This window comes from Pelophylax lessonae, assembly GCF_965119305.1.
Source record: "Pelophylax lessonae genome assembly, chromosome: 3".
NCBI lineage: Eukaryota > Metazoa > Chordata > Amphibia > Anura > Ranidae > Pelophylax > Pelophylax lessonae.
Genome location: NC_138770.1, coordinates 667,100,493 through 667,172,581, shown reverse-complemented (window position 1 = coordinate 667,172,581; position 72,089 = coordinate 667,100,493). Strand labels below are relative to the sequence as shown.

General features: G+C 47.6%; 1 protein-coding gene across 1 annotated transcript; it reads left to right on the top strand.

The window, feature by feature from the left end:
- Positions 1-26,716: 26,716 nt before the first annotated feature.
- GTPBP2 (GTP binding protein 2) lies at positions 26,717-66,178 on the top strand. Its single transcript, XM_082248959.1, has 12 exons — positions 26,717-26,981; positions 33,511-33,537; positions 34,394-34,578; positions 39,930-40,038; positions 40,462-40,659; positions 41,903-42,077; positions 45,464-45,683; positions 50,196-50,331; positions 51,436-51,494; positions 51,898-52,069; positions 60,244-60,408; positions 65,773-66,178. Exons 1-12 carry the CDS (start codon positions 26,826-26,828, stop codon positions 65,935-65,937), a joined length of 1,767 nt encoding a protein of 588 aa, XP_082105085.1. The 5' UTR covers positions 26,717-26,825; the 3' UTR covers positions 65,938-66,178.
- The last annotated feature ends 5,911 nt before the right edge of the window (positions 66,179-72,089 follow it).

Below are 72,089 nucleotides of genomic sequence, written 5' to 3'. Positions count from 1 at the left end.
TGTGGTTTTTATCTACAATTGCTTAGGTTGGTGACCGGGTGGTGGTGGGGGGTTTGGTTTATGGAGATTCTAGCTTTCCATCTGCGTTTTGCATGCACAGTCTAAATTTGTTTAACAAAGAAGAACTATTTCCATGAAGAGTCCAGAAGCTGTAACTCTATCTTACTATCCATCTTACTCTCACTCTCCCTGCCCCTTCTCAATCTCTCCCTATACCCCCAAGTCAACCCCCCCCCCCCTCTTTCTCTTTCTCTTTCTGCCTCCCCCACGCCGTCTCTGTCTGCCACTCCCTACTGTCTCTCTGCTCCCTTAAGCTGGCCATACTATTAGGATGTTGGCCAGTTAGTGATGCCGCCACCTTCCCACCTGATATCTTTCGATTGAAAAATCAAAGGACCTGGGCGGAAAATTGTCCAATCAAACGCAGCCGCTGTTCGGGTATTTTGCCATTCAGAATACGATAGCCACAGCAGGAGATTTATCCATCTGCACTGTATAGCATGGATGGAGAAATTTGTTAGATGGGGCATCTGTTAGATTCTTTATGTGTATGGCCTACTCTCTTCATCTATATCACTCTGTTCCCCCTTACTCTCCCTCCCTATGCATCCCCCTTATTCTGTTTTTCTCTGTCCCCCTGATTCTCTCTTCCTCTGTCCCCCTTATTACTCTTCCTCTGTACCCCTTATTCTCTCTTCCTCTGTCCCCCTTATTACTCTTCCTCTGTACCCCTTATTCTCTCTTCCTCTGTCCCCCTTATTCTCTCTTCCTCTGTAACCCCGATTCTCTCTTCCTCTGTCCCCCTGATTCTCTCTTCCTCTGTCCCCCTGATTCTCTCTTCCTCTGCCCCTCTGATTCTCTCTCCCTCTGTCCCCCTTATTCTCTCTTCCTCTGTAACCCTGATTCTCTTTTCCTCTGTCCCCCTAATTCTCTCTTCCTCTGTCCCCCTTATTCTCTCTTCCTCTGTCCCCCTTATTCTCTCTTCCTATGTCCCCCTTATTCTCTCTTCCTCTGTAACCCCGATTCTCTTTTCCTCTGTCCCCCTTATTCTCTCTTCCTCTGTCCCCCTGATTCTCTCTTCCTCTGTCCCCCTGATTCTCTCTTCCTCTGCCCCCCTGATTCTCTCTCCCTCTGTCCCCCTTATTCTCTCTTCCTCTGTCCCCCTTATTACTCTTCCTCTGTCCCCCTAATTCTCTCTTCCTCTGTCCCCCTTATTCTCTCTTCCTCTGTCCCCCTTATTCTCTCTTCCTCGGTCCCCCTGATTCTCTCTTCCTCTGTCCCCCTGATTATCTCTTCCTCTGTCCCCCTTATTCTCTCTTCCTCTGTCCCCCTGAGTCTCTCTTCCTCTGTCCCCCTGATTCTCTCTTCCTCTGTCCCCCCGATTCTCTCTTCCTCTGTCCCCCCGATTCTCTCTTCCTCTGTCCCCCTTATTCTCTTTTCCTCTGTCCCCCTTATTCTCTCTTCCTCTGTCCCCCTTATTCTCTCTTCCTCTGTCCCCCTTAATCTCTCTTCCTCTGCCCCCCTGATTCTTTCTTCCTTTGTCCTCCTTATTCTCTCTTCCTCTGTCCTCCTTATTCTCTCTTCCTCTTTCCTCCTTATTCTCTCTTCCTCTGTCCCCCTTATTCTCTTTTCCTCTGTCCCCCTTATTCTCTTTTCCTCTGTCCCCCTGATTCTCTCTTCCTCTGTCCCCCTTACTTAAAGGACATGTACAGCCAAAGGTCGTTTGGCTGTACATCTCCTATGGATCACAGGAGTGCAGTTCGTTTTGCACCCCTGTGACCCATTTTTAGCAGGGAGCAGGCTGAAGTTCGCTCTCTGCTGACAGCACAGATGTCGGTCCAGGTACAGTGTCATCGTGATGCCCCGTACACACGCATCGATTATTGGCCGGGAATTTTCGGCCAACGTCCGATCGGCCGATTTTCGGCTTGTTAGTATGATGCTTTCGACAACCGACTCCGACTTTTCGGCCAAATAAAATCTGGTGTGCAGGCTATAAAATTTTTGTTGGCCGTCAACACAACGGCTGATTTTCCGTCAGTCAGTACAGATTTCGGCAGACAAAAATCTGATGAGCAAGACTGGGCATGCTCAGGGAAGAAACAACACACGGAAAGTAAACCAGCACATGACATCACTTCTGAAGTAGATTTTTGTTGGCCGAGAAAATTTGTGTGCAGTCTAGGCACATTCCAACCAACAAAACACAACCCTGGACAAAAGTCGGCCGATCGGTCGGCCGATAATCGTTGCGTGTGTACGAGGCGTTAGTGAGTCACTGAGAGCCTGACCCAGCTGCTCCCCGTCCCTCCACAGCCCAGCGCTCCATGCATGTGGAGGAGGCAGAGCAGAGAGCCAGTGACTGACAGTCAGCAGCTCTCTGCTCGGGGAGCTGTCAGAACCGAGCGATTAGTAGTGTTCGATCGCTTGGTTCTCAGTGTACAGGCGCCGGGGGGAAAGATGCTACATCCCCCTAGGTAGGTATAAATCTAAACAAAAAAGAAAACCCATACATCTCTTTTAAGGGTAAGATCAGAGGCGTAACTAGAACCTTCAGGGCCCTGATGCAAGAAACCATGAAGGGCCCCCCAGACCCCTGGCCGGGGCCCTTACCTTCAAGCCCAGGGCTCTTCCCACTAATTCTGGGGCTCTCTACACTCGTTGCATGGCCTTTTATTACGGCCCCGCAGCAGGATTCTTTCACAAGTTCTGCAGTGGGCCCCCTTTCTGCAATCTTGGGGCCTCCCCACAGTGGTGCAATGCCAGGGTCCGGTCGCAAGTGTGACCTTTGCAATCCTGGAAGTTCACCCACTGGTTTGCTACCGGGCCCCCTGGAGCATGGGGCCTGGTAGCGATTGCAACCCCTGCAACCCCTGTAGTTACGCCCCTGGGTAAGATAGAAAGTCATTGGGCTGTATAAGTTTGCCCTAATATTCCATAATTTTGGTAAATGTAAATGAGACTGTACAATCAGATTGTGGTATGTATGGCCACCCTTAGTGCTAATAATTTCTCTTTATACGGGTCATACTTTGTCCACACTGTCTGTGGAATAATTGCTATGGACGGCCAGCCTAACTTCTGGCAAATGGGAGATTTTTAACAAATAGCCCTTTATTAATCTGCAGATATAAGCTGGTCAATGAGTAATAATAACAAACACACAGGATTTCCTCTGCTGTTGTTGTTTTCTGTGATGGGAGAAGATTGCTGTGAGTCATACAGATACAATGTCAGTGAAGTTACTTCTCTGTTACATCAGACTGACAACTTTAGCCCCGCCCCTTCCTATTCACCCAATAATACACATTGATACAATGTCAGGGAAGTTACTACTCTTTAAATCAGACTAAGAACCATAGCCCCGCCCCCTTCATATTCACCCAATAATACACATTGATACAATGTCAGGGAAGTTACTACTCTTTTACATCAGACTAAGAACCATAGCCCCGCCCCTTCCTACTCACCCAATGACATACACTAATACAATGTCAGCGAAGTTACTGCTCTGTTACATCAGACTGAAAGCCATAGCCCCATAGCCCCATCCTCATCTCATTCACCCACTGTTCAATGCATTGCTCATATACTGGTCGTGTACTGGCAATATAATGGACATTTACCAGTCATATACTGATCATCTACTACTGGTTGTATACTGGTCATGTACTAGTCATCTACTGTACTCAGGGCAGCCGTCAGAAAATTTGGAGTCCCTTACACAGCTTTGGGCCCCCCTGGGCCTGACTGCCTGGCTACTGTATGCCTACAGGAGTGAGAAGAGGACAAGCATTTAGTGGTTGCAGGAGGTAAATGGAGTGATCGGTTCCTCTATATGCTGTTCCTGCCGCCCGCACCCCCCCTCCCTATGTAGTTGTATAGGGGGCCACGCGGGCCCCTGGAGCATGGGGCCAGGTTGCACGTGTCCCCTGTGGATTGAATCAGTGGCAGCGGTGGTCGATGGGATCAGTGGTGATGGGGATGATGTCAGTCAGTGACGGCACCAGGCCCCGCTCTCAACTGTGCATACAAGGAGAATTCCCACACACGTGCATCACCTAAACAAGAGGCTGCCAGTAATAGGAGCAGAAATGCCAAACAGAGCAGCCATACATCAAAACTAGAAGAAGCGGTGGGCAGCGGGCTGCGCGGCCCAACCCCCCCCCCCCTTCATTTCCCAAAATAGTGAATCACCAGTGCCCCGCTCCCAGGCCCCTCGGGATGCCTGGGCCCCTTACATGTGTATGGGCTGTCCCCCCCTGATGGCGGCCCTGACTGTACTGGTCATGTACTCATACACTGGTTGTATATTGTTCATGTACTGGTCATATATAGGTCATGTACTAGTCATATACTGGTCATGTACTGCTCATATACTGGTTGTATACTGGTCATGTACTAGTCATATACTGTACTGGTCATGTACTCATACACTGGTTGTATATTGGTCATGTACTGGTCATATACTGGTCATGTACTGCTCATATACTGGTTGTATATTGGTCATGTACTGCTCATATACTGGTTGTATATTGGTCATGTACTGCTCATATACTGGTAATGTACTGGTTATATACTGGTTATTGGTCATGTACTGCTGGTCATATACTAGTCATTTACTGGTTATGTACTGGTTGTATATTGGTCATGTACTGGTCATGTACTAGTTATACATTTACTGTTTATTTACTGATCATATACTGGTTGTAGATTGGTCATGTACTAGTGATTTACGTGTCATGTATGCACTGATGGGGCTGCACTGATAAGACAGCACTGTAATGCTGCACTGAGGGGCACTAATATGCTGCATTGATGGGCGCTAATAGGCTGCACTGATGGACACTAATATGCTGCTCTAATGGCCACTGATGAGGCGGCAATGGTGGGTACTGATAAACTGCACTAATGAGGCAGCACTGATATGTTGCACTTATGGGCACTGATGAGGCTGCACTAATGGGCATGAGGTGGCACTGATAAGCTTTACTGATGGGGCTGCACTGATATGCTGCCCTGATGGACACTGATATGTTGCACTGATGGGCACTAATAGGCTGCACTGATGGACACTGATGAAACTGCACTGATGAGGCGGCACTGATAAGCTGCACTGATAAGGCAACACTGATGGGCACTGATATGATGCACTGATAGGCTGCACTAATGGGCACTGATAGGCTGCACTGGTGGCCACTAATAGGGCTGTACTGATGGCCACTGATGAGGCTGCATTGATATGCTGCACTGATGAGCCTGCACTGATGGGCAGTAATGAGGCTGCACTGATGAGCACTGATAAGGCTGCACTGATGAGGCTGAACTTATGGGAACTGATGAGCAGGGCCGGACTGGCCTTCCGGGATAGCGGGAAATTTCCCGGTGGGCCGCCGGCCCTGGGGCCGCTTTAAGATTGTGGCCGCTTTAAGATTGTGGCCGCTTTATGACCGCGCCGTGGCCGCTATTGGGACCGCGCCGCGGCCGCGATGTGATGGCCGCTGCAGCCCTGGTGAAGTCTTTCCTATGTCACATGCTATGAGCGGCATGACGTCAGATCTGGCAGGAGCGGCTGCGCGGCGCCGGCCGACGGTGGATCATGTGACTGTCAGCAAGACGGACGGTCACGGTGACGGCGCCGAGAGTCCCACTACACAGACGCCAGCCCAGCAGCATGATCGCACCCGGGGAATCGAGTGCGACTGTCCGACCAACTTCAAGTTAGTAATAAAAATCAGCAGACTGCAGTGCAATTATTGATCCCATCCTCCGACCTCCACCAGACCACCACCCACCACTGCCCCCTGCTGATCTCACCACCCCCACAGATCTTATCCCTAATAGGATGGGGGGAAGCAGTGGCGGTGGGGAGGATGGCACCCCCCCATCACCACTGCCACCAATCTCCCCTCACCACCACCACTGCCACCGATTCCCTCCCCCCTTCACCACCACCACCACTGCCACCGATTCCCACCCCCCTCACCACCACCACCACTGCCACCGATTCCCATTACCCTCATCACCACCACCACTGCCACCGATTCCCACCCCCCCTCACCACCACCACCACTGCAACCGATTCACACCCCCCTCACCACCACCGCCACCGATCCCACCCCCCTCACCACCACCACTGCCACCCACTGCCTCCGATCCCACCCCCCTCACCACCGCCACCGATCCCACCCCCCTCACCACCACCGCTGCCACCGATCCCACCCCCCTTATCAACACCACCGCTGCCACGACCCCACCCCCCTCATCACTGCCACCGCCCCCACCCCCCTCATCACCACCACCGCTGCCACCGATCCCACCCCCCTCACCACCACCCCTGCTGCCACCGATCCCAACCCCCTCACCACCACCCCTGATGCCACTGATCCCACCCCCCTCACCATCACCGCTGCCACTGATCCCACCCCCCTCACCATCACCGCTGCCACTGATCCCACCCCCCTCACCACCACCGCTGCCACTGATCCCACCACCCCTGCTGCCACTTATCCCACCCCCCTCACCATCACAACCGCTTCCACTGATTCCACCCCCCTCACCACCACCCCTGCTGCCATTCATCCCACCCCCCTCATCATGTCTGCAACCTCTGACATCTCCTGTACCATGTCCGCACAGCCTATGACATCTCCTGTAATATGTCCGCACAGCCTATGTGATCTCCTATACCATGTCCACACAGCCCCTGTCATCTCCTGTACCATGTCCGCACAGCCTCTGACATCTCCTGTACCATGTCCACACAGCCTCTGACATCTCCTGTACCATGTCCGCACAGCCCCTGACATGTCCTGTACCATGTCCGCACAGCCCCTGACATGTCCTGTACCATGTCCACACTGCCTCTGACATGTCCTGTACCATGTCCGCACAGCCCCTGACATGTCCTGTACCATGTCTGCACAGCCCCTGACATGTCCTGTACCATGTCCACACAGCCCCTGACATGTCCTACACCATGTTCACACAGTCCCTGACATGTCCTGTACCATGTCCACACAGCCCCTGACATGTCCTGTACCATATCCACACAGCCCCTGACATCTCCTGTACCATGTCCGCACAGCCCCTGACATGTCCTGTACCATGTCCGCACAGCCTTTCACATCTCCTGTACCATGTCCGCACAGCCCCTGACATGTCCTGTACCATGTCCACACAGCCCCTGACATGTCCTTTACCATGTCCACACAGCCCCTGACATGTCCTGTACCATGTCCACACAGCCTCTGATATCTCCTGTACCATGTCCGCACAGCCCCTGACATGTCCTGTACAATGTCCACACAGCCCCTGACATCTCCTGTACCATGTCCGCACAGCCCCTGACATGTCCTGTACCATGTCCGCACAGCCTCTCACATCTCCTGTACCATGTCCGCACAGCCCCTGACATGTCCTGCACCATGTCCACACAGCCCCTGACATGTCCTGTACCATGTCCACACAGCTCCTGACATCTCCTGTACCATGTCCGCACAGCCCCTGACATGTCCTGTACCATGTCCGCACAGCCCCTGACATGTCCTGGCTGTACCATGTCCACACAGCCTCTCACATCTCCTGTACCATATCCGCACAGCCTCTGACATCTCCTGTACCATGTCCGCACAGCCTCTCACATCTCCTGTACCATGTCCACACAGCCCCTGACATCTCCTTTTCCATGTCCGCACTTTTACCACTTTTAACTAGAATTTGCTCTTTTATATATAAATATATAAAATATGCTTTCATATCTATCTTATCTATGATAGTACACTCTTCAAATGTGCTTTAAAATACATGGTTTTCCCTTTTATGAACAAGGAAATAATGGCGCTATGCTGTTGGGCCGGTATAATAATGCAATGGGGCTGGTATGACATTTTTTCCAGGGCTGAATTTTATTCCCAGTCCGGGCCCTGCTGATGAGGATACACTGATGGACAATAATAGACTGTGGTTGTGGTCTGTGGTTTACAGATGACAGGACGGGTCATAAACAGGAAGGGGTGTGGCCTTTACAGGAAGGGGTGGGTCATATTTAAGATAGGGGGTGCACAAGTTTAGACAGGCCTAGGGCAGCACAAAACCTAAATACACCACTGCAGTAACCCATATCAATGACCACTGTGCTGTGTCATAAGAAGGCTCCGTACACAAAGACGTTGGGTGAAAATATATTATGAGCTCCCATATAACTCCAAGCTGCGCTTGTCTGTTTTCCCTACGCCGTGCTTGGAGAAGAGTTTTTAGTGACCCAACACATTTATTGTGGTCAGATCGCTGGTAGGCGTATAATTGGTAATTGAGCGCTGCAAAGCAAGGTGAACACACCACTAAGCTTTGAGTCGGGAAAGTGTGAACAATTGAAACGTGCTGCCCTACAGCAGAAGCCAAGGCGTTGCTATTAATTCTTAATGGCACCCCCATGCATCTGCTAATATCTTTTAACAATAATAATATAATCTGGTAATCTGATAATCTTTTTTTGCGCACATCAAAACACATGGTGTCGTAGCACCATGTGCTTAAGTGCAGCATGATTTTGGAAAAGGGTCAGGGACTTCTTTAACACATTCCAAGCATGTACAGTAGCCCACTAAAATGAATGAATGAGCTGCCATACATACGATATGCAGAAACGCACTCACAAGCGTCAACCCAACCATACACAGCAAACTGTGATACTGTGGTACGATCCCGGCTCTCCTTCGGTATGGAGAGTCTTCTCAGTGTTGCCAGCTGCTTCCCTAGATTTAGGACCAGAGCTTCCAGGGAAGCAACGTGACACTCAGGTACTCCCATACACTCACAGGTACTCACAGACACTCACAGAGACTCACAGTCGCAGGTCACAGTCAGTCGCAGAGCACAGTCAGTCGCAGGTCACAGTCAGTCACAGGTCATAGTCAGTGTGAACAGGAGGAGGTGCTGCAAGTTTCAGGTGGCCTACTGCACTGTAATATTTCTTCTCTATTGACATTAGAGGGAAGACGAAGGAAGGTTGTAGGGGCAGAGAGATGGGGGGGGCGGGGGCAAAGGGAAAAAGAGATTAAAGTAGGGTGACCAGACATCCCCAATTTCCAGGGACAGTCTCCGGACTAAGGACACTGTCCCTGGACCAAGTCTGTCCCCGATTTTGTCCCCAGATTCAGGGCCAGATTAACGTAGACAAGGCATCCCATGCTGGCTGAGAAACAGCCTGGTGGCTTGGATGCTGACACTCCCTGCTGTAAGATCTCTGTGTATTATGTAGTCCTGTACCCAGTGCTCTGTGTATTATGCAGTCCTGAACAGAGCGATCTGTGTATTATGTAGTCCTAAACCCAATGCTCAGTATATTATGTATTCTTGTACCTAGCGATCTGTGTAATATGCAGTTCTTTACCCAGGGCTCTGTGTATTATGCAGTCCTGTGCCCAGCGCTCTGTGTATTATGCAGTCCTGTGCCCAGCGCTCTGTGTATTATGTGGTCCTGTGCCCAGAGCTCTGTGTATTATGTAGTCCTGTGTCCAGCACTGTGTATTATGTGGTCCTGTGCCCAGTGCTATGTGTATTATGCAGTCCTGTGCCATTAGCCAATTAAAAAAAAAATAATAATAATGTCCCCAGATTTCATTTTAAAAATCTGGTCACCTTAGATTAAGGGGAAGGGGGTGAGGAAGAAAGAATAAGGTGTGGTAAAGGGAATAAGTGGGGAGTGGAGAGTAGGTAGGAGGCATAGGGAGAGAACTGGGGGGGGGGGGCAAGGTAGAGAGAAAGGAAGGGGGGGAGAGGGGAAGAGGGTTAGAGTCCATTCAGACTAGCGCGACTTGTCAGGCGACTTGGTCGCCTGACAAGTCGCGGTCGGTCGCCCGCCATTGATTAGTACAGGACCCGTTCGAATAGGAGCGACACAAGTCGCTCCGACTTAGAAAAAGGGTCCTGTACTACTTTGGGGCGACCTGGAGGCGACTTGCATTGACTTAAATTATATGAAGTCTGTGCAAGTCGCGCCGAAGTTCAACCGCAACTTCACAGGTCGCGCCACAAAGTCGTGTCGCGCCAGTCTGAATAGGCTGTAAAGGGTAGAGGAGGGCGGCAGAGGGGGGAAAGAGAATATGGGGGGGGGGGCAGAGGGGAGAGTAAGCAGTGGAGGGGGTAAGGGGGATGCATATATCATAAGCAGGGGGGGGGGGGGTTGGGGAGTAATGGGGAATGCATATAAATCAGCCAACTTGAGAAACATGGAGACAGGTTTATGATCACACAGGAAGGAGAAAGAAAGGAGAAGAGCTTGTCAGGTTTTCAGTCGGAGGGACTCCAGTTGCTGCAATAGCTGTATGTGGCAGGGAAAGGGTCAATAGGACACTGTCTGAGAAAAACAAAGTTTATTGTTGTTCTTAGTGATGGGGATTTCCATGAGTCACACTGATACAATGTCAGCGAAATTACTGCTGTTACATCAGACTGTTAACCATAGCCCCGCCCCCATCCCATCCACCCAATACCATACACTGATACAATGTCAGCGGAGTTACTAATTTGTTACATCAGACTAACAACCATAGCTCCACCCCCTGTTAATTCACCCAGTGATAGACTGGTCTTATACTGGTAACGTATCGGTCCTCTACTGGTATTGTACTGGTAATATACTGTTCTTATACTGGTCATATACGGATCATGTACTGGTCTAGTACTGGTTGTATACTAGTCATGCACTGGTCATATACTGGTCATGTACTGGTTTTATACTGGTCATGTACTAGTCATACATTTGTCATATACTAGTCGTGTACTGGTAATATACTGACCATGTAATGGTCAAGTACCAGCTGTATACTGGTCATGTACTGGTCATATACTGGTTGTATACTGGTCATATACTGGTCTTGTACCAATCATATACTGATCATGTAATGGTCAAGTACTGGTTGTATACTGGTAATGTACTGGTTGTACACTGGTCATATAATAAACATAGAAAAGTGATAGCAGAAAATTCCAAGCATCAACTACCCTTTCAGTAAATTAATACCTTCTAAGATTAGTTTTGTACTTTCCTCCAATTAGTTTGAGGTCATGTCACCGTGTTCTTGATTTTGGTTTCATGACAAAAATGCCCTCCTGGACCTCATTCACCCCCCCCCCCCCCAGATATATTTAAAGTTTTCAATTATGTCTTCCCTTTCCTTATTTCCTCCAGACTGTATATATTCAAGAGTGTACCGCACGATGCATCCGCCCGAACCGTCATTACCTATGAGCAGTCATTGGTTTGCTGGGACCGCGGGTGCCCCAGCAACCAGTGACGTCCAGTGTGCACCTCGCCCCCTGCTTCTGACTGTGGCTCCCGTCTGTCACTCCCAGCCAGGCCGCGAGTTGGGGCGAGACGTCACGTGCATGCCCAGCCCCCTGCTGTTTGTAGCTCCTGGCTCTCACACTTTGCGAGGTATATCTCGCATTTTCCACAACCTGCAGCTTGCTGATTCCTGCCCCAAAGGTTTGTGGGGCACATTTTAAATGGGATTGCTGAGGAGAATATTTTATAAAGTGCACACTGATGGGCATATTTTGTTAAGGGGCACACTGATGGGCACATTTTGTTGTGCCCATTAGAGTGCCCCATAAAATAAAATATGCCCATTAGAGTGCCCCCCTAACATAAAATGTGCCCATCAGCGTGTGCCCCTTATTTTATGTTAAGGGTCACACTAATGGGCAGATTTTATGCTAAGGGGCACTCTGATGGACACATTTTATGTTAAGGGTCCCGCTGATGGGAATATTTTATGTTAAGGGTCACGCTGATGGGCACATTTTATGTTCAAGGCACTCTAATGGGCATATAGATAAATTCGTACAGACAGTGCATGACAGACATGTGAGGTTGACGCGTTTCACGATAGGAATGATCGCTTACTCATAACCACACATGTGTGGTTATGAGTAAGCGATCATTCGTATCGTGAAACGCGTCAACCTCACGTCTGTCATGCACTCTCTATACGAATTTATCTATGAGGAATAAAGGATACCATTGATTTAAATTTTTGCCTTGAGTGCGGTCCTACTTCTTGGATTTTAAACCACACCAGCAGTTAGGACACGGGTGAAATTGGCTATTGGCAAGGGACCAGGATTTGGGACAAATGTTTTGGTATCAGAGTTACCTGAAAATATTCTTGGGATGGATGTACTTCAAGGTCAGTCTATTCAGACTGAACAAGGTACATTCACATCCGGGTATCCTGATAAAACATATCTGGTTAGGGCGGTGAAGGCTGTGGTCAGAGGTCATGCAAAATGGACCCCTGTCTTTATTCCTCCACCAGAGAAGCCAGTCTGTCTCAAGCAGTACAGATTTCCTGGAGGCCACAAAGAAATTGGGGAGACTATTCAAGAACTGTTAAGAGTAGGGATCCTTAGACCTGCTGTAAGTCCATTCTCGTCTCCGGTGTTCCCAGTAAAGAAACCTGATGGGACATATAGAATGACTGTGGATTACAGAGGTCTAAACAAAGTGGCACCTCCATTAAAGTCAGCTGTACCTGATATGATCTCAATTATTGAGAAAATTGCTAAAGAGGCAGGAGAATATCATGCTGTGATAGACCTGGCTAATGCTTTTGTCTCGATTTTGATAGACCCAGAGTGTCAGGATCAGTTTTCCTTTGTGTGGTATGGCCTCCAGTACACTTTCACTGTCTTTCCTCAAGGCTACCTTCATTCTTCAATGATTTGTCATGGACTGATTGCCCAAGATTTAAGCACCCTAAATCTGAAAGTCGCTGTGTTTCACTACAGTGATGACATCCTGATCTCTGGAACAAAGGATGATATAACTAAAGCACTGCACCTGCTGATACAACACATGGAGAACAGAGGGTGGGCTATCAACAGAGGCAAAGTCCTAGGACCTGCCACAGAGGTGAAATTCCTGGGAATGATGTGGGCTGGGCCACAGAGGAAAATTCCAGAGACAATTGTGCAACCTATCCAGGCATTGTTGCCGCCTACTACTAAAAAGGAGGTGGTGGCGCAGAAGTTAATTGGAGTTGTGGGATTCTGGAGATCGTTCATCCCACATCTTGGACTGATTCTGAGGCCTATATAAAATGCCACAAGGAAAAGGACTGAGTTCACATGGGGTTCAGAGCAGAGGACTGCATTCCTGGCTGCTAAAGAAGCCATTTTGCAGCATCAAGGATTGGGACCCGTGAGACAAGGAGTACCATTTCAGCTGGATGTAGTTGAGCAGGATGGTACAATATCTTGGAGTCCGTGGCAGCCAAATGAAAAGAAGGGACTGAGAGCAATACCCATTCGATTTTGGTCCAAACAACTGACAGGGGCGCAGAAGAGATACACGCCCCTAGAGAAGTACCTGTTTGGGGCCTACACAGCACTTCAACACGTAGAGACCATTACAGGAAAGGACACAGTCACCATCCATACTGCATTGCCAATAGCAGGATGGGTGAGAGATAATGGACTGACCACTAGGGCAGCTGTAGCCAAGAACCAAACACTGATGAAATGGAAGTGGTACCTTCAAGAAAGAGGGGGTATTGCAGCTTGGGATGTCAGAGACATTTGAAAACAGTTGGCTGGGCTTGTCAATTTTACCAGCATCCATACAGAAGAAGAAATGCCTGTGTTGCAGTCATCTCCCATTCAAGAGGCTCCACCCTTTGAGTCTCTGTCAGATAAGATGAAGGAGTCAGCATGGTTCGCTGATGGTTCAGCCATAGTCACCTCGTTTGGGCGTAAATGGACAGCAGCAGACTACAACCCGAGTACAGACACAGTCCTGCAGTAGACCGGAATTGGATGGTCCAGTCAGTATGCAGAGTTGAAAGCTGTAGTGATGACTATTCAGGAGGATCTTTCTTCCCATTTCACTATCTACACTGACAGCTGGGCGGTCTTTAAAGGACTGACAACTTGGATGCCCACATGGAAGTCCAATGAATGGTCGATTCATGGAAAGGTGGTGTGGGGAGGCAAGGAAGTATGGGACTACATCTGGAAGGAAGCTCACTCCCGCACCATAAAAGTGGGGCATGTTGATGCACATGTGCCCCTGGTCCCAAACTTTGAGAACTATAATAGAGTGGCAGACGAAATTGTCAAGGTGAATGCAATTGTGCCAATTGATCCTGTCTTGATGAACTTGGCCAACTGAGCCCACAAGCAATCTGGACATTTGGGGCAGAAAGCAACATATGAATGGGCACAGCACAGAGGATTGCCCATATCAATGGACATGATAAGGACTGTATTAGGGAACTGTACAGTGTTTGGAGAAGTGCGACAATGGCCATTGCAAAAGTACTCCACCAGGTCGATTAAGAGGGGCGAGAGGCCTGCAGAGATTTGGCAGATTGACTTCATCGGTCCCCTGCCCCGGGGAAACAATGGACTGAGGTATTGTTGCACTGCAGTGGACACCTATTCAGGAGTCAGGACTTTTGTTTGTTCATCCTTGCAAATGTGCAGATCAAGCCACAACGCTTCAACTGCTACAGATAATTGTTGTTGCTTATGGCTGTCCCAAACAAGTCCAAAGTGATAACGGCTAACACTTCACCGGATCAACAGTACAGCAATGGGCCAAAGATTCTGGAGTGTACTGGTTGTGCCACATCCCATACCATCCACAGGCAGCTGGTTTGATTGAAATATACAATGGGCTATTGAAGGACCAGATACGCAAACTTACACCCACATGTACACTAAGGGGGTGGGATTGGGTCCTCACACAGGCAGTAATGTTGTTAAATTCTAGGCCATTAGTCAAAAGCACACCATATAAAAGGATGGTTGGGGCTGGGGTGCAGATTCCACAGCTAGAGTGCAGAGTTCAGTATTTACACAAGGTTCCTGAAAGAACAAGGTTTAACAGGTACCAAGTTACTGCTTCCCATGACATAGAAACCAAGAGTGACGTATCTGAAGCTGAAGCCTATCTAGGAATGAGAGGGAATCTTGCAGGAAGGTTTGAAGTTATATTTGCATTGGCAGATGAGCTTCAGGACAGTGGCTGGGACTGCTTAGTTAGTGGATACTTCTCAGCAAGAGTGGAAGGTGAGGCTCTATAATATCAAACCTTCCAAAATAAACAGCAGTGATCTTCTAGCAAATATCAGTATATTTCCTCTCCTCCCTGTTGATGTTCTTTGGGAGGGTCAGAAGTTGATACAGGCAGGTGAAAAAGTGTTGGTCAGAGATCAAGGCAAGAAGTCAGTTAGAGGAGAGATTGTAGCTGAAGGGCCGGGGTCTACTTTATATGTAAATATTAGAAGGAACAGATAATCCGCTTTGTTTTCCACTCCGCAGGCTGTCTCCGATTTGATCCAAAGGAAGACCAGAAAAAGTGGTTACATGATGGACAGAATGATGGAAGACCGCAAATGCTGTGGAGAGCAAAGCCTTTGATGTATTACAAGCCTGGACTTGTTTCTAAAGAACGTTAGATTGGACTTTTCTAATGAACTTTTAGCCAAAGACTGAAACACCTTCTCAGTTACAGAAACATAGGAGGGGGTTGTATTCAAGGCAAATTATTGTTTATGAGTTTTGTTAGTAATGAAGTGATTTTCTGTGTTGAGTCTGAGAGAAAAAAAAATCAAGGGCGGAATGTGTTGCGTTTGATAAACAATATGATTTTTTTATTATATTAATCAGACATAACATTACATGTTCACAGACACACAAAATCAGGTTGTGTTTGATACTTGTCAAACAAATGCTGTTGGATACAATGGGAACTTAGATACCATTGTTGTATTCAGTTGACAGTTTAAACAGTCTATTGTCTCTATAGATACAGTAAACAAGTAACCTGGTCAAAAAGACCAGAATGCCACCTTGAGGTAGAATTTGAGAACACCTCCCTAATAGGAAATAGCTTGTCGTTAAGGTAAGCTGTTTTTTTCTGTTGTTTGGTAGTTAAGGTAAACAAACCTTATATATAAACGGTTGTCAGGCAAATGAGACAAGGAGGACTCCATGATGCATTGGACACCAGAGACCCCTGCAACCAAGATGCTTTCACCTGATTCTCCAGCAACTGCTTAAGAACCTGAGTCCCTGTCATCGGAGATTACGAACACGCTGTTCTTAATAAGTTAAGTAACTTTAAGTGTATTTCTGCTGTTTACAGACCATAGGCTGTTCATTTGTGTCACGGAACCATGAACCAGACGTACAACAACAGATAAGTGAAAATAAGAAGGCTTTATTGAAAATCAAGCTGTAAAGCAAAAGTCCAAACGGATGGCAAAACCGAAGCAGAGTCTTTGCGAAGCCAGAGGTCAGGAGCCAGGAGGGTAGTCAGACGAAGCCAGGATCAGGAACCAGCAGGGTAGTCAGACGAAGCCAGGATCAGGAACCAGCAGGGTAATCAGACGAAGCCAGGATCAGGAACCAGAAGCAGCAGCAGTCTTAGAAGCATGTGAACACAGGAGGACCAAGCAAGGAACTGAAGCCACAGACCTCCTATATATATGACCTAGGCATCCAGCTCCTCCCAGTGGGAAGGAGGAGCCGCAGAGTGGGAGGCTACAAGAAACCCAGAAACCAAGATGGCCGCCAGCACATGTCAAACGAAGGAGAACAGCAAGAAGGTAAGACCATGACAATTTGTTAGGCATTGTTATATCTGCCAGTCTTGTATTATGTTCCTAATATTGTAATAGTTTTGTATCTACAGCATGTTTTGTACAGTTAAAGCACATTTATACACTGCAGAGGTCTGAGCTTCTTTGATTATACCGCAAAGTAACTTTGCTATATAGACGTAAGCAAAACACTAACCAGTAGAGAAGGCTTAGAAAGGGGGTGCCAGAGTCTAGCCCTGAAGATAAGTGTGTGAAAGAGAGTGCCGGTGCGAGCCCTAAAGCGTACAAGTGTTCAGCAGTGCAGCAGTGATAAAGTACCTACCTCAGCAAGGCGTGCCAAAGGGAGCTTCAAAAGGACTTTGAGTCACAAGGAGGTGATCAGAAGTCAGTTCAGTGTTAACAGGCAGCAGGCTAGCATTAACCAGCGTTGACCCGCATCAAGTCAGCGTCAAGAGGCATTTTTTCAGTTCTCCCCTGTAAATTGTGCATAGTTGAGCCAAAGAAGTATCCTACTCATCCTTTCTCTTATCCAAGTTCTCAATAATTTAAAAAACCCAAAGATACTGGACTGGTCATTGTTTCAGTGCTCACACTTGGAGAAACATGCACAAAGGTACTTTTGTTGCACCCGGTGACCCAGGGGGACCCATATCCAGCAAAACGGCTGGGAATCCTGCTACATAGAGGATTTAGGACCTCCTTCCTCCTGCTGGTGACCCCTCTAGTGATATAAAAATCTATATAGAGCAGGGTTTCCCAATTCATTTTTCCCTTGAAACCCTTTGACATGGTATAGCAAATCTTTGGAACCCCCAACAAACAAATGTGTGCCATAGAGTAGTGCAGCGCTAACCTTTCAATGAGCAGAGTGTAATGTTCTTTTTTGCTGGCAAATTCTTTTTATATCTGGTTATATGTTGAAAATTGTATTCACATGTCTGCATTTGCCTCAAGTCGATTTCGATACTTTGTTTTTGTTGCAGAGTAAAGTGAGAATCCAGTATCACATAAGTATTTGCTGGCGAATGACAATATTCTTTGCGTAAATCACCCCAAAAAGCAATAAAAGAAACTTCTTTAAATTTTTCTCAAAATCTACATCAGAAAAAATGTCTGGCTTGTCTTTTATGAATGGGTTTCGAACCCATTCATTATTGTTTTCATTTAAGAATGGAAAATACTGAATATTAGATGTGATTTAATGGTGAAGATGATCTACAATTTCATTGCTAATTTCATCTTCAAGTTCAATTTCAAGAAAATCCTGAAGTGTTGGCAAAGAGTTCAAACTATTTTGCTCAACAGATGTGGTCCAAAACTGCAGCTAACAAGACAGTGAAAATATTTTATCCCTTGCATTAAAAATATTATTGTTTTTACCTTGGAGTGATAAACATACGTCATTTCATTTTGTGAATATGTCTGCAAGATATGCTTCTTTGGATAACCACAGAGTGTTTGTTAATTGATCAGATAATCCAAATTTATGATCCTGGAAATATGTAAACAACTCTTGACGCAATTCAAACATTCCAACAAGGACTTTACCTCGTGATAGCAACGAACTTCAGAATACAAAAGCAGAGCAGAGCGGTGACTACCCATATCTTCACATATAATTTTAAATAGTCGTAACCAGTGGCGGCTGGTGCTCCATCAGTTGGGGGGGTGGCAGATGGACCCCCCCCCAATCACTTCAGCCCACACCACCATATCCCCCCCGTGCCAATTTACTTACCTTGCTCCGCGGGACTGACAGGCAGCGGCGGCGGCTTTGCCCTCAGTCTCCGTGTTCCCTCTCGGCGGCTGTCTCCATCCTCCTTCTTGGCCAATAGGATGCCTTCTCCTTTCGGCCAATCGGGAAACAGGTCTCAGGACCTGCTTCCTGATTGGCCGGGAGGAGAATCAGTGTGGCAATAGCAAATATTCATTTGCTATTGTCACACAACTGGGTTGGCTCAGGGCGCAATGCTCTGTGCCCCAAGCCCACCCATTTTTGAAGCCTAAAGCCTCTGGCTCTAATGACGTGCTTCAAAAAAAAAAAAAAATCCCCCATTGGAATCCATGCATCCGATGCCTTGCATGTAGATTATAAAATTAATAATCTGGACCGATTCGTCTAGCACAGTTTTAACCACTTACCGACCGCCGCAAGTACATATACTGCGGCGGTCAGCCCCGTGCAGGCAAAGTGTCGTACCGGTACGTCACTAGCCTGTGAGCCAATAGGGGGCGAGCACGTGCCGCCGGAGACGCGCTCCCGCTCGTTCACGGACACCTCCGCGCGTCAGTTACAGAGGGAGAAAGGCATGCGGCTAATGTAAACAAAGCCGCCTGTCATTCTCCCTTGTGTAACAGCAGAGATCAAACGGTCCTGCTATGTAGGACCGTAGATCTCTGCTGTTACATGAACAGCCATATGCCTGCACAGTTAGAAGCACGCCCCTAGGGACACACTTAACCCCTCCTTCTCCAATAAAGTTAACCCCTTCCCTGCCAGTGTCATTTTTACAGTAACAGTGTCATCGGCAAGATCATGAATACGGCGCAAAACTGCGTTGTTGGAAAGTGGCACAGCTTTTTTTTTTTTTTTTTTTTACTCAACTTCTCACTTAAAATACATGACACAATTTATTTTGCACATGGTTTGTTTTATTATTGATTCCCCAATTGTGTGTGCTTCTCCTGCAAGTGCTATGCGGTAACTCACTCTGTGACTTCTTCATTAGCATTTTGAAATTTTTGCTCATAAATTGTTTACTCTTCTGATACTCCTTTAGCTTTCGCTTAATATAGTCAATGTCTTTATCTTTGTACTCTGCGTGTGTAGCACCCTCCTAGGTAGGTGCTAGTGAGAGAGTATAGTTTTTTGCTCTGTCTGCCTATCAGAGGAGCAGCAGCCAAATCCATATTGCTCTCTGCCTACCAGAGAGCAGGATCTATTAGTGAGGTCTGCTCAGTGTGTTCAGTATATGATTCATTGTGTCTAGAGAGTGTTTCATACTGGTCAAATAGGGAGGCATGTTGGACAGTGGGAGTAAACCTGACCAATGGATACATAGGCTTTGATACAGTCCTGGTGATTGGCCGAGACAGGCTGCCTCAGTGCATTGTGGGATACTGTATAAAAGCCAAGAGCACATGTGCTGCAGGGGTCTTTGGCTGGTGAGCAGAGTCCTGGAGGAAGGGTGGCGGCTGCCTCCTCCTCTGTAGCAGTGGCGCGTGGCCTCAGGGGGTCGTCCTGAGTGCCAGAGGAACGGAGCTGAGCCCAGAGGTTCAGGAGAGCTGACTGAGGAGGAGACACTGGAGACCCTGGAAAAACAGTATCGTGAGTACAGGAGATCGTGTCAACGGGCCTGACCTGAGGGGGGCCACCCCAAGAGTAGGATAGTCAGCGGACGGGTGTCGGCAGTCAAGAAAGAGGATACTAGGAGAGTGTCCTGAAGATAATTTAGTTCATCAAGTCATCTGGAAAGAGACTTAACCCTAAACCCACCTAAGTGGCAAGGTGGGTTAACATCCTTGCTGTACCGAGAGTTAGAAGTCCTCCATTTTGTGAATAGTTAATCTGGAGTATCCCACTAATTATAAAATTATACTTTATATAATTATATAATTATACTAATTATACTTCTTCCATTCCTAATTTATAAAAAAAAAAAAATACAAAACAACTACATACCCCTGGACGGAATATTGACTGAGCCAAGAAGTAAAGTGATAAACTGTGAATGTCAAAGTTGCTATTGGTAACTCAGGGGGACCAGTAGGTGTGAAATCTAGCAGTCTTCAAGGGGGCAGTGCTACACGTGGTTTTGCTCAAAATGACGACGAAATTTAGCAGATGCTAATGAACTGTTTGGCAATATTTTATTGCAAAATACGCATTGTGCTTCGGGACAATCTTCGTTTCTGGCACTTGTGAATCCAAATGACAAGTAGCTAGCATCATATTTTCTTTTCTTTGTTTGAGAAGATTTGCTAGCATTGTGTGCTTTTATTTTTTTTTTTGACTTGTCACTTGTCTCTGCTATTTGAGGAACAGTGGATACAACTATTTCAGGCATGTTTTCTGGATTTTTAGTTGTATCTTCATTTTCAGTTTCTATAAGTGCCGAACAGGTAGAAGTAGTAATAAGTTCCCTGCTTTAACCAGCTTCCCAAATTCATGGTTGTTTATTAGTATAAAAAAAAAAAAACACTTTGAAAAAAACAAATCTCACAACCTGACTGAAAAAGATGCTGATTTTGATAACACTCTTAGAAATAACTGAACTTAAGCAGAATTTTTGAGTTAGACGTGAAGCAAAAAGATTAGAACACTTTTAATGTCCCAAACAGAGAATTGCAATGCCCCTGACAGTGCCTTTTAATGTCCCTTACAGAGCCTTTTAATGTCCCAAGCAGAGTCTTTCAATGCCCCTGACAGAGTCCTTCAATGCCCCTCAAAGAGTCTTTCAATGCCCCTGACAGAGTCTTTCAATGCCCCTGACAGAGTCCTTCAATGCCCCTCAAAGAGTCTTTCAATGCTCTTGACAGAGCCTTTTAATGTCCCTTACAGAGCCTTTTAATGTCCCAAGCAGAGAATTGCAATGCCCCTGACAGAGTCTTTCAATGCCCCTGACAGAGTCCTTCAATGCCCCTCAAAGAGTCTTTCAATGCCCTTGACAGAGCCTTTTAATGTCCCTTACAGAGCCTTTTAATGTCCCTAGCAGAGGATTTCAATGCCCCTGACAGAGTCTTTCAATGCCCCTCAAAGAGTCTTTCAATGCCCCTGACAGAGTCTTTCAATGCCCCTGACAGAGTCCTTCAATGCCCCTCAAAGAGTCTTTCAATGCCCTTGACAGAGCCTTTTAATGTCCCTTACAGAGCCTTTTAATGTCCCTAGCAGAGGATTTCAATGCCCCTGACAGAGTCTTTCAATGCCCCTCAAAGAGTCTTTCAATGCCCCTGACAGAGTCTTTCAATGCCCCTGACAGAGTCCTTCAATGCCCCTCAAAGAGTCTTTCAATGCTCTTGACAGAGCCTTTTAATGTCCCTTACAGAGCCTTTTAATGTCCCAAGCAGAGAATTGCAATGCCCCTGACAGAGTCTTTCAATGCCCCTGACAGAGTCCTTCAATGCCCCTCAAAGAGTCTTTCAATGCCCTTGACAGAGCCTTTTAATGTCCCTTACAGAGCCTTTTAATGTCCCTAGCAGAGGATTTCAATGCCCCTGACAGAGTCTTTCAATGCCCCTCAAAGAGTCTTTCAATGCCCCTGACAGAGTCTTTCAATGCCCCTGACAGAGTCCTTCAATGCCCCTCAAAGAGTCTTTCAATGCTCTTGACAGAGCCTTTTAATGTCCCTTACAGAGCCTTTTAATGTCCCTAGCAGAGGATTTCAATGCCCCTGACAAAGTCTTTCAATGCCCCTGACAGATTCTTTCAATGCCACTTAAAGAGTCTTTCAATGCACCTGACAGAGCCTTTTAATGTCCCTTACAGAGCCTTTTAATGTCCCTAGCAGAGAATTTCAATGCCCCTGACAGAGTTTTTCAATGCCCCTCAAAGAGTCTTTCAATGCCCCTGACAGAGTCTTTCAATGCACCAGACAGAGCCTAACAGAGAATTTTAATGTCCTTACCTGACAGAGATTTCTATTTCCCTACCTAACAGGAGCTTTCTATGTCCCTACCTAACAGAGATTTCTATGTCGCTACCTAACAGAGCTTTCTATGTCCCTACCTAACAGAGCTTTCTATCTATGACAATAACAGAGCTTTAACTATCAGCTCCACTCTCTATCACTCCTCTACCACGAGGGATAGAAAATGGCTGATGGCAGGGCTGGCTGGCTGACTGCTGGGCAGGCTGGCTGACGGTGACGGGCTCTGTTATGGATGAGCTAAGTCAGGTAGCTGGCTGATGGCAGGGCAGGCGCTAGGATGGGCTCTGACGGCAAGGCGGTCTGACGGCAGGGTGGGCTTGAGATCACACTCCTGTGATCTCTTATGAGATTGCGGTTGCGCAATCTTTGCTGTTTCAGACCTTCCAGGAACAGCAGGTAGCGGCCGGAATCTTGGATGTGGCAAAATGCCACGGAACCCCAATTTTGTTCTCGAGGGTTCCGCGGAACACCAATTGGGAAAACGATGATATAGAGGAACCAGGACCACCTTCCTCCTGCTGGTGCTTTCTCTAGTGATATAAAGATCTATATAGAGGAATCAGAACCTCCTTCCTCCTGCTAGTGACTCCTCTAGTGATATAAAGATCTATATAGAGGAATCAGCAGGGCCGTCTTGCCACATGGGCATGCTGGGCAGTTGCCAGTGGGCCCCACTTGCCCGGAGGGCCCCACCTGCCCAGCGACCCAGCCCCAGTCAAGCATTAGTCCTGACTTCCGTGTGCCTCCCGAACTTAGCAGGTGGCAACAGACATTCCAAGCCTTCCGTAATTGCCACGCGATATCCCGGCTGTCTGTGTCAGCTGTCAGAACAGAGCTGATGCTTCCTGTATAGTTCCTGCTCCGTCCTGTCACAGGCTGATTGATATCAAATTCCCTCCCCCTGTGAGGACACCGAGAGATACAGGAAGCATTGGCTCTGCATGCTTTCTCCAGTGCCACTCCTCACACTCTCCGCCAGCATTTTCCGCCAGCAGTACCAGCCAGCAGTACCCATAGCAGTACCAGCTAGAAGTAACCACCAGCAGTACCAGCCAGCAGTACCCACAGCAGTACCAGCCAGCAGTACCCACAGCAGTAACAGCCAGCAGTACCCACAGCAGTAACAGCCAGCAGTAACCACCAGCAGTACCAGTCAGCAGTACCAGCCAGTAGTACCCGCCAGCAGTACCAGCCAGCAGTACCCACCAGCAGTACCCACCAGCAGTATCCACCAGCAGTAACCACCAGCAGTACCTATAGCAGTACCAGCCAGAAGTAACCACCAGCAGTACCAGCCAGCAGTACCCACCATCAGTACCAGCCAGCAGTACCCACAGCAGTAACAGCCAGCAGTACCCACAGCAGTAACAGCCAGCAGTAACCACCAGCAGTACCAGTCAGCAGTACCAGCCAGTAGTACCCGCCAGCAGTACCCGCCAGCAGTACCAGCCAGCAGTACTCACCAGCAGTACTCGCCAGCAGTACCAGCCAGCATTACCCACCAGCAGTACCAGCCAGCAGTACCCGCCAGCAGTACCAGCCAGCAGTACCCACAGCAGTAACAGCCAGCAGTGCCCACAGCAGTAACAGCCAGCAGTAACCACCAGCAGTACCAGTCAGCAGTACCAGCCAGTAGTACCCGCCAGCAGTACCAGCCAGCAGTACCCACCAGCAGTACCCACCAGCAGTACTAACCAGCAGTATCCACCAGCAGTAACCACCAGCAGTACCCATAGCAGTACCAGCCAGAAGTAACCACCAGCAGTACCAGCCAGCAGTACCCACCATCAGTACCAGCCAGCAGTACCCACAGCAGTAACAGCCAGCAGTACCCACAGCAGTAACAGCCAGCAGTAACCACCAGCAGTACCAGTCAGCAGTACCAGCCAGTAGTACACGCCAGCAGTACCCGCCAGCAGTACTCACCAGCAGTACTCGCCAGCAGTACCAGCCAGCATTACCCACCAGCAGTACCAGCCAGCAGTACCCACCAGCAGTACCAACCAGCAGTACCAACCAGCAGTACCCGCCAGCAGTACCCACCAGCAATACCAGCTAGCAGTACCCGCCAACAGTAATCAGCCAGCAGTAACCAGCCAGCAGTAACCACCAGCAGTACCAGCCAGAAGTACCCACCAGCAGTACCAGCCAGCAGTAACCACCAGCAGTACCAGCCAGAAATACCCACCAGCAGTACCAGCCAGCTGTACGAGCCAACAGTACCAGCCTGCAGTAACCACCAGCAGTACCCGCCCGCAGTAAGTCACATGTGCTAGGGGTGAATCTAGTCCCCAGCACATACTGTAATTGTAAATATCCCAGCATGTGCGATGTTTCTGACTCCTACTTCCATGACCACTTCAAATCACTGAAGTGGTCATGGCGGTTAGAGTGTTTTTTTAATATCTCTCAGAAGATTCCATTTCATTTGATCTTCCTCTAGTTGTGTTGAATTGGTGGGGGGAGGGGGGCAGAGTGCCACCTCCCTAAAATTAGTTTTTGCAGGTTGGGATGTCTGTGGCAGGCGTCTGTCAGCCCTGCGCTGCTGTCAGGCCACTTGGGCCATGGAGGGGAAGCCCACAACTGCAGGAATGCCTGTCCGCCTCCACGGAAAAAGGCACACACCAGGACAGCCGCAGCGCAAGCAACAAGTGCGTGGGCACTGCTGTAGAACCCTAAAGTAGAAGATCAGCATGGCAGAAAGCAAAGAAAGACAGAAAGAGTAAGTACTAACTTTTTTTTATGTGCAGAAATTAATATTGTCTTTGTATGTTCAGAAAGCCAAAACATCTGTATGTCACTTTCATTTTGTATACAATTGATGCCCAAATTAATAAGGATTTGAGTGCATTTTATTTTTTTCGCTTTTTTAAAAATTATTTAATTATTTTTTTAGCCTTTTTCTTATTTTTAGCCTTTTTTTAACCACTTCCCACCCGCCATATAGCAGAATGACGGCCGGAAAGTGGTTAAGTTATCCTGACTGGGTGTCATGTGACGCCCAGCAGGATAAGCCGCTCGCGCGCTTATGATGTAGGCTCTTTACCATGTAATCAGCTGTGACCAATCATAGCTGGTCACGTCGTAACCAGGAAGTGCAGTTTATCGGCTTTCCTCCATTCGCGCTGACATGGCACGAGTAGAGGAGAGCCGGTCAGGGGCTCTCCTGACAGGGGTGTCAGCACTGATAAGCAGCGCATTGATTATCTCTGCAGAGTGCAGACCCATCAGGGATGCCCACTAGAGCCCACCAGGGATGCCAATCAGTGCTAATTAAAAATGCCAATCAGTGCCCATTATTAATGCCTGTCAGTGCCTGATCAGTGCTGCCTATTAGTGCCATCTATCAGTGCCCATCTGTGCCGCCCATCAGTTCCCATCATTGCCCATCAGTGCAACTCAGTTATTTAGGGACAGGAATAAATGTGATGCACAGGGAGGATGGGTGCGCACTGGGTGACAGGGGGGACAGCAATGAATGTGACACAAAGAAAGAATGGTAGTAGTCATTCTGGAGCGCACTGGGTTATTTAGGGACAGTAATGAATGTGACACACAGGGAGGAGGGGGAAATCATTCTGGGTGCACCCAGTCATATTGAGTAAAAGTAAAGGATGTGACACAGGTAGAGAAGAAGGAAGTCATTTTGGGTGCAAACTGAGTTAGAGGGAGACAGTAAATAATGTGACACACAGGGAGGAGGAGGAGGAGGAGGAGGGGGGAAGCCATTTTGGGTGCACGCTGAGTCACGGGGGGGCAAACAATGGATGTGACGCACAAGAATAGGGGAAGGAATGCTGGGTGCAGACTAGGTTACTGGGGGGACAGTAATGGTTGTAACACACAGGGAACAAAAGGGAGGTGTTATGAGGGGGGGGGGGGTAGATGTGACATACATTGAGCATGGGGGAGTAATTCTAGGTGCACACTGGATTATTGGGGGACAATAATAAATGTAACACACAGGGAAGAAGAAAGGGGACATTCTGTCACACACTGGGTTTTGGGGAAGGGGGGGGGGCAAAGGATGTGACAGACATTAAGGATGGGGGGGGAGTCATTCTAGGTGCACACGGGGTTATTGGGGGACAGTGAAGGATGTGACACACAGTGAGGAGGGAAGTCATTCTGAGTGCACACTGGAATATAGGGTGGGGACAGTAATATATGTGACACAGAGGGAGGATGGGGAAGGATGCAGTCTTTCTAGGGGGGCAGTATTTTGCGCTGCACACTTCCTGTCTCCTCCCATCATGCCTCGCGCGCCTGATGCAACATAATGTAGGCGTGGCTTCGCTTCCCCTCTTTTATGGTGGGGGTGGTTGCTGGACGTGGAATCACCGGCCGTCTGGGCGGAGCAGTATTCAGGTGGGCGTGGTCATCGGTAAATCCAAACAAGCCAACGATGTGTTGTTGGTGGGCGGGGTTGCTAAGCGCGATAACCGGTGATTGGTCTATGGGCGGGACCTTGGGGTGAGCGGAGAGCGGTGATTGGCGGTGGTTGTGTCCGGGCCTGCTCTGCTCTGTGTCCCCGGCCGGAGGGAAGCGGGAGACAGAGAAGAGGATGGAGCCGCGGCTGCTGGAGTTGTTCGGAGGAGGCGGCGGCGGGGGGAGAGGGAAGAGCGGAGCCCGGAGCAAGAAACCCACCAAGGGCAGGAACCGAGGGGGAGGATCCGGGGGCAGCAAGAGCCACAACAACCCCCCCTACCTGCCCCCTGAGGTAATAACGCCCCCAACATCTGTCCTCTGAGGTACTAACACCCCAATACCTGTCATCTGAGGTACTAACACCCCCAACACCTGTCATCTGAGGTACTAACACCCCCAACACCTGTCCTCTGAGGTACTAACACCCCCAACACCTGTCATCTGAGGTACTAACACCCCAACACCTGTCCTCTGAGGTACTAACACCCCAACATCTGTCATCTGAGGTACTAACACCCCCAACACCTGTCATCTGAGGTACTAACACCCCCAACACCTGTCATCTGAGGTACTAACACCCCCAACACCTGTCCTCTGAGGTACTAACACCCCCAACACCTGTCATCTGAGGTACTAACACCCCAACATCTGTCCTCCGAGGTACTAACACCCCCAACATCTGTCCCCTGAGGTACTAACACCCCAACACCTGTCCTCTGAGGTACTAACACCCCCAACATCTGTCCTCTGAGGTACTAACACCCCCAACACCTGTCATCTGAGGTACTAACACCCCAACATCTGTCCTCTGAGGTACTAACACCCCAACACCTGTCATCTGAGGTACTAACACCCCAACATCTGTCCTCTGAGGTACTAACACCCCCAACACCTGTCATCTGAGGTACTAACACCCCAACACCTGTCATCTGAGGTACTAACACCCCCAACATCTGTCCTCTGAGGTACTAACACCCCCAACACCTGTCATCTGAGGTACTAACACCCCCAACACCTGTCATCTGAGGTACTAACACCCCAATACCTGTCATCTGAGGTACTAACACCCCAACACCTGTCCTCTCAGGTACTAACACCCCAACACCTGTCATCTGAGGTACTAACACCCCAACACCTGTCATCTGAGGTACTAACACCCCCAACATCTGTCCTCTGAGGTACTAACACCCCAACACCTGTCATCTGAGGTACTAACACCCCCAACATCTGTCCTCTGAGGTACTAACACCCCCAACACCTGTCATCTGAGGTACTAACACCCCCAACACCTGTCATCTGAGGTACTAACACCCCAATACCTGTCCTCTCAGGTACTAACACCCCAACACCTGTCATCTGAGGTACTAACACCCCAATACCTGTCATCTGAGGTACTAACACCCCAATACCTGTCCTCTCAGGTACTAACACCCCAACATCTGTCCTCTGAGGTACTAACACCCCAATACCTGTCATCTGAGGTACTAACACCCCCAACACCTGTCATCTGAGGTACTAACACCCCCAACACCTGTCATCTGAGGTACTAACACCCCCAACATCTGTCCTCTGAGGTACTAACACCCCCAACATCTGTCCTCTGAGGTACTAACACCCCCAACACCTGTCATCTGAGGTACTAACACCCCCAACACCTGTCATCTGAGGTACTAACACCCCAATACCTGTCCTCTCAGGTACTAACACCCCAACACCTGTCATCTGAGGTACTAACACCCCAACACCTGTCATCTGAGGTACTAACACCCCAACACCTGTCATCTGAGGTACTAACACCCCCAACACCTGTCCTCTGAGGTACTAACACCCCCAACACCTGTCCTCTGAGGTACTAACACCCCCAACACCTGTCATCTGAGGTACTAACACCCCAACATCTGTCCTCCGAGGTACTAACACCCCCAACACCTGTCATCTGAGGTACTAACACCCCCAACACCTGTCATCTGAGGTACTAACACCCCCAACACCTGTCCTCTGAGGTACTAACACCCCAACATCTGTCCTCCGAGGTACTAACACCCCCAACACCTGTCATCTGAGGTACTAACACCCCAACACCTGTCATCTGAGGTACTAACACCCCCAACATCTGTCCTCTGAGGTACTAACACCCCAACACCTGTCATCTGAGGTACTAACACCCCCAACATCTGTCCTCTGAGGTACTAACACCCCCAACATCTGTCCTCTGAGGTACTAACACCCCCAACACCTGTCATCTGAGGTACTAACACCCCAATACCTGTCATCTGAGGTACTAACACCCCAACACCTGTCCTCTCAGGTACTAACACCCCAACACCTGTCATCTGAGGTACTAACACCCCAACACCTGTCATCTGAGGTACTAACACCCCCAACATCTGTCCTCTGAGGTACTAACACCCCAACACCTGTCATCTGAGGTACTAACACCCCCAACATCTGTCCTCTGAGGTACTAACACCCCCAACATCTGTCCTCTGAGGTACTAACACCCCCAACATCTGTCCTCTGAGGTACTAACACCCCCAACACCTGTCATCTGAGGTACTAACACCCCCAACACCTGTCATCTGAGGTACTAACACCCCAATACCTGTCATCTGAGGTACTAACACCCCAACACCTGTCCTCTCAGGTACTAACACCCCAACACCTGTCATCTGAGGTACTAACACCCCAACACCTGTCATCTGAGGTACTAACACCCCAACACCTGTCATCTGAGGTACTAACACCCCCAACACCTGTCCTCTGAGGTACTAACACCCCCAACACCTGTCCTCTGAGGTACTAACACCCCCAACACCTGTCCTCTGAGGTACTAACACCCCCAACACCTGTCATCTGAGGTACTAACACCCCAACATCTGTCCTCCGAGGTACTAACACCCCCAACACCTGTCATCTGAGGTACTAACACCCCCAACACCTGTCCTCTGAGGTACTAACACCCCAACACCTGTCATCTGAGGTACTAACACCCCCAACACCTGTCATCTGAGGTACTAACACCCCCAACACCTGTCATCTGAGGTACTAACACCCCCAACACCTGTCATCTGAGGTACTAACACCCCCAACACCTGTCATCTGAGGTACTAACACCCCCAACACCTGTCCTCTGAGGTACTAACACCCCAACATCTGTCCTCCGAGGTACTAACACCCCCAACACCTGTCATCTGAGGTACTAACACCCCAACACCTGTCCTCTGAGGTACTAACACCCCAACACCTGTCATCTGAGGTACTAACACCCCCAACACCTGTCATCTGAGGTACTAACACCCCCAACACCTGTCATCTGAGGTACTAACACCCCCAACACCTGTCCTCTGAGGTACTAACACCCCCAACACCTGTCATCTGAGGTACTAACACCCCCAACACCTGTCCTCTGAGGTACTAACACCCCAACATCTGTCCTCCGAGGTACTAACACCCCCAACACCTGTCATCTGAGGTACTAACACCCCAACACCTGTCATCTGAGGTACTAACACCCCCAACACCTGTCATCTGAGGTACTAACACCCCCAACACCTGTCATCTGAGGTACTAACACCCCCAACACCTGTCATCTGAGGTACTAACACCCCCAACACCTGTCCTCTGAGGTACTAACACCCCAACATCTGTCCTCTGAGGTACTAACACCCCAACATCTGTCCTCTGAGGTACTAACACCCCAACACCTGTCATCTGAGGTACTAACACCCCCAACACCTGTCCTCTGAGGTACTAACACCCCAATACCTGTCCTCTGAGGTACTAACACTCCCAACACCTGTCCTCTGAGGTACTAACACCCCCACACCTGTCCTCTGAGGTACTAACACCCCAACACCTGTCATCTGAGGTGACAACACCCCCCCCCCCCCACCTCATGTGATCAGTGAGTAGTGACAGTCTTAGTGTTAGCGCTGTGATCAGTGAGTAGTGACAGTCTTAGTGTTGGCGATGTGATCAGTGACAGTCTTAGTGTTGGTGCTGTGATCAGTGAGTAGTGACAGTCTTAGTGTTGGCGATGTGATCAGTGACAGTCTTAGTGTTGGTGCTGTGATCGGTGAGTAGTGACAGTCTTAGTGTTGGCACTGTGATCAGTGAGCAGTGACAGTCTTAGTGTTGGTGCTGTGATCGGTGAGTAGTGACAGTCTTAGTGTTGGCACTGTGATCAGTGAGTAGTGACAGTCTCAGTGTTGGCACTGTGATCAGTGAGTAGTGACAGTCTTAGTGTTGGTGCTGTGATCGGTGAGTAGTGACAGTCTTAGTGTTGGCGCTGTGATCAGTGAGTAGTGACAGTCTTAGTGTTGGCACTGTGATCAGTGAGTAGTGACAGTCTCAGTGTTGGCACTGTGATCAGTGAGTAGTGACAGTCTCAGTGTTGGCGCTGTGATCAGTGAGTAGTGACAGTCTTAGTGTTGGCGCTGTGAGTAGTGAGTAGTGACAGTCTTAGTGTTGGCGATGTGATCAGTGACAGTCTTAGTGTTGGTGCTGTGATCAGTGAGTAGTGACAGTCTTAGTGTTGGCGATGTGATCAGTGACAGTCTTAGTGTTGGTGCTGTGATCGGTGAGTAGTGACAGTCTTAGTGTTGGCACTGTGATCAGTGAGTAGTGACAGTCTTAGTGTTGGCACTGTGATCAGTGAGTAGTGACAGTCTCAGTGTTGGCACTGTGATCAGTGAGTAGTGACAGTCTTAGTGTTGGTGCTGTGATCGGTGAGTAGTGACAGTCTTAGTATTGGTGCTGTGATCAGTGAGTAGTGACAGTCTTAGTATTGGTGCTGTGATCAGTGAGTAGTGACAGTCTTAGTGTTGGTGCTGTGATCAGTGAGTAGTGACAGTCTTAGTGTTGGCGCTGTGAGTAGTGAGTAGTGACAGTCTTAGTATTGGTGCTGTGATCAGTGAGTAGTGACAGTCTTAGTATTGGTGCTGTGATCGGTGAGTAGTGACAGTCTTAGTGTTGGTGCTGTGATCAGTGAGTAGTGACAGTCTTAGTATTGGTGCTGTGATCAGTGACAGTCTTTGTGTTGGCGCTGTGATCAGTGAGTAGTGACAGTCTCAGTGTTGGCGCTGTGATCAGTGAGTAGTGACAGTCTTAGTGTTGGTGCTGTGATCAGTGACAGTCTTTGTGTTGGCGCTGTGATCAGTGAGTAGTGACAGTCTTAGTATTGGTGCTGTGATCAGTGACAGTCTTAGTGTTGGTGCTGTGATCAGTGACAGTCTTTGTGTTGGCGCTGTGATCGGTGAGTAGTGACAGTCTTAGTATTGGTGCTGTGATCAGTGAGTAGTGACAGTCTTAGTATTGGTGCTGTGATCAGTGACAGTCTTTGTGTTGGCGCTGTGATCAGTGAGTAGTGACAGTCTCAGTGTTGGCGCTGTGATCAGTGAGTAGTGACAGTCTTAGTGTTGGTGCTGTGATCAGTGACAGTCTTTGTGTTGGCGCTGTGATCAGTGAGTAGTGACAGTCTTAGTATTGGTGCTGTGATCAGTGACAGTCTTAGTGTTGGTGCTGTGATCAGTGACAGTCTTTGTGTTGGCGCTGTGATCGGTGAGTAGTGACAGTCTTAGTATTGGTGCTGTGATCAGTGAGTAGTGACAGTCTTAGTATTGGTGCTGTGATCAGTGACAGTCTTTGTGTTGGCGCTGTGATCAGTGAGTAGTGACAGTCTCAGTGTTGGCGCTGTGATCAGTGAGTAGTGACAGTCTTAGTGTTGGCACTGTGATCAGTGAGTAGTGACAGTCTTAGTGTTGGCACTGTTGCAGTGTTTGTGCTGTTTGGTGACACAGATAGGTGTCAGAGATCAGCTGATGGTTGTGTACATGGAGGAGGACGTGTCTATACTTGTCTGCTGTACAGAATATTTATAGACGGGGCCACGTCTGTTTGGGAGCTATATATAGACGGGTGTGTGTAAACACTGACTTGCTTGGGCAGTGCTGGCCAAACCAGCCGGCAGAGGAGCTGACCATCTCTTTCCACTGTCTGTACACAGGATGGAGCTGGCAGTGAGAGAGTTAAGTGTCAAACACGGAACCTGGTGACGTGTCCCCTCCCCCTCCCTCATCTGCCTAACACTGATATCCCAACTCTGCTATTAACCCCTTGATGTCTGCCCTGCCACTACTATCCCCAGTATTAACCCCTGCCTGTCACTGATGTCTTTGTAATCAACCCCTGCCTTGTCATTGGTGTCCCCTTAGTTAACTCTTTGGGTGTCAGTAGCCCCCACGTCCATATATTAGTGACATGTAGGATGTCTCCAACCCTCAGACAATATTCGCCCCTTCTGCAGGTTTTGTTGACACACCCACATGTGGAGCCCAGGGACAGAATTCTCCCATTAACCCCTTCCTGACACAGCCACATGTGGAGCCCAGGGACAGAATTCTCCCATTAACCCCTTCCTTACCCACATGTGGAGCCCAGGGACAGAATTCTCCCATTAACCCCTTCCTGACACAGCCACATCTGGAGCCCAGGGTCCCTCCCGTTAACCCCTTCCTGACACAGCCACATCTGGAGCCCAGGTTTCCTCCTGTTAACCCCTTGCTGACACATTGTTGGTAACACTGACATTGTTGACTCTGCCTGCTCATGGTGTCCAGGATTAACCCCTGCATGACTCACCAAAAACAAGAATGATAATTGGTAATGACTGTATTTCAGGCTCGTTAATTACCACACAGGAAATCCCTGAGAGGTGACCTGTCACTTGTTGTGAGGAAGCCTGTGTGAGATTAACCTTTGTGTTGCTGGATGTTGTAAGGAGGGTACTGAGCGGTCTGACTGAGTTTTATGTTTTGTTCCAGGCAGAGGAAGGGAACATCGAATATAAGGTTAGTATCTATACCCCCCCCCCTTTTCCCAGACCCCCTCACTGTCTGTCACCTCTGGACTGTGCCAAGGCTGCCTAGATCATGTGACTCCTTTTTTTTTTTCCCTGTCATTGTCTGTAACCCGTTGACCTTCTTCTGTGCCTAGGCTACCCGTATCATGTGATTGGTTTTTCCTGACCTTTATTACTGTCACCTCAGGACCTTCCTCTGTGCCTAGGCTACCCATATCACGTGACTGCTATTTTCTGACCCCCATCATTGTCTTACTTTAGAATCATCTTCTATGCATAGGCTACCCGTGTCATGTGACTCATCCTTCCTTACCCCCTCGACGATCTGTCAACTCTGGACTTTCTCCCAGGTCTAGGCTGCCCATATCATGTGACTCCAACTTCCTAACCCCCAATGTCTGTCACCTCTGGACCTTCTCTTGTGCCTAGGCTCCCCTTATCAGATGACCACTCATTCCTGATCCTCTTCACTGGCTGTCACCTCTGGATAGTCCCCTGTGCCTAGGCTGCTCATCTCATGTGACTTCTCCTTTCTGATCCCCTTCGCTATCTGTTACCTCTGGACCTTCCCCTGTGCCTAGGCTACCCATATCGTGTGACTGCTTCTCCCTGACTTCCTTATTGTCTCACCTTTGGATCATCTTCTATGCATAGGCTACCCATGTCATGTGACTCCTCTCTCCTGACCTCTCTCTCTCTGCCTGTCACCTCTGGACCTTCTTCCGTGCCTAGGCTACCTGTATCATGTGACTCCTCTTTCCTGATCCCAGTCACTGTCTGTCACCTCCTGACCATCCACTGTGCCCAGGCTGCCCATATCACAAGTCTTTCTTCTTATCACCTAGCTAAAGCTGGTCAACCCATCTCAGTATCGTTTTGAGCACCTGGTGACCCAGATGAAATGGAGGCTGCAGGAGGGACGAGGGGAGGCGGTGTACCAGATTGGCGTCGAGGACAATGGGCTGCTGGTGGGACTGTCGGAGGAGGAAATGAGGGCCTCGCTTCACACCTTGCACCGCATGGCCGAGAAGTACTGACCTCTCTGCTGACCTTGTACATTATATACTATCATTATTCTTGATCTGTATAGTGTAAGGATATACAGGCTCTATTAACAGTATTAGGACCGGTGCAGGCAGCTGTCAGTTTTGCCAAGCTCAATGCAGAAAGGGCAAAATTTAGGCAGATTAAACCTCATTTGTAATTAATGTGCCGATGCTAGGAATAGGAGACCTGCCCAGAGGAGTTTACAATCTATAGATTGGATAGCCATGGAAAGTAAATGGGAATTGCAGCAGTGTTTTTAGTAATGGAAGAGCAAAAGAACTCACACATATGCAAATTGAATGCCGATTTCCCCGCATCCAATTTGCATGACAAGCGAGTGTGACCGGCTCTCAATGGAGGCAATTCACACAGGTCAGGGGCAGCTGCAGTCCGCGTTCAATAAGGGTCCTGTGCGTCTTTGGGTCCGATTCAGCTACGAATTCAGGCAAACATTCGGACCTGATTCGCACCTGAACTGGTGAACAGGGACACACGGGACTCCAGGCACGAACTTGCGGCTGCATATGTGTGAACCTGGCCTAATGGGGAACTATAGTACTGTGTAAAAGTTAAGGCAGGTGTGAAATGCTGTAAAGAATGCTTTCAAAAGGATATATTTTATTTTGTTTATTTTTATCAATTTGCAAAATGAGCGAATTGAAGAAAAATCAAATCCAGTATTTGGCGTGACTACTCTTTGGCTTCAAACCAGCATCAATTCTTACACTTACACAAAGTCAGGGATTTTGCAGGAATAGACTCAGGTGTATGGCTAACCAATTATACCAAGCAAGTGCTAATAATAATCAATTTCATAGGTAGGTTGAAACACTTATATTAACTGAAACCGAAACTGCTGTGTAGGAGGCTTATAACTGGGCGAGCCAAACTCTTCTACTAAAGTGAGGTTGTGGAAGACAGTTTTATGTCACAGGTCATACACTATGGAAAGACTGAGCATAGCAACCAGACACAAGGAAGTTCTACTGCATCAACAAGGTCTCTCCCAAGCAAAGATTTTAAAGCAGACTGGGGGTTCAAGATAGGGGCGTAACTACAGGGGTTGCAATTGCAACCGGGCCCCATGCTTCAGGGGGCCTGTGCGGCTCCCCTGTACACCTGGATAGGAGGGGCGGCGGGGGCAGCATGTAGAGAAATCACTGTCCTCCTTTTTCCTCTGTAGCTGCAGGAGGAAAATGGAAGAGATTGGTTCCTCTGTATGCTGCCCCCACCTCTCCTCCTATCCAGTTCCCTTGTGTTCTGCTGTCTCTGGGCCCCTGTGTGCTCCCCTGGTTCCCCCCCCCCCCCCACTGTGCTCCCTCCTCTCTCCTGCTGGCTGCTGCAGGGGATGCGTCACAATAGAGAACCGAGAAGCTGTCGGTAAATATGTAATTTACCAGCTCCTTCCTTTTCTGAATGAACAGAGTCATAGTCAGTGACATTGGAAAAAAAAAATAAAAATGATAAAAAATAATACAATTAAAATACCAAAAAAAATACAAACTACTGACACCAGTGGGTGAACTTCCAGGATCGCAAAGGTCACACTTTTAACCGGGCTCTGGCATTCCACCACCGTGGGGAGGCCCCAAGATGACAGGAAGGGGGCCCACTGCAGAACTTGTGAAAGGGTCCCACTGAGGGACTGTAATAAAGGACCCCTCAACAAGAGTAAAGGGCCCCAGGATCAGTGGGAAGAGCCCCAGGCTTGAAGGGAAGGGCCCCGGCCAGGGATCCGGGGGGCCCTTTATGGTTTCTTGCATCGGGGCCCTGAAGGTTCTAGTTACGCCTCTGGTTCAAGATGTGCTGTCCAAGCTCTTTTGGAGAAGCACAAAGAAACAAGCAACATTGAGGAGCGTAGACGCAGTGGTCGGCCAAGGAAACAACGCAGCAGACGAAAGACACATCATGCTTACCTCCCTTCCACATCGGAAGATGTCCAGCAGTGCCATCAGCACAGAACTGAAGAAAACCAGGTACACCCATCTACTGTCCGGAGAAGTCTGGCCAAAAGTGGCGTTCATAGAAGAATTGCAGCCAAAGGGACAAATATCCATCCTGGAAACAAGTCTAAGCGACTCAACTATGCAGTAAAACAAAAGAACCGAGGTGCAGAAAAATGGCAGCAGGTGCTCTGGACTGAAGAGTCAAGATGTGAAATATTTTTCTGTAGCGGGGGGCAGTTTTGAAGGGCTGGAGAGCCGTACAGTAATGAATGCCTGCCAGGAACTGTGATGCATGGTGGAGGTTCCTTGCAAGTTTGGGGGCTGCATTTCTGCAAATAGAGTTGAAGATTTGGTCAGGATCAATGGTGTCCTCAATGCTGAGAAATACAGGCAGATACCATACCATCAGGGAGACATCTGATTAACCCCAAATTTATTCTGTATCAGGACAACCACCCCAAACATAGAGCCAATGTCGTTGAGAACTATCTTCAGTGTAAAGCGGATCAAGGAGTCCTGGAAGTGATGGTTTGGCCTCCACAGAGCCCTGATCTCACCATCATGGAATCTGTCTGGGATGACATAAAGAGACAGAAGGATTTGAGGCAGCCGACATCCACAGAAGATCTGAGCTTAGTTCTTTAAGATGTTTGGAACAACCAACCTGCTGAGTTCCTTCTACAACTGTGTGCAAGTCTACCTAGAAGATTTGATGCTGGTTTGAAGGCAAAGGGAGGTCACGCCAAATATTGATTTGATTTGGATTTTTCTTCTGTTCATTTACTTTCCATTTTGTTAATAAAATAAATATTTTCAGCTTCTATTTCTGAAAGCATTCTTCATATACAGCATTTTTCACACCTGCCAAAAGCTTTTGCACAGTACTGTATAATTTTTTTTTTTTTTTTTAAATTTTGTATAGATAGGTAAAAATAAAATCAATTCAAATATAACTAATCTTATTATTTTGAATTCATGTACAGTGTGTAATTAGTGACCGTGAGGAAAGCCGTATTTGCTCATTGCATGTGTCGGTTCTGCTTTCCTCTGCCCGTAGCCCTGTGCTTTGATGTTTCCTTGTTCTGTCTCAGCGGAAATTATAGACAGTCTTGAGTATCTAATGAGGTGAAATACAATGCTTCGGGTGGACAGAGATCATCTGAGTGTAGGCTTCCAGTCCGGAGGGAGTTCAGAAGCAGCAGTTGTTTTTCATGGCAAGGGAGGAGAATCTTTTTACTCTAATAAAGTGGTATTGTAATGCTGTCATATTCATATGTGTGAATTTGTAATGATTGATCCACCGAAGATTTGGAGGGATGGTGGCTGTGGAAAAGAAGTGACACAAGACATGTCCTGGAGTAGAATGTGGATGAAGTATTCTGTGAGTGGAGTCTGGGTTTCGCTAGAGACTAATGAGCAGGTTCTATACTGCAGAGTGTTTTAGGCTTTGTTCACATAAGGGAATTGGATGCGTTTGAACCGCATCTGATTTGCATGATGTGAACCAGCAGCTTTCTCTATGGAGGAGGTTCACACATGTGGTGCAGCGTTAATTGAAAAAGAGTCCTGTGCATTTCCTGAGCACTGTGGTGCGGTTCAAATGCAAATTCTATGGGAATGCGTCTGAATCTCGCATTTCATCAGTTTTTGAACACAGATTCAATCCCTTTTGGACTTTAAGGGGAACCCCACACCAAGATTTAAAAAGAAAAGACGTGCCCCCCCCCCCCCCCCCAAAAAAAAAACAAACCATGGCAGACCCTTATCTGAACATGCAGCCTGGCAGGCCAGGAAAGGGGGGGGGGGGGGTGGAGCGGGTGCCGCCCCCCTTCTAAACCATACCAGACTCTGCCCCCACCCAAAGCACCTTGTCCCTAGGGTGATGGGGACAAGGGCCTCTTCCCCCACAAGCCTGGGTGTAGGGGGCTTATCAGAATCTGGAAGCCCCCTTTAACAAGGGGGCCCCCAGATCCGTGCCGCCCCCTCCCCATGTGTATGAATAGGGGGTACATTGTACTCCTACTTATCACCAAACAAAGTGTCAAAAATAAATAAAAGCACAGAGACTAGAGTTTTTGCCAACTCCTTTATTGAAAAAACAATGTCCCCTGGTGTAGATCAATTGTCAATCATGACGCCTGCCGCACCTTTACTGGCCTGCCAGGCTGCATGCTCGGAATAATGGTCTGGTAAGAATTTGGAGGGAAACCCTACGCTGGCAATGATTTATTTATTTACATTCATCTGTTAGCAGGTTACCCTGCTGACCGCTGATGAATCATCCGATAAGTACACAGTGGCTGGCTTCCCAGCCCGCTCCCTAACAACCAGCTAATGTTAAAGACGCTAGTGGATGCCGGCTCCAAAAATTTCTGTCTGAACCACATCTAACAGCTGCTTTGGAAATTCGCAGTGAAAACTGAAGGGGAAACTCATACTGGACATGGGAAATAAATGTGGGGGGGTTTTGTATCTCCCCTATTTATTATAAACATGTATTCTATTGTCTATTAAAGCTCTACTGGAGGGTATACTAACAATGCTAGCTATAAAAATAAACACACTGCTTAAATCAAGAATCTAATTTATTATAAAGAAAGTGAAAATGCTAACATAAAACACTAAAAGGATACTACAGAGCATATAAGACAAAACAATCAAAGATAATACTTTACATATCCATCCTCTGGGTTTGATACCTTTCAGTTGGTCTCAAGCACACAAAAGGACACAAAGGGCAGCACAAGAGCCATGGGAGCCAACAGCCAAGAGACAGAATTCTAGCTGGCGATTGCTTTCCAAGTCCACTCAGACACCACCCACATAAACACCCGCTGTCTGCTTGTCCAATGACCGCTCGTAAGATGCCACTCTTCCTAATCAACAGGAAGTATCTAATCTTTCCAGGAAGCGTGTTATATTCTCCCACTAGGGGCGCTCTCCGTCCACTAATCACTGTTTTTGACCTGGGTCATCTTCCAGTAACAGCTGGCCTTTGATGTTGGTATAACCTCCCCAGAAGGTCTTATCTGAGGCTCCTCTACCCCCATACCTCACAATAGGAGGTTTATGCGAGAACATCCTGAGAGGATTTGACTTCCCATTTATGACTCCTTGTCAGGAATATCCTTCTGGGTAACCTTGTACTGCTGGCATTCCAGGCCAGGTGTAATCAGGTTTCAACCATCCAGAAACATCTGATATTAGAACAAGCAAAACTCCATGCTGCCTCCAACAACATGTATGAACTCAGCTTTAGGAGTTAGGTCCACTGTCAGTTTTTTTATTGAGCTTTCCCTCTCCTTTTCCAGTCCTGTGTTGATCTGTATTATATCTGGTCTATCACAGTCTGCATCATGTTATTGATGTAACCTCTCTCTCCTTGTAGAGTTGGTGCTGATATCACAGTATTACGAGAACGTGAAGTTGATTATGACAGTGATTCCCCCAGGAAGATTACAGAGGTTCTGATCCGGAAGGTCCCGGACAACCAACAGGTACATGCACAGTATAATGACTTTGAGCTTTGTTATGTTCAGGTATATTTCATCTGTATAGGTATATACAACTTCATAGAATTGTCCATTCTGTATAGTTTCAGTAGGTGTGGTACTGTATATCTCCTGAGGAAGCCTTAAAAAAGCGAAACATGTTGAGATTACTACACCACGACAATTTACAGTAAACGTGTTGTGGACTCTTCAGTCAAGAGTTTGTTCATAAAAAATGTTTTTATTGAGAAGTCTTTTTATTGTTGGATATGGAACAATAAAAATGTATCATTTCTATCTATTGTTGTAATATCTAATTGGCACCTTGAAAATCCCAGCTCTTTTGGAGCATTTTTCTCTTGTCTATGGTCTTCCTGTATCTTTGTGGATCTCCACTCACACAGAATAATATACTTTTTGTTTCCTCAGTTTCTGGACCTTCGAGTGGCTGTCCTGGGAAATGTGGATTCTGGGAAGTCTACTCTACTGGGGGTCCTCACACAGGGGGAACTGGACAATGGGCGGGGCCGAGCCAGGCTAAATCTCTTCCGCCATCTTCATGAGATCCAGTCTGGTCGTACTTCCAGTATTAGCTTTGAGATCCTTGGCTTCAATAGCAAAGGAGAGGTGAGGAGGCAGGGGTAAAGTGGTGGTGGGGAGGGGTGATGCTTAAGAAGAATGTGAAGGGGGAATGGGAGAGTCTCTTGAGGGGGTGGTGTTAAGGGGAATTGGAAGAGATGAGGATGAAATGGGAGAAGTGCAGACGGGAGGAGAAGTGAGAGGGAAATGGGAGAGAAATGCGAGGGAAGGGTGGTTAGTGAGGGAGGAATTGGAGAGGTTTTGGAGAATGAAGAATAATGGGTGCTGTTGGCTGGGGGGGATGAAGTGGAATGGATGGGGGGGGGGGGGGAATGGGTACTGTTGTGGGAGGGGGGGGGGTGTTAAGAGGAATTGGTGCTGTTTGAGGGGTGAAGAGGAATGGGTGCTGTTGGCAGGGGATTGGGGGGGGGGGGAGAGAGAGGAATGGGTGCTGTTGTGGGGGGGGGGGGGTGATAAAAGGAATTGGTGCTGTTTGAGGGGTGAAGAGGAATGGGTGCTGTTGGTGGGGGATAAGGAGGAGTGGGTGCTGTTGGCAGGGGATTGGGGGGGGGAGAGAGAGGAATGGGTGCTGTTGTGGGGGATAAGGAGGAGTGGGTGCTGTTGGCAGGGGATTGGGGGGGAGAGAGAGGAATGGGTGCTGTTGGTGGGGGATAAGGAGGAGTGGGTGCTGCTGGCAGGGGATTGGGGGGAGAGAGGAATGGGTGCTGTTGTGGGGGAGGGGGGGGGGTGTTAAAAGGAATTGGTGCTGTTTGAGGGGTGAAGAGGAATGGGTGCTGTTGGTGGGGGATAAGGAGGAGTGGGTGCTGTTGGCAGGGGATTGGGGGGGGGGGGGAGAGAGGAATGGGTGCTGTTGTTGGGGGGGGGGGGTGTTAAAAGGAATTGGTGCTGTTTGAGGGGTGAAGAGGAATGGGTGCTGTTGGTGGGGGATAAGGAGGAGTGAGTGCTGTTGGCAGGGGAATGGGGGGGGGGGGTGAAGAGGAAAGGGTGCTGTTGTTGGTGGGTCTAGGGGATGGGTGCTGTTTGCAGGGGGGTTAAAGAGGAATGGCAGCTGCTGTTGGGTGTGAAGAGGAATTTTGGTTAAGGTTGAAGAGGAATGAATGCTGTTGGTGGCGGTGAAGAGAATGGGTACTGAAAAGGGATTCTGAGGTTGGGACATCAGGTTTCTCGAGTTTTGGTGATATAGGAGAGAGCAGAGTAGATGAGTTATGGTTAGCCCTTGAGGATAGGTGCATTTTTGTAACCATTGTGTCTTCTGACCTCCTGTGGTCAGGTGGTGAATTACAGCGAGTCTCGTACTGCAGAGCAGATCTGTGAAAGTGCCTCCAAGATGATCACATTCATTGATCTGGCCGGACATCACAAGTACTTGAAGACAACTATCTTTGGCCTGACCAGCTACTGCCCAGACTTTGCCATGCTGGTGGTGAGCGCCAACACTGGCATCGGTGAGTGTGTCCTCTGACCCCAGAATCGGTCCCTGCTGAGCAGACCTTGTTATAATGTACCCTGCCTAATTCTCCACTGACCAGTGTTGTGTGTTTTTTATGTTTATTTCTGAAAAGTTTTTTGACTTTCTTCTTCCAGCAGTGTTTGTTTAGTGCCCGTTCACATTTGTGCGATGCGGGAACGCTGCGAATATGCAGCGTGATCCCGCATCGCATCCGCACCTCTGGCAGTTCACACTGCCATATGCGATACGCAGGGGGTGTCAATTCAAAGTTAACGACACCCCCAGTTGCGATCGCATATCGCAGTGCGATCTGCAAGTTTTCACAGAATCGGATCGCACTAGTGTGAACCACTATGCATTCAGATTCTGCTTCGGATAAAAAAAAGCCTCATGTGCGAGTTTATTGCGGATGCGGTTCCAATTTCAGCCATACAAAGTGTATGGCTGAATTCGCACCGCACATGAGATTGCATGTAATTTAGGAGCAGTGCGCTCCGAATTACGTGCGATCTCCGCAGTCGCACAAATGTGAACCGGGGCTAAGTGTACATGTATAAAGGTTGTAGCAGTTCTGATCTCTTCTAGCATTGTATGTTTAGGGTACATGTATATAGATTGTAGCAGTTCTAAAGCCAAAAGTGTGTGGACCTCCCTTCAAATAAGTGAATTCAGGTATTTCCAGTGAAGAGTACTGTTAATCCTAGAGCATGGGTGGGTGATCAACCTGTGGCCCTCCAGCTGTTGCGGAAATTCCATCATGTCTCTGCCTTTGGGAGTCATGTCTGTGACTGTCAGCTTTTTAATGCCTCATGGGACTTGTAGTTCCGCAACAGCTGGAGGGCCACAGGTTGAGCACTCGTGATACAAATATATTTTACATTTTGATCAAGGTCCTTTTCTGTTCCAAGATAACTGTTGCTCTGTTCCCAAAGCCATCCCCATAAAGACCTGAATTTACCAGTTTGGTGTTGGAGAACAAATTGAATGGTTGGTACAAGGCTATGCCGAACCAGCCCAAAATCCCTTCCCCACTGAATTCATGAAAGAAACAACTATAGGTGTCCCTGGGGAATTTGAGTGGAAGGGCTGGAGATGGTAAGTGTAGTAATGAAAGGTATAGAAAAGAATATATAAAATTTCAACATTTATTGATTTATATTAAAATTCAACAAAATACAAAAAATAACATATTTAGACTTTAAAATAACATTCCATATACATATCCTGATAGGGATAATACATTAGGGGTTCATGAAGCAGGGGAGTGTATCCTCCAACATGTTTCGGAATTTTTGTTCATCTAATTCCTTCTTCAGGGAAGTTTATATACACATAACCGTGCATTCACCACCTGTGTATCCCTAGAGGGAGTATGGAGCAAAAAGCATCCTTTTAGTTGTCTCCTCACAGAAGGTATACTGCAAAGGTGGCTGTTTGTATAGCAAAGGATACCTTCTATTCATGCAGTCTGACTGTGCAGCTCTATAGTTTGAATGTGCAACAAGTATATGGACTTGAGAGAATACAAGTCCCTCCACACGTTGTCAGGGTATTGATGTTAGTACCGGCGGTTCACTCAAATCCCCAATGGCCATATGCACATTGTGTTCACGAGGAGCACATAGGGCGGATGAGTCCACACCTTGTCAGAAATCCTATGTGAAATGCAGATAACCGATCTCTCTGTGGGGTCACCAATCCTGTTTAATTTATTCATAAATGATCTAGAGGAGGGGATATCTAGTACAATCTCAGTATTTGCAGATGATACTAAATTAGGCATGCCAATATCTTCTATGCAGGATGTGGAAATCTTGCAAGCAGACCTGAACAAAATAACGGAGTGGGCAACTACATGGCAGATGAGATATAATGTAGAAAAATGTAAAGTAATGCACTTGGGGGCCAGTAACCAGAAAGCAAGCTACTCACTTGGGGGGGAACCTCTGGGTGAGTCTAGGATGGAAAGGGACCTGGGGGTACTGGTAGACAACAGGCTTGGAAGTGGCATGCAATGCCAAGCCGCTGCAAGCAAAGCCAACAGAATACTGGGTTGTATAAAAAAGGGGATTCACTCCAGAAATAAAGAGATTATTCTTCCACTCTACAAAACTCTGGTCCGGCCACATCTGGAGTATGCTGTCCAGTTCTGGGCACCGGTCCTCAGGAAGGATGTGCTGGAACTGGAGAAAGTCCAGAGAAGGGCAACAAAAATAATTAGGGGAATGGAGGACATCAGCTATGAGGAAAGACTACAAGCACTGAACTTATTCTCTCTGGAGAAGAGACGATTGAGGGGGGATATGATATCAATGTACAAATACTGTACTGGCGACCCTAGCATAAGGAACAAACTATTCAGAGTAAGGGAATACAATAAGACACGTGGCCACTCACTAAAACTTGAGGAAAGGCGGTTTAACCTTAAAGTGCGTAAGGGGTTCTTCACTGTAAGAGCGGTAAGGATGTGGAATTCTCTTCCGCAAGCAGTCGTATCAGCGGGGAGCATTGATAGTTTCAAAAAACTATTGGATGGACACCTTAAAGACCACAACATACAGGGGTATACAATGTACAACATACAGGGGTATACAATGTACGGTTAAAAGCAAACACACACACATCATAGGTTGAACTGGATGGACTTGTGTCTTTTTTCAGCCTCACTAACTATGTAACTATGTAAGGATATGTATATGGAATGTTATTTTAAAGTCTAAATATGTTATTTTTTGTATTTTGTTGAATTTTAATATAAATCAATAAATGTTGAAATTTTATATATTCTTTTCTATACCTTTCATTACTACACTTACCATCTCCAGCCCTTCCACTCAAATTCCCCAGGGACACCTATAGTTGTTTCTTTGGTGTTGGAGAACTTCACCTGCAATACCCATTATGAGGAATTCCAGACATACCTGTTGGATTTGTACTTTTATATTATGTCCAATGTAACAGGAGAAGTGAGAACATTCCAAAGTGGGCGGCAAGAGAGACAGAAGCTGTAGCTGGGAGATCTCATCACTGGAATCCCTTAGACCAGTGATGGCAAACCTTGGCACCCCAGATGTTTTGGAAGTACATTTCCCATGATGCTCATGCACTCTGCAGTGTAGTGGAGCATCATGGGAAATGTAGTTCCAAAACATCTGGGGTGCCAAGGTTCGCCATCACTGCCTTAGACGTTTACGAACCCATTGAGAATCCTCCGATGTCTGTTATTAGAAGTGGAACCACACTGTGAGGGTTTGTCCTAGAGGCAAGATGTGTGAACACATGGCAGGAAGCTATGTAAAACAGGAAATAAAATATCTTTGTAGATGCTGTCATGTGATCTCTTGCACATACCATGTAACCAATCCCAACATCTTTCTGCAGCGGGGACGACGCGGGAGCACCTGGGTCTGGCCATGGCTCTCAAGGTTCCGTTCTTTTTGGTGGTCAGTAAAGTGGACCTCTGTGCTCCACCCACAGTGGAAAGGACACTCCGGCAGCTGGAGCGCACACTAAAACAGCCCGGGTGTAACAAGGTGCCTTTCATGGTGCGGACAGAGGATGATGCTGTCACCGCTGCTCAGCAGTTTGCACAGTCACCCAAGTAAGGACAGGGCCCTCCCAGGCCTGAACATTATTGGGCAGTCTCGTGTCTTTGTATCATCATTATTTATTTTTAATAGCCCTGTTAAATTACCTTCTCTGTGCCCTCTACTTGTCTGTATAATTGTCCTGTCACATGACCTTCATCTCATGTCCCCCCTATTGTCTGTATAATAGCGCGGTCATATTATCCTCTCTGTGCCCCCTCATATTGTGTATATTCCTGTCACATGACCCTCACCCCATGTCCCCCCTATTGTCTGTAAACTGTAGCACTGTCACATTATCCTCTCTGTGCCCCCCATATTGTTTGTATTGTAGTCCCGTTACATGACCCTCACCTCATGTCCCCCCATATTGTATATTAGTCCTGTCACATGACCCTTTTCTCATATGCCCACTTATTGTCTGTATAATAGCCCTGTCACTTGACACTCTTTGTGCCAACTTATTGTCCGTTTAAAGGGAACGTATATTATTTTTATATTTCATATTTATGGTATTTAAGATTTTAGAATACAAGGGCTCTAGTGCTATCTGACAGCTTCGGGTATACTCTAGCTGTGGAAAGAATTTTTGCTCATTCTTCAGGTAGGGTAACACTGGTTGAGTTGTGGGGTTTCCTTGTTCTCACCGATCTTCTGTTTTAAAGAGGAAGTAAACCCTCCTCTGCAACTTTTACCTATAGGTAAGCCTATGACAAGGCTTACCTATAGGTACTGTAAATATCTCCTAAACATGTACCGTTTAGGAGATATTTACCTTAAATGCAGCCAGTGACATCACTGGCGCATGCGCTCTGAAGGAACGGCCGCTGGTGCCGTTCCTTCAGAGCCCCGTGCCGTGACCGTCGGCTCCCGCGCGCATGTGCGGGAGTGACGTAATCGCGGGTCCGGCCAATCAGATGGCCGTATGCGGCGATCCCGGAAAAAGACGGGCGACTGAACATGTCGCCCGTCATACAGGTAAGCCGGCTGCACGGCGGGGGCTCGTTCTTGGGTAAGTATTTCATAATGAGCTAGTATGTGATGTATACTAGCTCATTATGTGTTTCTCTTTCAGGTTGGAAAAAAAATTAAAAAATTTAATGAGTTTATAACCTCTTTAAGCATTCCACTAGCTTGTTTTACTTCCCTTTTAGTGTGTTTTGAGGTTCCCAGGGGTTCTCTTCAGTCTTGGGGTTTTGCTTTGTTCATCCATTTGGATGTTGTGATGGCTCTCTCACCTTTTGCTGTCTTGCTACAAAATTGGTTAAAAGCCCAGGCAGTCCTTTCCTCATCATGGCACTTTTCCTGCTTCTAGGGTAAAAGTTCTAACTAATGGGCCATACACACTATAAGATTTTCTGAAGACTTTTTCCTTTAGACTTACCAAAACCAGATAATATGAGGTCAAACCTAAACACTTTCAATTTGTATGCAATCTGGCAGGCCCTTGCACTACATAGAAAAGGTAAATCTGAAGGAAAAAGTCTTCAGAAAATCTTATGGTGTGTATGGCCCTTAAGACTTGGGCATTCTCTGTTTTTGACTGGCTGGTCTTTTCTTTCTGACTTTTCATGTTGTACAAACTTCCCTCAAGGGAATTTTTTTTTTCTCTTTTGTTCATTGACAGACACAGCTCCTGATCATCTTAAACATTGGGTTATACTGCCCCCTATAGGAGTAGGACTATAGGCAGAAAAAAAACTGGCTATGTCTATAGGCAGTTCCAGGGGGTATACTTCCTCTCTCTGCTATAGGTACTTTTTTCTGCTTAGTCAGGCGTAAGGACCTAGTTCCTTGCTGAGATCTCTGGTCCCGGCAATTTTTTCTTTTTAGATAGAATTTTTTTCTCCTGGATTTTTTCCCATGAGAAAAAAAAAAAGAAAAAAAATCAACTGCCGGACTGGGCAACGGGCTGGATAATCTAGATCCAGCGGTCACCCTTAGTCTGGCCAATGAGCGTGCGCAGACCTCGGCTCTGCGCTAGGTCGGCCGCAACATAGCCCCACCGGACAGGGGCTGGCCTGGGAGTTAAACGCCTCGCGAGATCGCATACGACTGGGTCTGGGCACGAGTCGCAGCGTCCCTCTTGGCCGACAGCCCCCAGTTTCAAAGGCAAGGAGTTCTGTCTGGAGTGGTGTCCGCCTGGTTCCTGGTATGTTAAGTAGCTGTCCCTCCTCTCCCCCTGGAGGGTTTTGGGGTGGACATGGGCCCCTCCTTTGGACAGTCGGACCCCCGGGTTCCCCTCCTTCTGGTCAGCCCCCCCTTCAATCTGCCCCCCCATCCTAACCCCTCCACTTATGCTGGGGTTGAGTGGGTTGGTCCACCTCCTGGGGTGGGGGGCATGGTGCTATACTGGCGATTGGGGGGTGGTGTGCCGCCGGCGATGACTGAACAATCGTCTGCTTCCTTTGGCCACAAGGTTTTGCAGATTGCTTTTTATAGGACTTGGTCCTCTTTGAGGGTGTATTGTTTTTTCAGGGGAGCTCCAGTTGTTTTGGTTGAGCTCCTGTTTACCTGGTTGGCTATAGTTTAGCCTTGGTAATTTATTTTTTGCTGTTCCCACCCCTCATGTTTAACACTGCTTTGGGACGTCCCAATGGTTAAGAAGATCAGGAGCTGTGTCTGTCAATGAACGAATGAGAAAATGGGATTTTTGACTTATTGTAAAATCCATTTCTCTGATGTTCATTGAGGGACACAGCACCCACCCCTCTGTGGAGTTATAATTCTCCTGACACTGCTTTTAACAAAACTGAGTACCTATAGCAGGGAGAGGGAGTATACCCCCTGGAACTGCCCATAGGCATAGCCAGACTTTTTTTCTGCCTAGTGTCCTACTCCTGTAGGGGACAGTATAACCCAATGGTTAAGAAGATCAGGAGCTGTCTGTCAATGTACATCAGAGAAATGGATTTTATGGCAAGTCAAAAATCCCTTTTTTTTCCTGAATCTGGGCCCAGCGAATTGACTTCCGTTGACCTTGTTGTTGATCTGTAATTACTGTATATACTCGAGTATAAGCCGACCTGAGTATAAGCCGAGGCCCCTACTTTTACCACAAAAAGATGGGGAAAATGATTGACTCGAGTATAAGCCTAGGGTGAGAATGCTGGGCGGTGGGCATGGTACAGGAGAATGCAGGGTGACTGGCATTGTACAGGAGAATGCAGGGTGACTGGCATGGTACAGGAGAATGCAGGGTGACTGGCATGGTACAGGAGAATGCAGGGTACTGGTATGGTGCAGGAGAATGCAGGGTACTGGCATGGTACAGGAGAATGCAGGGTACTGGCATGGTGCAGGAGAATGCAGGGTACTGGTATGGTGCAGGAGAATGCAGGGTACTGGCATGGTGCAGGAGAATGCAGGGTACTGGCATGGTGCAGGAGAATGCAGGGTACTGGCATGGTGCAGGAGAATGCAGGGTACTGGCATGGTGCAGGAGAATGCAGGGTACTGGCATGGTACAAGAGGATCCGGGGTTGTGGGCATACTACAGGAGATGCAGTGCTGTGGGCATGGTACAGGTGGACCATGACCGCAGCCCTGCATAATGGCAGGTAGTGCAGCTGTTTCATTTACCTGTTCCAGAGGCGCCTTCATTTTAAAAATGGCGCCGCCCGGCGCCGACACGTCATTGCGCACGCCCCGCCGCCGCTCGTATACTTTTGGCTATTCCGCGGTGACATGTATGCGCCGGGCGGCGCCATTTTTAAAGCTTAAGCACGTCGGAGAGGCCAGTGACTTTTTTTTTTTTTCTTGACTCGAGTAAAAGCCGAGGGGGACGTTTTCAGCACAAAAAAATGTGCTGAAAAACTCGGCTTATACTCGAGTATATACGGTACCCTTTTTTTTTTTTGTTGTTTTGTTTTTATTTTGGTGGATTGCGGTCACTCACAGGATCTAATGATCCTTTAATCAGGAGTTTCCCCTTCTCCTTCTCCTGCTCTGCAATATCAGGTTGATCCTCCGTCCTCACTTTTTCAGCAGAGGGCTTCTTCCTATCTATCTTGATCAAGTGTTGGTTCCTTCAGCTACCATTGTCATGTAATAGGACCATACATTTATGTTCCTACTAGTGGCTATTGCTTACTCCTCGATTGATCTGCTTGAAGACATCCCAATTTTCTGTACTCCTAAATGGAAGGAAGGTAAAGAAAATTTAGGATTTTTTTATGCTTACTGTAAAAACGTTTTTGTAGCCCATTGAGGGACACAGGTAGCACCCCTCTGTTATCTCTGGTCCTGTGTATTGTTTTCTCACAAAACTAAGGCATGCTGGGTAGAGGAGGGGTTACATGGGGCAGGCTTACTGCTTTTCTGTTTGCCAGTGTCCCAACCTCCTTTAGGCAGCAGTATGTCTGACTGTAATAGAATTCTTGTGTCCCTCAATGACACAAAAGTACAAAAATCTTACTTTGGCTGGCTTGGGATTTGATCTGTGTGTACATGGCCTTCATATTAGATCCTCTTTATGTCTGTGTATACCCGGCCTCTATATCAGATCCTCGTTATCTTTTTTACAGCATCACCCCGATCTTCGCCATCTCCAGTGTGACCGGAGAGTCTCTGGACCTCCTCAAGGTGTTCCTAAATATTCTGCCCCCTCTCACCAACAGCCGAGAGCAAGAGGAGCTGATGCAGCAGCTGCCAGAGTTCCAGGTGAGCTGAGTATTGGGGTGTCACAAGTTGACAATGTGGAGATTGCTATCAAGCTGAAGCTTATGCTGGCCTCTTGTATCTATGGAGGCCCTTGTGGTGGTATTTCTTCATCAGACTTTTCAGTTTTGCATTCTTAATACCAGCATTGTAAAGCCAAATGATAGTGTCAACCTGCTCCAGGGAGATTTCACCATTGTGGAAGGGGTGGGGATACAAACTTCTGTGGGGAAATCTCACCAATGTGAGAGGGGCAAATACCCAAATTACTGCAGGTAATCTTGCCATTGTGGGAGGGGCAGAGACACAAACTACTGTAGGAAATCTCGCCATTGTGTTTGGGGCAGAGACACAAACTACTGCAGGTAATATCACTGTTGTGGAAGGGGAAGAGGCACAAACTACTGCAGGAAAACTCACCATTTTGGGAGGGGCAGAGACACAAATACTGTAGGTAATCTTGCCATTGTGTGAGGGGCAGAGACACAAATACTGTAGGAAATCTTGCCATTGTGTGAGGGGCAGAGACACAAACTACTACAGGTAATCTTTCCATTGTGGCAGGGGCAGAGACACAAACTACTGCAGGTAATCTCCTTATTGTGAGAGGGGCAGAGACACAAACTACTGCAGGTAATATCACTGTTGAAGGGGAAGAGGCACAAACTACTGCAGGAAAACTCACCATTTTGGGAGGGGCAGAGACACAAACTAATGTAGGAAATCTCACCATTGTATGAGGGGCAGAGACACAAATTACTGCTGGTATTCCCGCCATTGTGGGAGGGGCAGAGACACAAACTATTGCAGGTAATCCTGCCATTGTGACAGGGGCAGAGACACAAACTACTGCAGGTAATCCTGCCATTGTGACAGGGGCAGAGACACAAACTACTGCAGGTAATTTCACCATTGTCCTCCATACAGCAATAACACCAGCCAGATCTTTGTGCTATGTTTGTAGTGTTGCCTGCATGGTCTTATATCTTAGCATTATACTTTATAACAGAAGTGATCATGGTCAACCCATCTCAATAGGTGTGTCTATCCTCTTGGGATTGGATAATCCTACCTCTGAGTGTAATGGTATTGGTTTTCTCTTGGCAGGTTGATGAGATCTATACAGTGCCTGAAGTGGGGACAGTGGTTGGAGGAACACTTTACAGGTATGTTGAGGTGTTGAGGGCAGAAAAAAAAAGTTAAGTTTCTTGGCATCACAGCACTGGGGTCCTCAGTTCAGTCACAAATTAGGGTCACTCTGTATAGAGATTGTGTTATGTGGTTACTTACCTGCCCCAGGTTCCTCCTACCATACAGGTAAATACTGTTGAATTACTCAACCTCATAATAAAATCATCCTAGTGTAAATTTCCATATCTTGCCAGGAGACCCCCAATGAATAGTCACAATAAGATGTTGGTCCAAACAGCTGATTTAATGGCACTGGACAGTGCTACCCTTTAGGCATCATAGTACATTAGTTGGAGGGGGGGTTGCAGTTTGTGTGTCAGTATTCATACAGCTCTGTCACATAGAAATCATAACCCTTTTTTTTTTAATCCTTTGCAGTGGGGTATGCAAGGAAGGTGAGCAACTTGTGGTGGGGCCCACAGACTCTGGTAGCTTCCTTCCCTTAAAAGTTTGCAGCATCCAGAGGAACCGGTCTGCATGCCGTGTGTTACGCGCTGGACAAGCTGCAACCCTGGCACTGGGGGCATTTGACCGCTCCCTGCTCCGAAAGGTGAGTATATACCGCAGGGTGTTGACACTGCACTCCGCACTTACAGTACAGCTCTGTCAACTTAAAAATAGTCAGCATATGTGACAACACAGCCTTAGTCATTGTGCTTTTTCTATTGTCTTTTGAGGGACAAAGGAATTTAGAAACAGCCAAGTTATACTGCCACCTACATAAGGGTTGGATATAAGGCAAATCAAATCACCACCCACTTGTAAAAGATGTCTTTGGGTATCAGTGTTCATGGTGAAATTAAGCAAAAAGTGCCCTGGTTGTTCATACAGAGGGAATTACCTTTTTCTCTGAATGTTCATTGGAGTCACAACAGAGCACAGAGGTATAGGCCCAGCCCTAAGAGGACAAACGCTAAGCAAAAAAAAAAATTAATAAAAACCTAAGGGTAAGCTCCTCTCCCTGAGCTGTACTCCCTGTGGAAGAGAGCTCAGCTTTGGTCCTATTGTGCTAGGTTGCATCCTTATCAGTCTCTGCTTGACCCACGTGTATGGTTAGGATATCCTAATTTTTTTTTTTTCTATCATTGGGCGTTAGTTTCATAGGTTTTCTATTATTATTATTATTATATATTTTATTATTATTATACAGGATTTATATAGTGCCAACAGTTTGTTCAGCGCTTTACAAAATGAAGGCAGGAATTACAGTTACAATACAACTCCATAGAAGAGGAATAAGAGGGCCCTGCTCATTAGAGCTTCTATTCACACATTTACTTAATTTGACCACTTTGTCTATTTGTTTTGGTTTCTGAGTTTCGTAGGGAGTTCCCTGGTTCAAATTAGATAGATGGTGCTGGATGCCCAGAGATTTTCTTAATCACTTGAGCTCCAGAAGGTTTTACCCCCCCCCCCCTCCTTAATGACCAGAGCATTTTTTATTTTGCTATTCAGCACTGCACTACTTTAACTGGTAATTGCGTGGTCATGCAACACTGTACGCAAATTAAAATTGGCATTTCTCTTTCGTTAATTGACAGACACAGCTCCTGATCTTCTTAACCATTGGGTTTTACTGCTCCCTACAGGAGTAGGACACTAGGCAGAGAAAAAGTCTGGCTACCCCTATGGGCAGTCCCAGGGGATATACTCCCTCTCACTGCTATAGGTACCCAGTTTTTTTCTGCCTAATCAGGAGTAAGGACCTAGTTCCTTGCTGGGATCTCTGGTCCCGGCAATTTTTTCTTTCTAGATTTAATTTTTTTTCTCCTGGATTTTTTTCCTGTGAGATCTACAATCAACGGCCAGACTGGGCGACAGGCTGGATAATCTAGATCCAGTGGTCACCCCAGTCTGGCCAGCGAGCGTGCGCAGACCTCAGCTCTGCGCTAGGTCGGCTGCGACATAGCCCCACTGGACTGGGGCTGACCTGCGAGTTAAATGCCTCGCGAGGTCACATACGATTGGGTCTCGGCCCGAGTCACAGCGTTCCTTCTGGCCGATAGCCCCCCCCATTTAGATGGAGAGAAGGTTCTGTCTGGAGCGGTGCCCGTCTGGTTCCTGGTATGGTAAGTGACTGCCCCCCCCCCCCTCTCCCCCTGGAGGGTTTTGGGGAGGGTGTGGGCCCCTCCTTTGGATGGTTGGACCCCTGGGTTCCCCTGCTTCCTGTTAGGCACCAATGCGGGTCGCATTGGTCTGGTGGTCCCTGTGGGCCATATCGGATCCTTCTGGATCCCTGGGAGACTTGTGATGCCCCCATTTTGCTGTAGCCTTTGTGCTCAATGCACAGCGGCTATGTTTTGTGTGGTCCAGCGGCCATTTTGCGGTGGTTTGCCATTGAAAATAGTGGTGGCCATGACAGTGGAGCCCTGCGGTCGCAGCCCCTCCTCATCCCCTGGTGCCAACTCCTGGATCTTTTCACTTCCTGATCACCGCACGTGGAGTGCAGATTATCCTGGTGGCTGCAGGTGCCTGTTTCTGCTGGGTGAGGAGTCTGGTGGGTCGATTAGGTGCTCTGTTACTGGTGACCGAGTGGTTCTGTCAGAGCAATGAGGCTGTCCCTTAGCAGTGTTTTTACACCTTTTCTTGTGGGGTTCCCCTATTGACTCATGGAGTCTTTGGCGCAAATTTCCTCACCTGATCCCCTCAGAGGCTGTGGGGCCCTCCGGGTCCCAACCATCCATCAATGCACTGACGGCGGTCCTGGAGATTTTTGTGTCCCAGGTGGAGGTGGTTTTTGGGTGACGGGCTAGCAAAAAGTGCCCCCTGCCTCATCTGTCTCCTCAGATCCTGAATCTGATTTGGCCCCTGCAAACGTGGGTCGCTCTTCTGGGTCTGCCACCACGCGCCCTGAGTTCTCAGGTAGTAGGAAGACGATTCCTCCATTCCTGTAGCCATGCGCAAAAAGGTGCTGGTGGATGTACTGATTGCATCTGTGTGGGATACCTTAAAAATGGAGGAAGCAGCTGGAGCTGCGACGGAGGCGTCAGTTCCCTTTTGCACTCACAAGCCATCCAGAGCGGCAAAGGTGTTTCCTTTCCCCGCCTATTTTGACAGTGTTGTCGCTAAAGAGTGGGAACGACCAAAACGTCCCCCCTGTGGTCCCTAAGTGATTTGCTATGTGGTACCCCTATGGGGAGTCCCTTCTTAAAAAGTGGACTGTTCCACCGGTGGCGGACCCTCTGGTCTCCAGATTGAAAAAAAACAACCATGATTTTGGTTGAAGACGCAAACTCTGACCGAGAGGGCTAAGCTTTTACACCGTGACCTGGAGGGAGAACAGCTCCCCCTGCGTTTTGCTGAGCTGGCAGAACAGTTGGTCAAGAGGCTGGGGCTGCAGTTTATCTGTTATGCCTCTTTTGATGCAGGTTCCCTAGTCGCTAGACTCTCTGTTTCAGCAGTGGTCCTTCAGTGTATTTTTTGGCTCAAATGCTGGTCTGCGGACCAGACTTCTAAGAAGGCCTTGACTGATCTTCCTTTTCAAGGAAATCGCCTGTTTGGAGCTACCCTGGATGACCTCATTAAGGGTCTCACAGGGGGGCCATCCTTTTTGCTCATAAGAAGTTTTTTCGTCCCTCAGGGGCGACTGACGGGATCAAAGCCTTTCAGGGCCTCCTCTGGTGGATCCAAGTGAACTTTATCTGGCAAGTCGAGAGCGGCTTATCCAGACAAGGCTCCTTCAGCATGAAGATGCGCCCCCACCTATATCAAGGGTGGGACTACGTCTTCGCTGGTTTCCAGACACGTGGACTTCACTGGTACAAGACAAGTGGATCCACAAAGTCATACGGTCCAGCTACAAGATCGAGTTTCGCTCTTACCCCCCCAGCAAAGTTCTTTCCTTCCAACTTGCACCTTTGCCCGGACCACTTACAGGGTCTGTTTGGGTGCAGTACAAGACCTGTTAGTTCAAGGGGTGATTGTCCCGCTTCCGAAATCCAAAACGTTTTCAGGGTTTTTACTCAAACCTGTTTAAAGTTCCCAGGAAGGTAGACAAGGTGCGACCAATCCTGGACCTCAAGGCGCTGAACTGCTTTGTGCGGGTTCAGAATGGAATCCATTCGCACGGTAGTGGCATCCCTGCATCAGGGGGGTTTTATTGCCTCATTCGACATCAAGGATGCTTACCTTCACATTCCAATATGTGTCGGTCACCAGCACTTCCTCCGCTTTGCCATAGTAGAGGAGCATTATTAGTTTGTGGCGTTACCCTTTGGTTTCACCTCTGCTCCTCGGGTCTTCACAAAAGTGTTAGCCCTTGTGCTAGCATTGTTATGCCAGCAGGGGATCGCGGTACTGGGCTACTTGGGCGACCTCCATCTGCGAGCGGATTCTCCTACTGCTCTGGTGAAAAACCTGGAAATGACCATACGAACTCTGGGAGTTCGGCTGGATTCTGAATTTTCAGAAGTCTGCTCTGGTTCCGTCCACAAAGCTTGACTATCTGGGTCTGACTCCGGACTCGGCCCTAGCCAGAGGGCTCCTTCCGCTGGACAAACTCCTGAAACTGCAGGCTGCGATTCGTCTCCTGCTGTCCAGCAGATGGTCATCCCTCCGGACTTGCATGCGGGTGCTGGGCCTGATGGTGTCTACCTTCGAGGCGGTTCTGTTTATACAGTTCCATACGAGGTCCCTGCAAAGGGAGATTCTGGCCATATGGGACAAGACTCTGCAGTCTCAGGAGAATCAGATCCAGCTGAGCTGGGGAACAAGAGTCCCTGATATGGTGGCTTCGTTCTCCGACGCTTTGGCTGGACAAATCCTTCCTCAACCTTGAATTGGACAGTGGTCACCACGGATGCCAGCCTATCCAGCTGGGGAGGCGTCCTCGGCAAAAATTCTGCCAGGGGGCTCTGGACACTGGCAGAATTTTTCAGTTCAGATTACTGATCAATGTCTTGGAACTCCAAGCAATCAGACAGTACCTGGAACATTGGACGAGTCGTCTTCAGGGATGTCCAGTGCGCATTTAATCTGACAATGCTACAGCCGTGGCTTATGTCAATCACCGGGGGGGGGCACAAGAAGTGTCCTGGAGGCTCTGGAGGTAGCTGTCATTCTAATGTGGGCAGAACGGTTTGTTCCAGCCCTCTCCGCCGTACACATTCCCGGGGTGGAAAACTGGCAGGCGGATTACCTCAGCCGGCAGACGTTGGACCAAGGGGAATGGTCCCTTCATCCGTAGGCGTTTTATCAGTTGTATCCCCAGGGGGGCATCCCCAAGGTGGATCTGTTGGCCTCTTGTCTCAACTGGAAGGTGCAGAGATTTGTGGCTCAGTCACGGGATCCTCTGGCGGACACCACAGACGTGCTGGTGGCCCAGTGGGGTCAGTATTATCTGATTTACGCCTTTCCTCCTCTCAAGCTTCTGCCAAGACTTCTACGCAGGATTGAGGCAGAAGAGATTCCAGTCATCTTAGTGGCCGTGAACTGGCCTCGCCAGGCTTGGTACACTGATCTGGTGCGGCTGGTCGCCAATGTTCCTTGGAAGGATCTGTTGTCCCAAGGACCAATCTTCCATCCAGCTTTAAAGTCGCTGGCTTTGACAACTTGGCTGTTGAATGCCAGGTGCTGATGGATAGAGGTTTGTCTGAGTCAGTGATTCACTTGGGGTTCATACTCTTTTTCGGTGGTGATCTGGACCTTCCTTCAATGGGGGGTTGAGCAGAAACTGGCCTTGAGTGCTATCAAGGGTCAGGTGTCGGCCTTAGTGGTCTTCTTTCAACGGCCCTTGGCCACATACTCCCTGGTACGTACTTTTCTTCAGGGAGTTAGGCACGTGGCCCCTCCAGTGTAGTCTCCGTTGCTGCCTTGGGACCTCAATTTGGGTTATCTCAGTCCTCCAGAAGCCTCCTCTTGAGAATCTTTGAGAAATTTCCCTGCTTATGCTGTCCCAGAAGGGGGCCTTCTTGGTGGCTATCACCTCTGCATGCAGGGTGTTGGATATGGTGGCGTTATCCTGTCGTTCACCTTACTTGGTGGTTCAGAGATAAGGTGGTTCTTCGCTCCTGTTCGTCGTTCCTTCCAAAGGTTGTCTCTGATTTTTATTTGAATGAAGATATTGTGTTGTCTTCCCTGTGTCCCAGGCCAAAACATCTGAAGGAAATTGCCTTGGATGTGGTCCAGCCAATTAGGATTTATCTGGCAGCTATGGAGTCTTTTAGGGAGTCAGACTCACTATTTGTGCTCACAGATGGGCCTCGGAAAGGGTTGTCAGCTTCCTCTGCGACCATTTCCAGATGGATCAGGCAGACGGTGATTCAGGCCTATTCCATCAGGGGTCAGGTTCCTCCTTTCCCTGTCAAGGCACACTCTACTCTGGCGCTCAGTGCCTCCTGGGCCTTCCGTCATCAGGCGTCAGTGACGCAGGTTTGCAAGGCGTCCACCTGGTCCTCGGTGCACACGTTCATAAAGTTCTATAAAGTGGATGTGTTGGCATCTGCGGATGCTTTCTTTGGCCGCAAAGTTTTGCAGGCTGCTGTTTAGAGGACCTGGTCCTCTTTGAAGGTGTATTGTTTTTTTCAGGAGAGCTCCAGTTGTTTAGGTTGAGCTCCTGTTTACCTGGTTGGCTATACTTCGCCTTGGGAATTTTTATTTTTCACTGCTCCTACCCCTCATGTTTAACACTGCTTTGGGACGTCCCGATCAGGAGCTGTGTCCGTCAATGAACAAAAGAAAATGGGATATTTGACTTACTTTAAAATCAATTTCTCCAATGTTCATTGACGGACACAGCACCCACCCCTCTGTGGAGTTGTATTTCTTCTGACACTGCTTGTAACAAAACTGACCTCACCAGTTACACTAATACTGTGATCAGTGCTAATAATATACACTCACTGTACTAATGACACTGGCTGGGAAGGGGTTAACAACTAGGGGCAATCAAGGCGTTAACTGTGTGCTTAACAATGTGTAATGTGTGTAATATGTGCTGCTTTTACTAATCAATGCGGCCCTGCCTTGCAGAGAGAAAACTCAGCCACATATCTGCTCTGTGTACAGAGCCCTGTGCTGTTAGTAAATACAGGGCTCTGTACTATGATTTGCTAAGCCAATCAGCAGGTCTCGGCCATTAATCATTGGCTGGGACCTGCTAAACAACTTGTGCTGTCAGCTTGTGAATCACAGCACATATGGGGTGGCGGGCACTTGACCATGTACAACTACATGAGGTTTAATGTTGAAAAATGTAAAGTAATGCACTTGGGTGCCAGAAACCAGAAAGCAAGCTACTCACTAGGGGGGGGAACATCTAGGTGAGTCTAGGATGGAAAAGGACCTGGGGGTACTGGTAGACAACAGGCTTGGCAGTGGCATGCAATGCCAAGCCGCTGCAAGAAAAGCCAACAGAATACTGGGATGCATAAAAAAGGGGATTCACTCCAGAAATAAAGAGATTATTCTCCCTCTCTACAAGACTCTGGTCCGGCCACATCTGGAGTATGCTGTCCAGTTCTGGGCACCGGTCCTCAGGAAGGATGTGCTGGAACTGGAGAGAGTCCAGAGAAGGGCAACAAAAATAATTAGGGGAATGGAGGGCATCAGCTATGAGGAAAGACTACAAGCACTGAACCTATTCTATCTGGAGAAGAGACGATTGAGGGGGGATATGATATCAATGTACAAATACTGTACTGGTGACCCGAGCATAAGGAACAAGCTATTCAGAGAAAGGAGATACAATAAGACACGTGGCCACTCACTAAAACTAGAGGAAAGGCGGTTTAACCTTAAAGTGTGTAAGGGGTCTTCACTGTAAGAGCGGTAAGGATGTGGAATTCTCTTCCACAAGCAGTGGTATCAGCAGGGAGCATTGATAGTTTCAAAAAACTATTAGATGGGCACCTTAAAGACCACAACATACAGGGGTATACAATGTACGGTTAAAAGCAAACACACACGCACATCATAGGTTGAACTGGATGGACTGATGTCTTTTTTCAACCTCACTAACTATGTAACTATGTACGGGATCTGGTGCAGAGCAGCCGCCCTGTCGCCTTATATATGCATAGGACGGTCTTCAAGTGGTTAATTACAGCTTAATGGTGGTGTTGATGTGCTTTTCCACTAGATTGGCAGCTTCTGCACACAAGAGGACTTCCACGGTCACCCTGGGCTGTGACTGGAATGAGTAAATGTAGAATTAAAGTTCCTTACCGTGATGTTGTAGTCCAAATACTAGGTTATTTCCATGTAAAGTCAGATAATTGTATACAAGGCCAACACATTTCAGAGCCTTCATCAGGGCTTGCAAAATATGGAACTTGGTAGCAGATACTTTGCCAGCAGCTGGTTGCCCTGATGAAGGGAACATAGCTTAGCCCCCAAGCACATTGGGTTTGTATGCACTTTTCATCTGAGTTTACATTGGTGTAATTCAGCCTGTACGTAGCTTTGCTCAGGTGGTTTACCCTCTATTTTGGGAGAAAAAAACTGAGAAAATGGATGTTTCTGCTAGCATCTCCTAAACTCTCACATCCTGGGCACCGCACAGAGAGAGGAGCTTATTGTTTTGCTTAGTGTCTGCCCTTCTAAATAGCATTTTACCCTGAGTTTTGTTGTGCGCTCATACTTCTTTTCCTGGCCCAGGGCCCAAACGTTGGTTTTAGCTACTCCTGATGTCAGCCGAACCCTTTTGCCTAGTATCAGTTGTTCCAAATAATATTCTAGCTCTCCGGAGTTTCTTCATCTGTGCTCATACTCCTTTTCTCCGTCCAGGGTATGGTTCTGGTCAGTCCGGAGATGATGCCCACAGTTTGTTGGGTCTTCGAGGCAGAAATCGTCCTCCTCTTCCATGCTACCTCCTGCAGGCGCGGAGTGCAGGTCACTGTGCACGTGGGAAATGTGCGACAGACGGCCATCCTAGAGCACATCCATGGGAAGGTAAGACGGAGCAGCAGCTTTCTAGGATTCTCCACCTTTGTCCTCTTTTCTCATCTCTGGTTTGTTCTCCATGGAGGTATGTTTAGTCCATCCAGAGGGCCACATCACACTTGCCAACTTGTCGCTGGTGACAAGTCTCCAGGATCAATCAAATATGCAGAGTATACACCTGCTTCCATGGTATCACTTCCTTTCTGACGAAAAAGAGATTGGAACTTGCTGGGATGGACGCCTCGTTCATCCAGCCAGTAAGAGAGCAATGCAATTGAACTAGATCAGTATTTATCTGCCCTCTATAGAGATCCCATTACTGGCTAGTTGTCCCCGTAAGCAGAATTGTGCGAAGCAGCTTAAGCCAGGGATTCCCAAACTACGGCCCTGCAGCTGTTGCAGAACTACACATCCCATGAAGCATTGTAAAACTCTGACATTCACAGACATGACTAGGCATGATGGGAATTGTAGTTCCTGAACAACTGGAGGGCCATAGTTTGGGAATCCTTGGCCTAAGCCATGGCTCACACTGTTGCAACTATAAAATTGCGCTACTTCAGCGCGATTTCAAAACCGCAGATCAGTGCAATTTGTACCTCCTGGTTTCATTGCAACTTCGTTTAACAGAAGTCTATGCAAGTCACAATAAAATTGGAAAAAAAAAGAAGTGCAGGAACCTTTTTCAAAGTCTCTGCGACATGAGTTATTATCCATTGCAGATAATGCAGCGCGACTTTGAAACTGTCAAATCGCATAGCAAATCGCACTGGTGTGAATGAGGGCTTAAGCCTGGTACTGCAAGTTTTTTTTTTTTTTTTTCATTCAACCCAGTGGGTGCGATGATCTCCTCCCGCTGTGCTTTTGTATTCTAACAGAGGAACGCAACACCCCACCTCCTCCGCACCAGAATACACTGAAAAACGTTTGCAGCCAGTGGCTGCAAGCACTGATCAGATGCTGATTTTTCCAGCATGCCCCTTTGACAAAAGCCAGTGATTCGATCAGCTTCTGTCGGACAGACTGCGGTACACACTGACCGAAAGTTGCCTGTTTCCTGCTAAAGTGGACGATTTTTGGACAGTGTACCCACCGTTAAAAACACACCTTCACCGATAATTGGTAGCTCAATAATCTGGAGAATGGTTGACTAACAGGGTCATCATTAAAAAAAGAAAACTCAACAGCCTGTGTCTGTACTATCTACCTATGTTACCATATAATTTGGTATCAAACATTTGTAACTCATCCTTAAAAAATGTTAAAATAAATTAAAAACTCATTTGATCAAAAAAAAAAAATAGACGTAATGTTTAGAAAACAAAGGCACTATTGAAAAAAAATAGCAACTTCCCTTTTTCATCTTTTAAGGGCTCTTTAACACGGGCGTTCCATTTGTCCGTATATCATCCTATTTTTTTGCGGATGATATACGGACATAATGTAAGTCAATGGCATTGCGGATGTCAGCGGATGACCATCCGCTGACATCCGATTTTCGTCCTTTCAGTTCTGTTCCGTTTTTTGGAACGGAACAGAACCCTATTTTTTCTTCCGTTTAAAAAATGGAAAGGACGGTAAATCGGATGTCAGCGGTGTCATCCCCTGAAATCCGCAATTGCATTGACATACAATATGTCCGTATATCATCCGCAAACGGATGGGATGATATGCGGACTTGCGGACCGGATGACACAAGTGTCATCCGTGTCCGTAAAAAAAAAAAAAGTGCCGGAGCAGATCGCAATACTGTCCGCTCCGTGTGAAAGAGCCCTAAAGGGCCATACACCCTATAAGATTTTCTGAAGACTTTTTCCTTCAGATTTACCTTTTCTATGTAGTGCCAGATTGCATACAAATTGAAAGTGTTTAGGTTTGACCTCATATTATATGGTTTTGGTAAATCTAAAGGAAAAAGTCTTCAGAAAATCTTATAGTGTGTATGGCCCATAACACTTCACTGTGCAAGTGCTTAGAGAAGTTTTTTATTTACTAATAAACATAGTGATCACATAATTGGGAACCATACTGATTGATTCCTGGGAATTGAAACCAGAGCAGTGAGTTATGGTGAAGCTTCAGAACAAGGAGATGCTTTATTTCCACAATGGGAGATGGATGTAGGTTTCTTCAGTAGAACGCTGCCTAGCCAGACTATTTATTTAATGTTCCTTCTTCAGATTCCTCTATTGGGCAAAAAACGGATTAGGCCATGTTTAACGTTCAGCTAAATCTTCAGCCTGGGTTCACATTTGTGCGGTGCGGGACATCATATGGGATTCGCGGTTCTGTGCACATCACATGCGATGTCTGTGTAGTGCGATTTGAGCCATACATTCTGACTGGCTCAAATCACATCATATCCGCACCAAAATGGTGCAGGAACCTCTTTTTTTCTGCACATGAATCCGCATTCTGGCAATCACACTGCGTTTTGCAATCTGTTTCTGGGTGTCGGTAATCTAACATTGACACCCACAGCAGATTGCATGGACGCTGTGCAATTACTTTGTAGTGCGATGAAGGGCAACTCCTCAAATCTTGTGCGTTTCCCGCATCGCATCAATGTGACCCTGGGCTCAATGAAACAAGAAATATCAGAAAGTGCTTGGAAAGTTTGGTACTCGCTTAGTTATTTTTACCTTTTGAGGCCTGGTTCACACTGATGCGATGCAGAAAACGCACAAGATTTGCTGCGTTTCCCCGCATTGCATAGGACTCATTCTGCGGGTGTCAGTGTTAGATTAAGGACACCCTGAAACAGATCTAAAAATGCAGTGTGATTACCAGAATTGCATCTCACGGGTGTGAACACCCATGCAATGCGATTCAGGTCCTGAAAATAAAAGGGTCGTGCGCTATTTTGGTGCGGATGCGATTTGAGCCATACAAAATGTATGGCACAAATCACACTGCAAAGACATCGCATGTGACGAGCACAGGAATGGGGTGCGATTCCTATGCGAGTCACATGCGGTGTCCCACACCGCACAAGTGTGAACCCAGACTTAAAGTCCATGTTTGAGACCATGTTTCATGTTACACCCAATATTTATGGTGTGACATGAAGCATGGATGAATACACTGCCCCCCTTTTTTGAATTGCAGGGTGCAGTACATTGTTGTTGCTTTTGAAATTCGGTGCAGCTATGTGTGGATTCACCCTCACGTCTGTATCATCCTGTTCTGGAATTGCTAAAAAATATTTCTCTTTCGTTCATTGACAGACAGAGTTCCTTTATGTTCTTAACCATTGGGTTATACTGCCCCCTACAGGTGTAGGACACTAGGCAAGAAAAAGCTTGACTACGCCTATGGAGTAGGCCCTGGGGGTCTACTCCCACTCTCAGCCTAGTCATGAGTTAGGACCTAGTTCCTTGCTGGGATCTCTGGTCCTGGCAGTTTTTCCCTTTTTGTATGGAACTTTTTCCTATCTTTGTTATTTTGTTCCTGTGATCTACAATAAACTGCTGGACTGGGTGACGGACTGGATAATCTAGATCCAGAGGGTCCCCCCAGTCTGGCCAGCGAGTGCGCCCAGTCTTTAGCTCTAGGTGGGCCCACAACATAGCCCCACTGGATGGGGGCCATTCTTCTCGGCTCATAAGAGGCCTTTTTGTCCCTCTCAAGACAAGGGATCTAAGCCCTTCAAGGCTTCCACCAGAGGTTCCAAGAGGACCTGGTGGCAAGCCACGAGCGGGCTCTTCCAGACCTGCATGAAGGGGCGCCCTCACCCGTACAGATATATATAAAATCCCCTATCTGGGAGCGTTCCCCTCCCCCCAGTGTTCTGGGTGGGGAGAAATAGCTAGACTGGGATATTAATTAAATGCATGTGCCCTAATGGATTCTATCTTGCTATCACCATACAGAGCATTGATCTATTAGCTCCAGAAGAAGCTTAAGGCGAAACATGTCGAGCACTATGGCTCAACGCAATTTAATGCCTATGTGTTAACACATCGTCCGATCTCCCTGGGAAGACAGTACACCTCCCTGTCACCTTTGGTCGGATCGCTTCGATGTGAAGTATCAATCATTCTAATTTGTTATTCAAATGATTTGTACCTGTTCACCATTTCACCAGCAATGTAACTGCCAGAATTGTTTATTCTGTACTAATATGTCTCCCTCTATGAATGGGATGGTACACTGTTTTGTTCTTTTGATTTTTGTGCTTTTTTGTTTTATGTTTTTATACATATTATCTAATAAAATGTAATATTTGTTAAAGTATCTAGTACCTCCAAAGTCCACGTTTCTTTCCATTTAGTTTTCTTCAATCCTCTGTTGAGTTGGGTTATGTATTCTTCTGACACGGCTTGTTACAAAACTGAAGTCCTGTAGCAGGAAATGGGAGTATACCCCCTAGAACTGCCCTATAGGCATGGTCAATTCTTTTCCACCTAGTGTCCTACTCCCATGGAGAGCAGCATAACCTAAGGGTCAAAGAAGATATGGAGCTGTGTCCATCAATGAACATCAGAGGAAAGGATTTTACGTAAGACAATAATCCAGTTTTTTTACTTACTTTAAAATCCATTTCTCTGATGTTCATTGACAGACACAGCACCCACCCCTCTGTGGAGTTGGCTTTCTTCTGACACTGCTTGTAACAAAACTAAGTGCCTATAGCTGAGAGTGGGAGTATACCCCCTGGGACTGCCCCATAGGCATAGTCAAGCTTTTTCCTGCCTAGTGCCCTACTCCTGTAGGGGGCAATGGTCAAGAAGATAAGGAGCTGTGTCCGTCAATGAACATCAGAGAAATGGATTTTACGATAAGTCAAAAATACCATTTTCCTACATGCCTTACCTGCCACCACAGCAGAGGGACACTGCAGAGTGCGCTGGCAATCCTGGCTCCCTCTTCAACACAGTCTCAGGGCGTATTCCTGCCCATGCTGTCTGTCTCCCGCTTTACCTGCAGTACTTCCCTCAAGAGTGTTTCGGGTCTGGGAGCAAGGCGGGGCTTCTAGACATAGCTGCAAATATCTCCAGATCCGTTTTTTCAGGGATAAATTACAGGCTGGACACAGCAGCTTGTTGACATCACACCAATTTTGAAGTGGCTGGGAGGAAAACATTGAACAAAATACTGTGCATTGTACCTGTGACATACTGATCGCAGGTGCAGTGTTTTGTAGGCTTCATTGCAAAAATTGGTAAATGTAAATTTGTTGTTAGAGCAATGTTGCTGCAATTTTATTTATTTTTGCGAAAGGTGGACTAAGCTTTTTAATCAGAAATAGTCCAGGTTTAAAGACAGAACTGTTGGAATACATAGAATGCAGAGATTTCATATGTCACTATCAATGCCTTTTTTTTCTGTAATCTATATTTTCCTGATCCTTGTGCCTCTTCCATCTCTCAGGATGAACTGCGGACAGGAGAGAAGGCCGTTGTACGCTTCCGCTTTATCAAGCACCCAGAATATTTAAAGCCGGGAACCAAGCTCCTGTTCAGGGAAGGGATGACAAAGGGTATTGGACATGTATGCAGCCTGCAGGTAATAGCCACTGAAACCTGTCATCTTTGACCTGAGACTTTGCCCACGTGGCACCCTTACACCATAGTGCCGGAGACAGCGAGCCAAGGAAGACGTTCCTGTGGAGTTGTGTTCATCTTTGGGAATCACCGATCTGGTCCTCACAATGATGGCCAATTGTACCCCAGGAAACTCTAGTCCGGTCCCCAAACTAAGGGCCCATTGTACCCTGGGAATCATTGGTCCAGTACTCATACCAGAGCCCATTGTACCCTGTGAATCACCGGTCCAGTCCTCACACCGATGTCCTCATTGTACCCCATTTTTAGCCTTTCACGATTTTTCTGACTTTTACTCCTTCCTGTCAGCCACTTTTAATCTATGACAGCTCTTTTGTACAAACTGTTTTTAGACTTCCCCTTTTTCTACTGTTTTAAAAAAAAATTTTAAGACAAAAAGGCCAACAAGGACATTTTCCCATTTTTCCCACCCTTGGTGGTATTTAGTGATCCGGCATTCAATTGGTAGGGACAGTGAGTTTCTGGACCGGTGCCCCGTGGTAATGTTTGTCTTAGGACAGGTCCTCACAGTGGCTGCAATCTGGTAAATTTCCAAATAAAAGGAGCGAGTCAAGAAGTTGGAGGTGAAAAACTGCAACCGCTGCACTAAGTTGTAGTTTTCTCCCTCAGGCTTGGATTCTGTTCTATATTATTCAGAGTGAATCGTCCTTTTCCCCCAAAGACCCTTTGTGTCCTGTTCATCAAACGAGGTAACAACTGCTGCCCAATGCGGAGAATATGGGAAGCAGTGAGTGGGACATAATGGGGCATTGAACCCTGAAGCTGCTGGTTAGTCATGTGGCTCAGCTCCACTGCACATGTGGCAGACTGTGGCCAGCAATGTGAATCAGAGCTGCAGCTTATGTTGCCATTGTTGCCAATGTTAATCAGAGCCTTGGGTCAGTTGGTGGCCAGTCAGTGATATGAATCAGAATTCCAAATCATGTAGCTGTTGGTGATGTGAATCAGAGCTCTGGCACATGTAGCAATTTGGACATGAATCGGAGCTCTGGCACATGTAGCGTTTGGACATGAATGAGAGCTCTGGAAATGTAGTGTTTGGACATGAATAAGAGCTCTGGCACATATACTGTTTGGACATGAATGAGAGCTCTGGCACATGTGGCGTTTGGACATGAATGAGAGCTCTGGCACATGTGCTGTTTGGACATGAATGAGAGCTCTGGCACATGTAGCATTTGGACATGAATCGGAGCTCTGGCAAATGTAGCATTTGGACCTGAATCAGAGCTCTGGCATATGTAGCGTTTGGACATGAATCAGAGCTCTGGCACATGTGCCGTTTGGACATGAATGAGAGCTCTGGCACATGTAGCGTTTGGACATGAATGAGAGCTCTGGCACATGTGCCGTTTGGACATGAATCGGAGCTCTGGCACATGTAGCGTTTGGACATGAATGAGAGCTCTGGCACATGTGCCGTTTGGACATGAATGAGAGCTCTGGCACATGTGCCGTTTGGACATGAATGAGAGCTCTGGCACATGTAGCGTTTGGACATGAATGAGAGCTCTTACACATGAAGCGTTTGGACATGAATCAGAGCTCTGGCACATGTAGCGTTTGGACATGAATGAGAGCTCTGGCACATGTAGCGTTTGGGCATGAATGAGAGCTCTTACACATGTAGCGTTTGGACATGAATGAGAGCTCTGGCACATGTAGCGTTTGGACATGAATCGGAGCTCTGGCACATGTAGCGTATGGATATGAATCGGAGCTCTGGCACATGGGTCGTTTGGACATGAATGAGAGCTCTGGCACATGTGCCGTTTGGACATGAATGAGAGCTCTGGCACATGTAGAGTTTGGACATGAATGAGAGCTCTGGCACATGTAGCGTTTGGACATGAATCTGAGCTCTGGCACGTGTAGCATTTGGACATGAATCAGAGCTCTGGCACATGCAGCATTTGGACATGAATCAGAGCTCTGGCACATGTAGCGTTTGGACATGAATCGGAGCTCTGGCACATGTAGCGTTTGGACATGAATCAGAGCTCTGGCACATGTAGCATTTGGACATGAATCAGAGCTCTGGCACATGTAGCGTTTAGACATGAATCGGAGCTCTAGCAAATGTAGCATTTGGACAGGAATCGGAGCTCTGGCACAAGTAGCATTCAGTGGCTGATCAGCGATGCAAAATAGAGACCCGACTCATAGCATATAGTGATATGATGTGGAGCTTTGATTCATGTAGTGGCTAAATGTTTGGCCGGTGACAAGAATCCGAACTTCAGGTTAATGTAGCAGTTGGTAGCCAGACATTGATGTGAATCAATGTAGCAGTTGGACATGAGTCAGAACTTCAAATCATGTAGTGGTTGGTGGCTAGTTACTAATGTGAATCAAAGCTCTGGCTTGCATAGCAGTTGGTCAGCTATGTGAATTAGACGTTCTGACTTGTGTAGCTGCCAGATATGAATTGGAACTCTTGCTCATGTAGTGATTGGACATGAGTCAGAACTTTGATACAAGTAACCATCCGTCAGTCAGCCATGCGAACCATGTAACAATCAGTAGCTGATTGGTGACGTGAATTGGAGCTCCAGCTCATGTAACAGCTAGATGTTAATTGGAGGTCCACATCATTTAGTGGCAGGTAATATGAATCCGGAACTTCTGCTTGGGTATCTGGCTCACACAGCAGTTGGTAGCCAATCAGTGATGTGAATCAAAGCCTAGCCTCATTTAGAAGTCACTGATGTGAGCTCCAGCTCATGTAGCAGTCGGCCAGGTATGTAAATCGGATCTCCGGCTAATAAAATGGTCAGCGATGTAAATGAGAGCTCTATGATTTGTATCACAGTCAGTAGGCTGGTCGCTGGCATGATTTGGAACTCTGACTTGTGTTCAGGGGGGGGCTGTCATTTCTCCCCAGCTGCTGCTCCTCCTTCTCTCCACACATGCAGTTGCGTTTTGTGTGTTCATAGTTTTGCACGTTCTGTACAGATTAAAAAAAAGTTTTACTGAGTTGTCATGTGATTCTTTACTTTTATTTTTCTACAACTGGGATCTTAAAACTTTATAATGAAAGGGCCAGTTTACTTTCCTTCAGACTTTAGAGGGGCCAGACCTTTGCCTGTGGGAATAGAAAATGCCCCAGTATCACTGGCAATAGGCAATGTCTTAAGCCTGACGGTCGGCGTGAGTAAACAAAAATTATACACTGCTCAAAAAAATGAAAGGAACACTTTGAAAACACATCCGATCTCAACTGGAAAAAATATCATGCTGGATATCTATACTGATATGGACTGGGTAATGTGTTAGGTTCTATACTGATATGGATTGGGTAATGTGCTAGGATCTATAATGGTATGGACTGGGTAATGTGTTAGGTTCTATACTGATATGGACTGGGTAATGTGTTAGGATCTATACTGGTATGGACTTGGTAATGTGTTAGGATCTATACTGGTATGGACTGGGTAATGTGTTAGGAACGAAAGGATGCCACATTGTTTGATGGAAATAAAAATGATCACCCTACAGAGGGCTGAATTCAAAGACACCCCAAAAATCAAAGTTAAAAAATGATACAGCAGGCTAGTCTGTTTTTCTGAAATTTCATTGCAGCAACTCAAAATGGTACTCAGTAGTTAGAATGACCCCCACGTGCTTGTATGCATGCCTTACAATGTCGGAGCATGCTCCTAATGAGACGACGGATGGTGTCCTGAGGTATTTCCTCCCAGATCTGGACCAGGGCATCATTAAGCTCCTGAACAGACTGAGGTGCAACCTGGGGTTGTCGGATGGACCGAAACCTAATGTCCCAGAGATGTTTTTAGGTCAGGCAAATGTGGGGGCCATTCAACGGTATCAATTCCTTAGCGTGTAGAGGTCGGTTTGTCCCTCCATTGATATGCCTCCCCAGACAATCACTGACCCACCACCAAACTGGTCATGCTGAACGATGTTACAGGCAGCATAATATTCTTCACCGCTTCTCCAGACCCTTTCACGTCTGTCACATGTGCTCAGGGTGAACCTGTTCTCATCTGTGAAAAGCACAGGGCACCAGTGGTGGACCTGCCAATTCTGGTGTTCAATGGCAAATGCCAATCGAGCTCCATGGTGCCGGGTAGTGAGCACAGGGCCCACTAGAGGACGCCAGGCCCTCAGGCCACCCTCATAAAGTCTGTTTCTAATTGTTTGGTCAGAGACATTCACACCAGTGGCCTGCTGAAGGTCATTTTGTAGGGCTCTGGCAGTGCTCATCTTGTTCCTCCTTGCACATTGGGGCAGATTCAGGTCCTGCTGATGGTTAAGGACCTTCTACGGCCCTGTCCAGCTCTCCTAGAGTAACTGCCTGTCTCCTGGAGTCTCCATGCTCTTGAGACTGTGCTGGGAGACACAGCAAACCTTCTGGCAATGGCATGTATTGATGTGCCATCCTGGAGGAGTTGGACTGCCTGTGCAACCTCTATAGGGTCCAGTTATCACCTCATGCTACCAGTAGTAACACTGACCCTAGCCAAATGCAAAATTAGTGAAAAACAGTCAGAAAAGATGAGTAGGGAAAAAAATGTCAGTGGCCGTCACCTATAAAACCATTCCTTTTCTACTTTTTCTTATAAAAAATATCCAATAAACTCAATTTTTGTCATACATTTAGGCCCAAATGTAGTTAGCTAAATGTCTTTGATAAAAAAAAACCTCAATAAGTGTATATTTATTGGTTTGCACAAAAGTTAAAGCGTCTACAAACTATGGTGCATATACTGGAATTTACGCAGCTTTTACTTTCTGACTGCCTTTCTCATTTCTTGAAGTGCTAAAATGGCAGGGCAGTACAACTCCCCCCCCCCCCCCCCAAATTACCCTTTTTTGGAAAGTAGACACCCCAAGGAATTTTCTGAGAGGCATGTTGAGCCAATTGATTTAACTTTTCTGTCACAGGTGTTTGAAAAATGACAAAAAAAAATAAAAATTTACACAAAGTTGTCATTGAAATGAAATATTGCTCACACATGCCATGGGTATATGTGTAATTACACCCCAAAATATATTCTGCTGCTTCTCCTGAGTATGGAGATACCCCATGTGTGAGACTTTTTGGCAGTCTAGCCGCGTACAGGACCCCGAAAACCAGTCACTGCCTTCGGGCTTTCTAAGGGCATAAATTGTTGATGTCCTTCCTCACTACCTATCACAGTTTCGGTGGCCATAAAATGCCAAGATAGCACAAACCCCCCCCAAATGACCCCCTTTTCGGAAAGTAGACACCCTAAGCCAGTGGTTCTTAACCTGGGTTCGATCGAACCCCAGGGGTTCGGTGGGTCAGTCTCGAGGGTTCGGCACACCCTCCGCTAGTACCACTTCGCTGTCAGGGACTATTTCTCCAGTTTCGGGCATGTCCTTCCGCTCCCGCTCCGCGCCGTCATCATGGAAATACATAACATCCAGTGGCGTAGCGTGGGGGTTGCAGGGGGGCCGGCCACACCGGGCGCAACATCTGGAGGGGGCGCATCTGCTCCGCAGTGTCATGTCACTCACTCTGTCAAGATGGGCTGGCCGCCACCGCCCGCTGAGTCTGCTCGCACTCGCAGCTCTCTCTGGCCCTGGCTCACTCTCACTGCTGGCTGTGCAGCTCGGCTCCCGGCCGAATCCGATCCAGCTGGAGCCGGCGTCGCCCCCACTGTGGAGTGGTGGTGGTGGGGGGGGGGGGGGGAGATAGGCATGCGGTGCGGAGAGGGACTGTCTGGGGGAGGGACTAACCCGTGCAGCGGCCGCCCAGCGCAGCACGGAAGAGAACCACCAGGCCGCAGCAGAAGAAGCCGGCAGGTGAGAGGCTAGAGAGCCAGTGGTGACAGTGGTGCTGCAGCCTGCAGGAGGAAAACCTAGCCTGTGATCGGGAGATGGGACACAGGTGAAAAAAAGGTAGGACTGGAGTAGTACTGGCTGTACTAGTCTAGTGACTGACTGTCTGAGTGACTGTGTGAGAACACTGAGAAGACTATGTAAAGGGGATCTATTTTATGGGGAACCTGGCCTGCTGTAAGGGGGGAGATCTAAATGGGCGACGGGACCTCACCTCACCCTGGCCTGCTGTAAGGGGGGATCTATATGGGGGACATGATACCCCATATAGATCCCCCTTAAAGTAGGCCAGGG

What these genes read in the sequence shown, in the direction of transcription:
- GTPBP2 (XM_082248959.1), top strand. Translation starts at nt 26,826, where the DNA reads ATGGAGCCGCGGCTGCTGGAGTTGTTCGGAGGAGGCGGCGGCGGGGGG. An exon ending in AGGTCCCGGACAACCAACAG is followed by an intron (nt 40,039 to 40,461) that starts GTACATGCACAG and finishes TTGTTTCCTCAG; the next exon opens with TTTCTGGACCTTCGAGTGGC. An exon ending in ACCGCTCCCTGCTCCGAAAG is followed by an intron (nt 52,070 to 60,243) that starts GTGAGTATATAC and finishes TTCTCCGTCCAG; the next exon opens with GGTATGGTTCTGGTCAGTCC.